General features: G+C 44.3%; 3 protein-coding genes across 7 annotated transcripts in view; all 3 read right to left on the bottom strand.

The window, feature by feature from the left end:
• adamts1 (ADAM metallopeptidase with thrombospondin type 1 motif, 1) overlaps window positions 1-5,567 on the bottom strand; it is a 9,009-nt gene extending 3,442 nt beyond the window's left edge. The window contains exons 1-6 of the mRNA XM_061226807.1: window positions 4,535-5,567; window positions 2,926-3,266; window positions 2,139-2,271; window positions 1,375-1,542; window positions 674-963; window positions 112-298 (exon numbers count right to left, since the gene is read on the bottom strand). Coding sequence (XP_061082791.1) covers window positions 112-298; window positions 674-963; window positions 1,375-1,542; window positions 2,139-2,271; window positions 2,926-3,266; window positions 4,535-5,162 — 1,747 coding nt within the window. The 5' untranslated portion in view covers window positions 5,163-5,567. The remainder of the gene's footprint in view (window positions 1-111; window positions 299-673; window positions 964-1,374; window positions 1,543-2,138; window positions 2,272-2,925; window positions 3,267-4,534) is intronic.
• Window positions 5,568-12,850: 7,283 nt separating this feature from the next.
• Window positions 12,851-30,294, bottom strand: LOC133116597 (A disintegrin and metalloproteinase with thrombospondin motifs 5). 2 transcript variants are annotated; one of them, XM_061226331.1, is made up of 9 exons: window positions 29,763-30,294; window positions 28,967-29,654; window positions 21,666-21,798; window positions 19,168-19,335; window positions 17,608-17,891; window positions 16,152-16,335; window positions 15,507-15,682; window positions 14,830-15,005; window positions 12,851-13,660 (listed from the first exon to the last, which is right to left on the bottom strand). In XM_061226331.1, the coding sequence occupies exons 1-9, from the start codon at window positions 30,074-30,076 to the stop codon at window positions 13,120-13,122; spliced, it is 2,664 nt and encodes an 887-aa protein (XP_061082315.1). In that variant the 5' UTR covers window positions 30,077-30,294; the 3' UTR covers window positions 12,851-13,119. The 2 variants fall into 2 exon arrangements, with proteins under 2 accessions (XP_061082315.1, XP_061082314.1); XM_061226330.1 differs by having other exon boundaries at window positions 28,967-30,294.
• Window positions 30,295-35,658: 5,364 nt separating this feature from the next.
• Window positions 35,659-70,730, bottom strand: LOC133116551 (sodium- and chloride-dependent GABA transporter 2-like). Of its 4 annotated transcripts, none has more exons than XM_061226221.1 (15): window positions 70,703-70,730; window positions 43,985-44,213; window positions 43,600-43,734; window positions 42,954-43,094; window positions 42,578-42,668; window positions 42,107-42,239; window positions 41,704-41,838; window positions 41,127-41,230; window positions 40,766-40,890; window positions 40,186-40,298; window positions 39,528-39,665; window positions 39,010-39,112; window positions 38,125-38,225; window positions 37,421-37,591; window positions 35,659-37,141 (listed from the first exon to the last, which is right to left on the bottom strand). In XM_061226221.1, the coding sequence occupies exons 2-15, from the start codon at window positions 44,163-44,165 to the stop codon at window positions 37,001-37,003; spliced, it is 1,812 nt and encodes a 603-aa protein (XP_061082205.1). In that variant the 5' UTR covers window positions 44,166-44,213; window positions 70,703-70,730; the 3' UTR covers window positions 35,659-37,000. The 4 variants fall into 4 exon arrangements, with proteins under 4 accessions (XP_061082205.1, XP_061082204.1, XP_061082203.1 ...); XM_061226220.1 differs by lacking the exon at window positions 70,703-70,730 and adding an exon at window positions 44,477-44,766; XM_061226219.1 differs by lacking the exon at window positions 70,703-70,730 and adding an exon at window positions 44,481-44,766 and having other exon boundaries at window positions 43,985-44,234.
• Window positions 70,731-71,820: the final 1,090 nt, after the last annotated feature.

Raw genomic sequence — 71,820 nt, 5'->3', positions numbered from 1 at the left:
CACTGGCAAAATCTGCTCTGCGTTCCAGTATGTGCAGCAGCTGTCCAGCCTGTTGTAGACACGCTGGACAGCAGAACTGTTTACACACGGTTTTCTGGGTCAGACTCTCACCATTAGTCTCGGGGCAGGCCTGGGTGTTGCAGGAGCGATACTGGATCCTCTTGCCCTCGCAGTATTTGCCTCCGTTCTTGGGCAGGGGGTTGTCACATTCCCTGAAGGAGTACTGGACCCCGCCTCCGCAGGTGCGTGAGCAGTCCCCCCAGGACCCCCACGTCCCCCAGCCACCATTCACAGGCGTCTGAAACACAGAAGAAGAGAACAGCTGTCAGTCACGCATTACTGACCATGTCGGTGAAATATCATAGGCATCATTGACATCATTTCTTGCATCATTTTTTTCTTTTGTTTTCCTCAGCTATTTTATGTATTTTTATTTGTAGCTGCTCTTTTATTTTACATCCTTTAAAAATGCACTGCACTGTGCAAAGCACTTTGAGCTACATATGAAAGGTGCTACACAAATAAAGTCCATTATCCTTCAATATATTTTTCAGTATATATGCTTTACAGCGTTTCTCTGTAAAGCAGTCTTCAGGGCGATACAGTAGAACTGAAGTGATCTGAAGCGTATCCCCAGCCCGTGAGCTGGAAGCAGGAGGGCGCTGGGACTGACCTGGTATTTGGCCGCCTCGCTCTTGGTCAGGCACTGCCCGGCCAGGCACCAGCTGTCTCGGCCGCAGGGCGTGCCGTCGGCCCAGGGGAAGTTCTTGGTCTGGCAGACCAGCAGGCCTCCGGAGGTGGTGACGGTGCACCAGAGAGCCGAGCAGGTGCTGCTGAGGTCCGGGCAGTGCTGCGACTCCTCCCCGAAGGTCAGCTGACACTGGCGGTCGGCGTCGTACACCGAACCCGGCAGGGCCTTGGGCAGCGGCTGGGGCTTCTGGGGCTTGTCCAGCAGACAGTGGCCTGAGGGGGGAGTCAGGGTCAGGGGTCAGCCCACACAAATTCACACCTCGGACAACCGTCTTAACAAGCGCCCGCAATGGGACACAAACTCTTATTTTTTTAATCTCTAGTAGAAACTATTGGCTTGCTTTAAGTTACTGTTTGCTTGGCAAGTTCAATTTTCTTAACCAATTGGCAACTCTTGAAATGAGTCAAACTGCCTCACCTTATTTTGTCTTATTTAGCTAAATGTAAGAGAAATAAGTAAGTGTAAATGTAAGACTAAAATAAGTTGTTGAGTTTGACTTATTTATTTTGTAGCACAGGAGGACAAGGAGGGGGTAGAAAGGAGGAAGAGGGGGTTACGGAGGAGGTTGAGGATGACAATGTGCTGGAGGTAGGTAAGAGGAGGAGAAGCAGGCAGGGTCTCACCATGGCCATTGTCCAGGAAGGAGGTGACCATCAGGGCACTGCAGGGGGACCAGGGCTGCAGCTGGTTCAGGTTGGACAGCGTAGACGCCATCATGTGGGAGCTCCAGTGGGCACCGTTGATGCTGGCGCACTGCTTGGCGTCGTCGTGGGGCATGTTGAACACGTGACCTATGGGAAGATGGGGTGAGAGGTCAGGGAGGTCAGAGGTCAGGGAGGTCAGAGGCCAGCGGCGAGAGGGTTGGGGCTGAGATCAGTATGATAGGGAATAGGGGCTCAAGAGGGGACTTGGAGATTAATGTGTTCCTGCTGCTCTAATTAATAATAAATAGGTCATTCGCGTCAAACTGAAATTGTGCGGGGCAGCCATCTGTGTGATGCATAGCAATTATTCGACGGGCAGATTTAGATAGGCAGACCGGGAAGTCATCCAGGCTAGGAAGGAACCACCTACACTTTGTGGTACATAACCACAGTGAATCAACGCAATGTTTAGTGCAATGTACGTTTTTAAATGACAGCACTCCAGGAAAACAAGATGGTCACTGCTAAAAATTGCCTTATCAAGTGTTTCAGTCTTGTAATGAGACATACAATGACTCAAATAGCCAAATAAGTCAAACTGTCTCACTTCATTGACAATATTCTTATCTTATTTAGCAAAACAGTAAGGTTTTAAGTGTCAATATAAGATGTTATTTTTGGTTTTTTTGCGCTATGGGGCTTGTGGGTGGCGGTGCAGTGTCGGGGGTCAGCGTTTCTCTTACCCAGCTCATGGGCCACGGTGAAGGAGGCCTGCAGGCCGTCGTCCTCAATGATGGAGCAGCTCCTCTCAGGGTCACACACCGTGCCCACGTCCGCCATGCCCAGCGTATCACAGGAGTGAGCGCCACACAGATCCTGCAGGGCCACAGAGGACACAGGTCAGCCCAGGCCTCACCCGCTCGCATCTCACAGACTGGCTCAGACATTTATGCAAGACTACTGCCTCAGGAGTATGAGACAAATAGAGTGTGTGTGTGTGTGAGCGTGCGAGTATGTGTGTGTGTGCGTGTGTGTGTGTGAATGTGTGTGTGAGTGTGTGTGAGTGTGTGTGTGTGTGAGTGTGTGAGTGAGTGTGTGTGTGTGTGTGTGTGTGTGTGTGTGGGTGTGAGTGTGTGTGTGAGTGTGTGAGTGTGTCTGTGTCTGTGTGTGAGTGTGTGTGTGTGTGAGTGTGTGAGTGTGTGTGAGTGAGTGTGTGTGTGTGTGTGTGGGTGTGAGTGTGTGTGTGTGTGGGTGTGAGTGAGTGTATGAGTGTGTGTGAGTGAGTGTGTGTGTGTGGGTGTGAGTGTGTGTGTGAGTGTGTGTGTGGGTGTGTGTGTGTGTGTGTGAGTGTGTGTATATCGGTGTGTGTGAGTGTGTGTGGGTGTGTGTGTGTGTGAGTGTGTGTGAGTGTGTGTATATCGGTGTGTGTGAGTGTGAGTGGGTGTGTGTGTGTGTGAGTGTGTGAGTGAGTGTGTGTGAGTGAGTGTGTGTGTGAGTGTGTGTGTGTGTACAGGTGTGTGAGAGCAGTACCTGTCGGGTGAACAGCACCGCCGTGTCGTAGTGCTCAGGGTTGCGGTCGCTGGGCGGGTTGTGCTGCCGCTGCCACCTGCAGAAGTTCCTGAGGGTCAGGGCGGCGTTGGACGAGACGTCAGGGCCACGCTGCTCGTCGTACACCACCAGCAGCTTCACCACCGCCAGGCTGATGGAGTTGTGGATGGTGGGGTGGCGGTACAGGCGGGAGGCCACCGCCATGATGGTCAGCAGGTAGGGCTTCAGCCCCGCGCCGTGGAACTCTGCCATCGACTGGTCGGCCACCAACAGGATCTCCAGGAAGCGTGGGGTGGACACAAAACGCCGGGACCGGTGGTGCCCTGCAGGGGTGGAGAAAGGGAGTGAGGGGGTTAGATTGAGTGATGTGTCACACCTCATTGGGTCAGCACACAGTGGGCCTTCTCGCTCACAATAGGCCTCTTCAACACATCAGGCCCTGGTTAAGTTAATCAAATCATGGTCCTCCAGGGAGGAGACACGCTGGTTTTCCAGCCTCCCTTTGCTTGGGAGTCAGGTGTGAAGACAGTCTGGCCGATCAGTAGCACTAATTGTTCAGTTAATTACCCGGGAGAAAAGAAAACCAGGGCTGGATTCAAGAGCCAGATTTCTTGACCCATGCCGTAATTAGTTTACATCACAGAAAAAGTGAAAGGGTACATGCTTTGAGTGGAGGGAGTGACAAATTAATCTACACAAGAGACTCATAAGGTTACTTGCTGAATAACCATTCTGCAAATGAAACAAATGTGCCCTGAGAGACAGATGTGACTCATTACTTTGTAATGAACATTCAGTAGAAGCATTGTTGAGACTAACCACGGAGCACATGCAGCCGTTCTGAGGAAAAAAATGCCAATGAAAGCTTGGTAAAGACGGCTTGGCTCCTCCTGGAGTGAGTCAGCGTTCACACCACCGTGACTCCGCCTACTTAAATTCTACATTCCTCAACTGACCTTTCAAAGAATAAGAGGGGAAGAAACTCAGGGACCCAGTTTTAGAAAATGTCTGCCGGGCCAGGCAGTGCTAGTCTACGCAGCATGCGGTACCAAGAGGCGAGTTTACGCGTCTCACAATCCTAAACCTCCCTCTCTCACGCCCCCAGTTCCCCCTCCCATCCGTCTTTGGCTCCCTCCCCCTACCTCTTTATTCAAGCAGTTTCAGAACTAGTCCCATTACGCGTCAGTCAGCGCGAGCCTGCTGCACTCCGGCTACATATATCTAATACCCCCAGCTCCACATAATTTCAGTGATATATAGCCTAATTATAGGATTTTACTGAATTTATTGTGGGTGATTATATAAAAAAGCGATTTCAAGCATTAAGTCCTTCAAAGTTTCAAGATGTATTCGCTTACAGTGAGCAACATGTATTAAACCAATGTTAGGCAAAACGCAGTAGTGCTAATTGTGGCCAATAAGCAAATAGCGCTCGTGCATTTTGCATTAGAATACGATAGCATCTTTAGAAAAATTACGCTGTATTAACTTAAAGACATAAAGATTATTGTAATTACCCTAACCTACACACTTAAACCTGCCATTCTGATTTGACACTCAACAGAAAAGTCGTAGGTATCAATAAACCAACCTGTCTGCTCATAGGTTGTGTCACCCTTATTCGTTTCTCTATCGGAGCTCTCCGGTACCCTTTCCTCTTCCTCGTTGACCCCGCACTTGGAGCTACCCTCCTCGGATAGTGATCCTCGAATCCTCCTGCGGATGAGGTGGAGGTCGCTTTCTGAAGGCTGCACGTCGGTGGCATTGACTGGCTGGATGAAATACTCTTCACCACGGATGTAGAAACCGCCCTTCAGTCCATGGCACAGGTTGATTGCGGCCGCAGAGTCGGCCTCCCCGTTAACCGAGCCCGAGAAGAAGCACTGAGCCGCTGCGCTGTCAGATTCACGTTGCGCTTCATCTTCACGAGTTCCGGTTTGCCCCACCACTTGGAATACGAACCCTGGAGCAAGGAATGTGTGATCAGGCTCCAGGTCCAAAATCATACGTTTGCCAAAGACATCTAATTGGAAGACCCGCTTTTCTGTCTCTTTTTCTCGCTCCTCGGGACTAAGAGTCCTCCACTGTTCGGTCTCGCCCGCCGCCTGGAGTGAGTCGAGTTTTACTGGCACCACTGTACTCTCCTCCCATGCACCGGGAGCCGCACTCACGCACAGAGCCGCCACCAAACCCAGGGAGACGCGCAAGAAGGACATCATATCCCTGCCAAATCCTCAAGGCAAAAGAGAAAATGTAAAACCGGAATGTCTGTGTAGACGCAATGCACAAACAAGTCGCTTGCAACCGTTTGCTGCAAAAATACAAATTATAATTTTAAAAATTCAATTGAAAAAAGAAAATTAAATATCCAGTGAAAAACCCGTTCGATTCTCGCCGGTTGGAGTTTGATCTTTAATTGATATCAATATTACTTTCCAGAACAAATAAGTTTGTTATGTTCAGTCTCTTAAAGTAATACAGTTAAACAGTAACTTTAAAAAATATTCCAATCCTAGTCCTCGGATAATTTGGGTTCTTAAATCTAACTCTGCAGTTTCTGCTGCAGTTATGTGCTGTTCCCTGTGATTTCGTGGCAGTTCTTCCACTGCCCTTCTGAGTTTCTCCTCTCCTGTTCCCTTAAAGTCAGCCCTGTCCCCGGCTCGCTATTTATCCCTTAGCGCGGGACCACCCCTTTCCTGGAGACCCTTTGATCTAACAGAGGCGAAATCTCGTAGGCCCATCGTAAAAGCAGGATCCACAGAATCCGCTACGAAAACGCAGAACCCTGGAACTCAGCCATAATAATCAATCATAGTATAGGGGAGGGGGACGCTCTTGGCCGATAAAACCTTTTTTGTCCCGCAAGTAAGACGGGCTTATTTCTTTCTTCCAACTTTTGTCCAACAGTGATTCACGTGCGCATTTCATCTATTAGGCTACAATACACTTCTGAGCAGTCCAACTCTATTTAGCGGCATATTTGAAAAGGAATATCAGCCACTAAAATGTATGAGGGTATGATATTGGGGAACAGAGTGTCAGGACGGATAAGCAGCAGAAAGAGGCAGGGGGAATCTGCTGGCTCAGTCTTCTGCCACACGGCCGTAGCATAGCCTTCTCCGTGGCGTTTACCCTGGTTTCAGTGAGGAATAGGGGGCTACAGCCGGGGAAATGAAAGAGAAGCAGGTCTTAAGGTGGAACAGTGTTCCAGGCACAATCTTCTCTCCGTTTACAGAATGGACCCTAACAATGGCCAACCGCCCCCCCACCCTTCCCGTATCCTTCAGACGTTTTTTGACTGGTACCGTAAGTACTCAGAGTGACGACGTGAAATCCGAACCACGTTACTGGCATGGACATCTTGTTTCATACGCAAATATATCTGACGTCGTACAAATCATAGCCTACTCATCGGTTTTACGGTGATGATTAAATCTTCCGTGGCAATTGACTGACAAGGACATTAAAGTAATACTTTTGATAAACACAAATAGAGATAAGACGTAATAATATAATTGATAACAGCCGTGTTGGGGCAGAGGTGCCTCTCACTTTCTTTAGTTCTCACCTCTGAATCCACTACAACTTTGGGTTCCCGTTCCCGGTATAGTTAAACGCATCTTAGTTTTTTTTTAGCATCATTTTACAAACAGAAGATTGAAGTTTGGGTTTGATTCGCAATACATATTTGTTTTCTTATTTTCATTCCTTAATGTGATATCAAAAACAAGGGGTTTAACGTTTAATATAATTTTGCAGGGATGAAGAGTAGTTGTATAGTTTTCCTCACAACAGCAGCTGCAGCAGCAGCAACAACAACAACAACAACAACAATAACAACAACCCTGACTAATAAAGTGCTTTTCATATTATATTAAAAGTTCTTTTGAGGTGACGTTTGTGATATGTGATAAATACACTGTAAGGTGTTTCCAATGATTGATAACTACTTAGTAATTTAGCAGGCACATTTTATGGTCGAGAAAATGAAAGTATATATGCTATTTATGAATTATTGGTCTGGACAGTTTCATAATGCAATGGCAGATTGAAATGTGGTGCAGATAAATGAGACATAACTGCAGATTTTTTTGTTTGAATACCATTGTTTCACTATTGTCTTGAGAACTCTTTTGTACCCTCCTTACCCAGAGTAAAGGACTAGAAACGACCTTAAGAGCAAAGGCAAAGAAAATCAGCTTTGTTGTAGTGATATGTGTGACCACAAGATGGCGCACACGCCCTATCTGTTATATTTCCAGCCACATCCAGAAGCCTGCTGTGAATTGATACAGTATAAAGTGTTATATCAAATGGTAAATGGTTGGCATTTATATAGCGCCTTGCAATTGAAAAAAGCACTGTACAATTGATGCTTCTCATTCACCCATTCATACACACACTCACACACCAACTGCGATTGGCTGCCATGCAAGGCGCCAAACAAGCTCGTCAGGAGCATTTGGGGGTTAGGTGTCTTGCTCAGGGACACTTCGACACAGCCCGGGCGGGGGATCGAACCGGCAACCCTCCGACTGACAGACGACTGCTCTTACTGCCTGAGCCATGTCGCCCCATATCATATACATACAGATATAATAAAGGCAACATATAGGACTGGGCCCATCAGCCCTGAACCCACTTTTTCTGGCTCTTTTTGCTGTTCTGAGATGGGGGAGGGGCTCATGGGTAGAGGCCCAAGGTACTTTCCTTCCCTCAGTAAGGCCTGGAAGGCAGCAGGTTCAGCTCAGCCAACCACAGAGTATCGCGTGTTGTAGTTATAAAAGTTGTTGCCTTCCAGGCTTCACTGAGAGAAGGAAAGTACCATGGGCTGGGTATTGTGCTAGATTGATTAGGGAGTGACATGGCTCAGGCAGTAAGAGCAGTCGTCTGGCAGTCGGAGGGTTGCCCGTTCAATCCCCCGCCCGGGCTGTGTCGAAGTGTCCCTGAGCAAGACACCTAACCCCTAAATGCTCCTGACGAGCTGGTCGGTGCCTTGCATGGCAGCCAATCACCGTTGGTGTGTGAGTGTGTGTATGAATGGGTGAATGAGAAGCATCAATTGTACAGTGCTTTGGATAAAGGCGCTATATTACCATTTACCATTTAGATTGTTAGCCTATTAAACATTTAATGGACCTCACAATTCATCCAAGATTTTAATTTGCCTGGCTGCCATTGTATGTATTACAGTATGTAGACCAGTCATGAGAATTATATTGTAATACTGATCACAAACTATGTTATGATGTTAATACCGGGCCTGGGACAATGATTTTAACACAAGTTCATAGACCACTGGGCCATTCTCTATAAGCCAACACAACACTCACCAGGGGGCGCTGCAGGCTCACATTTGGTATGGAAGTTTCGAGGACCTGCTTGTGGAACAGACTGAGAACAGTGGGAACACTGTTAAAGGGCAAGGAGAGGTGATCATGGCGTACCACAAAAGTGATTTATGATCACAGGTGTTCAGCAGTGGTTCAAACTGACCCTGTATGTCCAACGCAGGGCGATACTACAGCTTTAATTTGAACATTTCACTTGAATTACTTCTGTAAACATGCCGCTATATGATTGGACCACAGGGGGGATTGCAACCACCGCTGGGTGAAATCCTCAGGCCTGGGACAAAAAAAGGATATAGTTATATTACTATAGGTAAATATTATTATAAGTAAACAAAGTTGTCAAGGCTGCTTGCAGAAAGCGATATTATGACGTAAGCCCCCATGTGGACTTCTGTGGTAAAAAAAGAGCAAACCTCAATCTTTTTGCCTGACTGGGAGCTGAAAGCAGTAGAAGTCTTCAGGTGAACTCCTAAAGCATGTGACTGGAACATGTTGGTCGCCATGGACCTACACCATGAGTGGGCTCCTCCTATTGAGTCTGGTCCTTCCCAAGGTTTCTTCCTATATGCTGCTTAAGGAGTTTCACTCTGGACCCACTAAAAAGGATGTGTTCATATCAAAACACTTTTTGTGTAATTCACTGTAATAATGTCATGTAGTGTATCATGTTCAGGTATTGTTGTTGTTTAGTGTTGTGTAATTTGTCATGTAGTGTGTTTTAATGTAGTGTAGTATATTCTAGTGCACGGTAGCATCAAATAGTATTGTATGTTGTATTATTATATAGTTTATTGTCCACCATCATGCACTAAAGCAGGGATCATCAAATCTGGGCCTTGAATTCTAATCCATCGCTGGTTTTTATTTCCCGTGGGTAATTAACTGAACAGTTAATTACCCACTATCAGGCCAGTCTTCACTCCTGACTCTCAGGTAAAGGAAGGGTGGAAAACTATCGCAAACCATGATTTATTAATCCCTGTGCTACAGCCTCCTATGGTTTTATGTCAGTTCCAGGCTGTATATGGTTTTGTTGCTGCCTTGATTGAGTGCAGCTTCATTAACCATTTCCAGCCAGAGAAATGATTATTGATGCCTGCTTCTGTTGTAAGAAAAACCAGATGACACCACACAAACCACAAATCACTGCTTTACCGTTCTGCGGATCCTACTTTAACCATGGGCCTCGTGCTTCTTTGGCGTGCTAGCTAAGCTGATCTGAAGGCACCGCTGTGGCACGTCTCGTGTGGTTTTCGGTCATCTCCCGCTCTCCGTAGTTTCTCAGGGCTTAGCTCTAGAGCAGCAGCTGCAGTCTGGTTCCAGTTTAACAACATAACTTAAGTGTGATCTCTGTGTTGGCAAACGCTAAAATAATAGAACAGAATTGTAATTCTTATTGACTGAACTTAACGCCTAATAAGGGAAAACTAATAACCCAGCCAATGATTGGTGCAAAATACAATTCCATGACCAATGATTGGTCATGTTATGGGTTTTGTGTCTGCTAAATGGTTTTGAAAGTACTAAAGGTCGAAATTGGTATTGTACTTCATTGCTGTGGTAGGGAGGGAGGTGGATGGTTGAGACCTCAGGCCTGGTCCCATTCTCATGCCCTTTATGGTCACTTCAGAACTGTCCGGGTATATGAATTCATTGTATGCACAATGCACTGGAAAAAACATCTGTCAAATGTTTTAGTCTTGTAATGAGACTTACGAACACATTTCTTTCTCTGAAGTAGAAAACTCGCTATACCTTTTGACTTAAAAAAAGCTTGACAAGTAAAATAGTCTTACCCCACCGGCAAATCTTGAATGAGTAAAACTGTCCATTGGCATTGACTGTCCAAACTGTCCACCCCACTGGCATCTTTTTGTTTTATTCAGCACTATGCAAGTTTCCCTGGCAATGGCCTTGTTAATAATGCAACACCAGTAACCAGTATAGGTAGCGGTAGGTGTCTGTTAAACATAATACTAACAGCAATAAGAACTAATGCTTATCAATTTCTTTGTATGTACAGGTATGAAGGAAAAAAGCATTATGTTTATTGAAACCCTTTGATAACGAAACCTCAGGGAACTGGACTGATTGATTGAAATGTGGATGGTGTTTATTTTATTAAATTGATTATTTGCTACAATCAACTGGTGCTGTAAAGATATCATCATAATGAGAAAGGCACAGGTGAGATTTCCATATTATTTGAAGGAGCTTTAACACATTTTACAGCGTCCTTGTGTTGTATCCTGCTGTAGAAATAACGAGCTCATGTAACTCCGAGAGAGAGAGAGAGAGAGAGAGAGAGAGGTGCAAAAGTGCAATAAGCCTTTGAAATTGGATCTCCTGAACATGAGCAAGACCTTGAATGTCTTCCAAGATTCGAGAGAGGGAGAGAGAGAGAGACAGAGAGAGAGCGACAGAGAGAGAGAGCCTAAAAGGATATGGACTGGATGAATGAGAGTGAGCAGGTTTATGGAACAGATTAATGAGAGTGAATGGGAGTGAGCAGGTTTATGGAACAGATTAATGAGAGTGAATGAGAGTGAGCAGGTTTATGGAACAGATTAATGAGAGTGAATGAGAGTGAGCAGGTTTATGGAACAGATTAATGAGAGTGAATGAGAGTGAGCAGGTTTATGGGACAGATTAATGAGAGTGAATGAGAGTGAGCAGGTTTATGGATGGGACAGTTTAATGAGAGTGAATGGGAGTGAGCAGGTTTATGGGACAGATTAATGAGAGTGAATGGGAGTGAGCAGGTTAATGGGACAGGTTAATTTTGATGTAAATAGCAGACTATCCACAAAATAGCTGCTGTGCAATACTGAAGTGCAAACACATCCAAGACACATTCATAAAATATACACATATTTAAATATATATTTATATACATATATTCAACAGACACTGTAAAAACATTATTTCCTTTAGAAAATGAAACGTTCTGCACAATTGGTATTTCCCGTTAAATAATAATTATCATACAAAATAATCGTAATAAATAATTTTTCACATACAAGTTGTACAGACAATAAATTATGATTTCAGTGCTGTGTTTCTGTTGTTCATGATAGGGACGTATCCTCATGGTGGGATGGGTTAACGGAAATGGACACATGGTGTGTGTGCGTGAATGTTTTCATGTCTGTGTGTGTATGAATGTGTGTGTGTGTGTGTGTGTGTGAGCGCACAGGTTTTATAGCATTATGAGGCCAATAAACCTGAACATTATGAGGACCTTTGGGATTATGAGGACAGGGCCCCTGACTTCATAATTCAGACAACATAGAATCACTCATATGACCGTTAAAAACACGCTCCTGCCTTTCCTTATTGCCATACATGTTGTGTGTGTGTGTGTGTGTGTGTGTGTGAGAGAGAGAGAGAGAGAGAGAGAGAATGTGTGTGTATGTGTGTGGAGGTGTTTGTACTTTAGTGCATATTGTGTGTTTGTACACCATGGTACGAGCAGCTGTGGATGAAAATAAAGATGACTGAAACAGAGACAGTGAGTTCATTTGTGAGGCTGAAAGGGTGTGTGAGCTAGTGGCAATATGGGGGAGGTCAATCTTTAAGTTTGAACAATTATTCCCATGGTTTCTTTGCATTGTCCTATGTCAATTTGGGATTGCCCACTAGTATAACCACTGCCAAGGATGTGAAAGAAATCTGTGGACTGAATCACTCCCTCCTTGGGCAGGGCTGTGGGAATGAATTTTGAATGGTGGGGATAGCTAAGAGTGATAGCAAAGATTGAATCTTTGCGAAAGAATCAGTTCTAAATGAATCAGTGTGGGAGTGAATAATTTTTTTTGTCAATGAATCAGTAGGTTAAAGTGAAAGTGAGTTGGTGACAGTGTGAGGGAGTGATTCAGTGAGTGAAAGTGAGTCGGTGACTGGGTGAATGTGAGTGAGTATGAGATTTGAAAGTTCAGGAACCGTTTGATGGTGTGACGTTCCTCCCTTTCCACATTCCCTCTTGCGAGTATTCAGGGCACACATTGTCGTACTACAACACTTCAGACAGACATACACACAGACAGACATACACACGGACAGACTACACAAGGATGATACAGAAAAACGTAAATGAGAGAATTGCAGTGCTCCTGTGTGCTACATTTCTATGGAGCGCAACCCCCACCCAGGTATAACCCACTGTGTGGATCAGCTTACAGGGTAGTGTGTGAATTCTGGGCTTGCACAAAGAACTAAATGTACACACACACCACTCTGGCATTGAGACTGCACTCAGTCTGCACTTTCTGTCAACAGCCCTCTCTCCCTTTATCCTTCCTTCTGTCTATAGCCCTCTCTCCCTCTGTCTTTGCATCTATCTGTAGCTCTCTCTCTCTTTAACACCCAGTGAGTGCAGTCCACTCTGTTTGCACAAGCCGACAGTCATAGAGTCCATCTTATGCTTCATGCTTCAGTTCTACTCTGTAGAAATGTTGTTGGGAGCCGCACAGAGCGAGCAGCTCAGGCCCGGTGGTCCTGCGTATCGCCCCCTGGGGGTCTCAAACAGGACTACACCAGATTGGGCTGGGGCAGGAGCAGCTTAAAAGTGCTTACTGAGATGGGGGGGGGCGGGGGGTGTCCCATGTTCAAAGCCCTTGTTCAGGAGTTCAAACGCGCAAGCCTTAACTGGCAAAAAACTGAAATAATACCAAAAAGGACAATATAGACGGTAAATTATAAACAAGGGGTAATCACTGCCAAAATGGAGGGCGGTTGGAAGTGACAGGATGGCAGAGGGGAGGCGCTCTGCGCGTCAGCGTGCGTCCGTACGGCGCGTGTCCGCTCCGGGGCCATCCAGCCGTCAGCACTTCCTGCTGAGGCAGTGTTTGAAAGCGGAGGGCCGGTCCCCCAGCGGGCAGCCCTTGGTCAGCCCGCCCCGCGGGTCCTTGCACTGCACGGTGCGGGTCTGCCACCCCGCGTCGCACGTCCGCGAGCACGCCAGCCAGGGCCCCGGGGCCCACTGCGGGCCCTTGGCCGCGGGCGGGGTCGGGGAGGGCGGGGCCGCCTTGCGCGGCGCGAAGAAGCTGTAGCGCACGTCCAGCGGCCGCTTGGCGTCGGTGGCCAGGATCTGCACCCTCAGCTCCTCTCCCAGGGCCCCGGGGCCCATGCTGTGCAGGAAGTCGTCCCTCTGGCTCCAGCCGCTGTAGTTGAGCACCATGCCGCTGAGGGGGATGACCGTCTCCGACGTGGAGATCATGAACTTCCCGTTCAGCAGGTAGTCCCCGCTGGCCCGCCGCAGCGCCAGGTAGGCTGTGAAGCGCAGCTGGTCCTTGGGCTTGTGCTGCCGCACCTTAATGTGGGTGGAACCTTCCGGGATCTTCACCACGTCCGTGTAGCCCTTACTGCAGGAGATGGGAGAATAGGGGGTTCACCACACACACACACACACACACACATACGCATACAGCATACTACGACTAATATTTTGTATTTGCCCTTAAAATACCCACAGGAAATATCTGTGGGGGTTTACCACTCACACACACCCATACATATACCAACATGTACCACACATACCAAAGAGAAAATATTTTGTATTGTATTATTGTCTTTACAATACCCACAGGACATATTTGTGGACATGAGCTGAAATGAAAAACCGAGGCAGAAGATAGAAATGGTCTTCAACACTGTCTGTGTGGAAATGGTGTCTGCTGCCCTGTCTGCTCAATGTCTGATTACTTGCAGGTTTCCTCTGTCCTCAGATACGGCTGTCCAGTGCAGTGTCTCATATCTTAGCTCTGGTAATGACCTCAGTTGGTCTCTTGTTGCTCTCAAGTTTTAATATCTTTCCTTGACAGCCTTATGAGTTGCTCTGGATACCAATGTCTACCAAATACATAAAACTAATAAATAACAGTTTTATGTATTATCTACATTGTGTATTAATTAGGGTTAGCTAACAAAACCAGATACCACCGCTGCCTCAGTTCCCATACAACAAAGACCTATGAAACCGAATCATTCGGTGCCTTATTTTGGTTTCAATATCTGAGCTACCGACTGAAATATCCACTGTTGTCCACCACCATCCAGCGCTCTAAAATGGCGGTTACAGAGAAGAGAAGCTTCTCCCATGCTCCCATTGCAGGCCTTCACTAGCTAATGTTATCTTCTGTTAACGCAGTCAGTGACAGCGCATACCAACAGCAAGCTAGCTAATGTTACGCTAGGTCAAAATGCTAACAGCAAAATGGTTTAAATGATGAATAGAAAATATAATTTAATCAATTAAATAAAACAAATACATTGTTGAAATCCTTTGCAATAAAATAGTTCTTTAATGTCGTCATTTGGTTTTCATTTTGAAGATTCAGATTTGATTCTGGCAAATAGTTTTTTAAATTGTTTCAGCACCAGTACCTGCAAAATCCCAAGTATTTGTGTGTGCGTGTCTGTGTGTGTGGGTGTGTGTGCATGCGTGTGTGTGTGTGTGTGTGCATGTGTATGCATGTTTGTGTGCGTGTGGGTGTGTGCGTGTGCATGCTCATGCGTGTTCGCGTGTGCATACCTCTTCTTGGTGAAGTTTCCCACCACCTTTACACAGCTGGTGCTGTCCCCTCCACAGATGCCGCACTTGTCGAACTGCAGTTTGGAGCCGATGATCCCGTCACAACCGGTGCGCACACACTTCCCCTTCACACACACCGAACTGCTGTACGGCCTGCACTCCGTGCCATCCGTCACCTGCAGAGACACAGCAGGTCAGTGTGCCCCTTTCCTCCTCCTCCTCCTCCTCATCTTCATCACATTACATTATCCAGAGCGACGTACAACAAAGTGCACAACCATAACCAGCTTAATATTCTTACGATAACAATCGCTGCTGGTATCCGAGCATCGAATCGAGTTCGAGAACACTTATAATGTTGAAAAAACATCCCAAAGGGTTCATTTGCTTGGCAAATGAAATAAAAATTGAAGGCAATTGCCCCACCCGGGAATTAAACATGCAACCCTCTGGAGTCAAGTGTAACAGCATGACAGTTGGGCCACGTCAGCATATCACCCGAGAATCAGAATCAGTCCTCGTACACAATGAGCCTTTTGATGATAATATATCTCCATTATCATACCCAGTACAGTAACGTAGATCATAGGCTCCGCCCCTTTATACAGTTCCTTCCTCTTTCAGTACTAAGCCCCGCCCCTTCCCTTTCCCTGTAGAAGGTCTCATCTGTCACTCACCCTCTGGGCGAACACTACGTAGTATCCCGTTCCCTTGGCTCGACACGTCAGTTTACACACATCGGAGGGCAGGACCCCGGCAAACTTGGGCACCCATTCCACAAAGGTCTTCACCCCCTTGGGGTCGGTTTGGTGCCCGTTACGCGACTCGCACTGCTGCAGACGGAAACTCTTAGCTGGGGAAGAGAAGAACCGGAGTCTCAGTATTCATCCAATATTAATCATACGTCCTTTATCATTTCATCAATATATTCTTTTTCTATTTATCTTACTTGTTAAAGACTCTGTTCATTACTATAATTATAATTTTTATCATTTGATTCTGGCAAATAGTTTTTAAAATAGTTTCAGCACCAGTACCTGCAAAATCTAAACAATACCATCCAAAGTATTTGTGTGTGTGTGCGTGTTTGTGTGTGGGTGTGTGTGCGTGTTCGTATACCTGCATACCTCTTCTTGGTGAAGTTCATTACTATAATTATCTGATAAATTGTATGGCCTTAGGTTATCTGCTAAAATGCAGTAAGAAGAAGAAGAAGAAGAAGAAGAAGAAGAAGAATATATTAGAAGAAGAAGAAGAAGAAGAAGAAGAAGAAGAAGAAGAAGAGGGAAGTAGGCCCAAGTCATGGCATCAGGGAGACTCACTGGTCTCTGGGCAGGGGCTCCCATTGCAGGACCTGTAGATGGCCCTCTTGCCCGTGCAGTACCTCCCGTTATTTCGGGGTGGAGGGTTGTTGCACAGACGCTGAGCGAACTGCACTCCCCCACCACATGAACGAGAGCATGTGCCCCAGGACCCCCATGAACTCCAGCTGCCATGGTTCGAGGTCTGGGAGAAAACCAGAGAGACATGAAGAAAAGCAGACAGTGTCAATGTTACAGTTTCAGAGAATTTAACAAAATTGTATGATGAAATGGCAAAAGGGTTCTGCATTTAGAAACTGATTTTAGAAAGCAACTCGGAAAGACACACACACGAGCACACACACACGCGTGCACACATTCCTCACTTTTGTTAATCTTGCTAAAACAAACTTTGTCTGTAAAGGGAGCCTGGTCTCTCTCTCTCTGTCTCAAGCTCACGTTTTCTCTCTTTATCTCACGTTCTCTCTGTTTGTCTCTGTACAGCAGTGTTATATCACAGGGAGCCAGACAGGGAGGAAAAGCTATGGACAGTCAAAATCAATATTATTCACACAGCCACTGCTTCACCTTGAGTTGCCTTTCAACTCTGTTGCCTCACACACGCTCACACACACAAACTTATACACACACACACACACACACATACACACACACGCTCACACACAGACATGTAAATGCACACACATGCAAACACGCACAGACATGCAAACACACACACACACACACACACACACACATACACACACGCATGCTCACACACACACACACACGCGCACACATACATATGCATGCTTGTGAACCCATAAACACACACACACAGGCAGATCAATGGCTGCCTGGGGTAATGATTCCCTTTAAGCTCACTGCCCAGCACACAGAGTACTGAGGCTCAGTGTAATCAAGCTCCTGGGCACCTCTATGTGTCCATCACTTCCCATCGTATACAGCGCACAGAACACTCAATAGTAGTCAATAAAGGCACAGCAACCACAGGCTGGCCAATACAAACCAGTCATTATTAGTGTGGTTATGCTTGGTTATGTTATTGACTACGAATGGGAGTGGCGGGGGGTGGGACACAGTGCGGGTGGACCTGGGTTAGAGGGGGTTTCAACTGGTTAATGCTTCTTGGATTAGCTCCTCCCAGTGATGCAGGCAGGTACCCACAGCCAAATGGCTGCTGACAGAATGAGACAATGTTGTTGTTGTTTTTTAAAGTTGAAATTCATACTTACAATTTATACCGTTTCACTGCATTTTGGCCTAGTTTAACATTAGCTAGCTTGCCACTGACCGAGTCGACAGAGCGAATGTAACATCAGATAGTTGTGGCGCGTTGGATGGGGCAGTGAAATCTGCTTTGCGTTTCACTCAGCTAGGTACCAGTTATATGGGAAGCGGTGCCACAGTGGTACCAGGTTTCGGCGCCCGAGACAAAATGGCGGACCGCACTCACCGAGTACTGCTTCTTGCGGGTCTTGTCCACGCACTTTCCGTGCAGGCAGATGCGGCCCTTGCCGCAGGGTGTGCCCTCCACGGCTGGCAGCTTCTTGGTGAGGCAGACCATCTGGCCCTGCCGAATCACGGCGCACCACAGCCGGGCGCACACGTCCATGCCCGGGCACACCGTGTACTCCGCCCCGAACGCCAGGCGGCACTGCCGGATAGCGTCGTAGCTCTGCCCCGGGAGCTCCTCAGGCCCCAGGATGGCCTGGCGGGGGGAGTCTAGCAGGCATTCGGCTGTGGGGGGGGAGGGGGGAAAACCAGGTAGATAGATCGGTGATAGGACCCAGGAGAACAGGGGGTCAGAGGGGAGTGCGGTTTAAGGTTAGGTGCATATAGGCATTGGGTGTAGGATGAGGCAGTATGGGGAGACGGACGTGTGCGTGATAATTGCCCCTTATCTGCTCATTTCCACTGCCCCATGTCCTCTCACTGCCCTGTTATGCAAGACTCCTTGAGATTCCAAGAGCTCTATGCTAACGTGTGCTCCTAAGCTGGAAAATGTAGAAGCACATTAATGTATACCAGTAAGTATATGTGCCCCCAAAACATTTTTCCAGTTAGCACACATCCAGGAGCAAATACTAAAATGGGAGCACCATAGAGCCCTGAGGCTGGCAGAGACACAAGGTATGTGAATAAACCAGATTTCCCAGATCACACAGGTGGAAACTGAGTGTACATATAATAAGGATGGATTTAAAGTGCATTTTGCACATTTAAACGTACATGGATAATATACACTGCTGCACACAATTGTTTTTAATCTGTTGAAATGTGAAGAGTGTTAAATTAGTGAATGACTGTATGGTGCGTTGGCTCCCCACAGAGAAACAGGCCATCATTCAGAGATAATGCAAGCTCTGTCTAAGTCCCATATCTCAGAGAATAAACCTAATGGGGCCATTTTATGAAGAGATCTTGTTATTCTAAGTCCCAGCGAGATCATTTATAACATTAAAGTCAGGGTTTAATAAAGACTAGAGTCTGTTATCAAAGACAGATATACACATAAAATCTATTAATACATTTTCAGGCATTATTTCTACATGTCACATATTACATAATGTACTCCTTATATTGCTGTCATAACTGATGTCAGTCACTGAGGATGAATATAAAAATGTATAAAAATGCATAATGTCACAAAAATGAATATATTATATAACATATGTATTTCCCTTACACTTTATGTAAGTCAAAAATAACCTTTTCGTAAAGGGGTGTGCCTGAGAATTGTGAACACGGTATTTATTTTCGCTTTATGGGCAAATGCGTGGAATGCAGAACTGAACTAATACAGATTTCCCTAGAAATTTCTCTCTGACACATTTCACTCTCTCTCACACACTCTGTATCTCTATCTACTGTATCTATCTATCAATTGCACTTTCTCTTTCTATCTATCTATCTCTCTCTAATTAAAATGTAGTGCTTTGGCAGATGTTTTTACCACAAAGCGTCTTACGAGGTCATTTGAAGGTCAAGGCCTCTCTCTGAGCCTCTGACTCACCGTTGCCGTCGTCGAAGAAGTCAGTGATGGTGGAGGAGGTGCAGCGGCTCCAGGGCTTGGAGGCGTCGATGGAGGTGAGGATGGAGGACATGAGGCGCTTGTCCTCGTTGGAGCCGAATCGCTCCTCACAGAACTTAGAGTCGTCGTGAGACAGGCCCAGGAGGTGTCCTGTTCCACACGCACACACACACACACACATACACACGTATACGCATTAATGTATGGGTATGGAACACAAACTGCAGATCTGTAAACACACCAGGGCAGACAGCCGCAACTCAATTCATTGTTACTAAAGGATGAAACAAACCAGGGGACTGAAAATCAACCGAAAGATCTGCTGTCAATGTGACCATCCATAAACTCCATTATCTCCTGCCTCATCTTCACTATCCATACACTGTTTGAACAGGAGTCACAATGTTTGGACTAGAATACCCAGTGCCTAGGCGTGGCTTTGCTATAAAAATCTGTTTATTGAATGTGTAGTTTGGCACAGACAACTTCACGGATGTCGTTTGTCATCAGTCAATGTCATTGCTGCAAGGTTTACCATGAGCAGTTATGTCACGGGTCTGAAAGACAACTGCCATAAGTGTAATTTAGTAAGCCTGCTGTCTAGAACTCCGCTGCAATGGATTATATTTGGCAAAGGTGACTGCGTCAAGGTCGTGTAAACCCTCAATGTGTTTACATGATCGTTATGTAACAGGCGATATACGGCTAGGGGATCGAACTGCAATCAGCCTGCACACCAAAGCACTCAGCGTGCCAGCCCATTCAGCTGAAGGCGCACGTCCCCAGACAAGGGGTCAGCCACTGCTTTTCACGTGTGAGGGAGTGACATCGCTCGTGACATCCTTTGCAGTACTGCCAAACACTGGACTTTATTATGCTTGCGCACAGAATATTATACACAAACAGTATATTCACATTTTCTAAAATTAGATGTGTATGTGAGAGAGAGAGAGAGAGAGAGAGAGAGAGAGAGGGAGAGAAAGAGAGGAGACAACATGTTCTTTTAAGTTAAGTGGGATGAATGATGGTGAAATACAGGGCCATAGGCAAAAAAAAACATCCTATTAATTTCCATGCCAATGGAGCTCATTTGAACTGATTAGAATTCAATAGATGAGAGTGAAACAGTCAGAAACACAGTGGAAAGCGATACTGATTGGATACAGGGGTACACCCAACAGGCTTAGCTAGTTAACTTTCAACTTTCTCTCCCTCTGGAAAACATCCCCTGCCAGCTAAAACAAGCAGAGACACATTAGCACAAACTCACAGACATGTGCACACTGACAGACAAGCACTTCCTATGTGTGCATGTTCTATGTCGTGTAGGAGCAGGGGGTGATCACTTTGCCTATAACAGGGCTGCCCAACCCTGTTTTGCAACAGTTATTGCTTGTGTTATTAGCTTTGCGTGTGCTAAAAGGTGTTGTGCATGCTAACGGTCTAAGGAAATCAGGCCCTTCCATGTGCTGCTTGAGTAAGCAGACTGTGAGACCCTGGTTGACCTGTGGAGGGCACTGGTGAGGGATGAGACAACATCTTAAATTCAGATTTAGAATTTAATGCAAATATGCATTCTGTCTCTTCCTAATACAATTTGGTGAGTTCAGCAAGCACAAATACTATTTTGCAAAACAGCTTGGGAAAAAAAAGTGTAACGCTTACATCTGCCTGTTAGTTGAAGTTAAGGACAGATATTGATTGAATACAGGCTACTGTTATTCCAGCTGATTGAATCCTGTCAGTCATGGGCAAAGCTGTGGTCAATTATGCATTATCCTAGCAGTGCTGCTAGCCATAGTCAGCAATGACACAGTCTATAATCAATATCACACAGGGGCAACCATGTACAGTAGTTCTAAACTCTGTTCCTGGAGTCCTACCATCGTATAGGTTTTCAATTCAAACCATAAAATGGCACACCTGACTCTACTAATAAGCAGCTGAACAAGATCTCACGCTGCTGAATGAGGTGTGCTTTGTTAAGGTTGGAGTGAAAACCCAGAGGGTGTAAGATCTCCATAAAGAGTTGGGAACCACTGATCTGCACACTGTAACAGTAGAAGCCACCCAGGAGCTTCATTATTCTTGTAATTAAAAGATTTAGTGCCAGGGCCCAGGACTGACAGTATTGCTCTAGGGAGGGAGCTTCTGCTGTTCACTGATGCAATTCTGTTGCTGCTGGTGGAAAGCGGGTCGGTGTCAGAGAACAGGGAAATTGGGGGTGTTGCTGGGAGGGGGCTGCAAATAACTGCCAAATGGGGGAGGTTCAGGGTGTATTGGCACCAGTGAGGTCAGAGGGGGCTGCATTCTGTGATGGTCTCCGTCTGCACTGATCAGTTTTTCTCTCTCCTTCTCTATCTCAAAAAGACACGCAGATATATGCACACATTTTTTGCTACATGGTGAGGACATTGGGAGAGCCATGGTGGACACACACACACACACACACACACACAGGAAGGTGTGATTCTGCGTACCGATCTCGTGCGCCACGGTGAATGCGGCGTGCAGTCCGTCGTCCTCGATCACGGCACAGCTCCGCTCCGGAGAGCAGATGGTGCCCACGTCAGCCATGCCCAGCGTGTCGCAGGAGTGGTGCCCACACAGGTCCTGCAGGGGGCGCAGTCACACGTCAACACGCGGCCTGGCTACGCCACTGCCAGGGCACAACCGCTTCAGCAGGCTACACGCAAGCGCAAACTCAGGGTGAAGCCACAGAAGAAGTGAATTTGTCATCGGGTCCATTCATTTCCAAAGAGAGCCGATTCTGGCATCCACAAGTCATGTTGGGGAGCTTGTTACATTACATTACATTACAGGTATTTGGCAGACGCTCTTATACAGAGCGATGTACAATGCAGTGAAGCTTGTAACACTAAGCAAGCCGGTGAAGAAACCGGAAAGACAGGGAACATGGAACAATAACCAAGCAGAATAAATATTTGCTAATTAAATATTAGTAAATTGTCGCCCATTTGAAGCCCACAAGTGACTGCTTGTGGGAGGTGAGAGTGCTGTGACATGATCTCGTGGCAGGATGTGTGGATTTACCCGTACCCAGACGAACGCACACGTGTACAAAAACCACTGCATGGCCCACTGCTGCTGCGTTCCTCCCTGTTAAAGTTCCGTTATGTTTTTGGTTTTTTTATTCAGCCAAATTTAGAAACAGGATAATTTCCACATGAAGTGCTTCGCCCCCTCCCTGTGCGAGTTTGGGTGTGTACGTATTTACCCTTCAGTCCCGCCGGGAATCCTCCATTAACAAACACGTAAAGACACGGCCGACACAGCAGAATACAAGAGCACCACTCCAGAACACAGAGAGGGATAGTTTTAAAGAAGGGTGATCAAAAGGAGACAAAGACATGGTTCTAGGCAGAGTTGTTTTAAAATAGGGATGGTTTGAAGGACTCTCTGGGGCCTTGTGAAAGCCCCATTAGTGATGTGGAGACGTGGGCATTGAATGTGCCGATATCGGCTCCATGTGGCCCACATGAGTCCTGGCTCCAAGGCAAAGTCAGATTCCATTTGCATTTGTTCAGGACCGCAATCCTCTTTTTGGCTAATGGGAGCTTTCTGCCATACATGTGGGGAAAGCCTGGAATCAGTGTTCAATTTGGAAAGCAGAAAAGCAAATGTTAATTTCGTGGTAAAGGGAGACATAAAAGTGAAATTCCAAGTTAACCACAAAGTGTTTGTGCTTTTGCGTGTTCCTTCTCAATGTTTAAGTGTTGCGTGTCCCAATAAAACCATGTTTCCCAGCAATTACGACATGAGAAGCACAGTAATAAGACACTGGTAAAGACACACACACGCATGCACACATTCCCACACACACACGCATGACCACAAACATGACCTTGTACTCTTGGACAATACAAATGTCAGATAAGGACTATGGAACTCAGTGATCCAGCCCAACAGGCAGAGGAATGTGGATCCAGGAAGCCCGTTTGGCCCTGGCTGGGCTTGCTGAAGCTATCTGAGCAGGCCTGAGAGCCCCCGCGATAATGATGTTTGTGTGCCTGTGCGAAGCCCCTGTGACAGGGTGTCTCCAGGGTGTCGGGGCCCGGGGCTCCCACGCCGAGCCGAACACTGTGAACCCCGCTCCTCCTCGAGGCCCAGGCATCTGAAGACTTCAGCAGCACACGCCCTGAATAATGTGCTGTTGACAGAAGCCTCGGGACACGGAGTAAGTGTGATGAACACCGCTGGTAATGGGATAGCTGTGTGTGTCTGCCGCTCGTCGAGTGCAATACCGGAGGAAAACATCGACAGAGAGTCGCACGCACGCGAGCGGTTTGGAAAGCTGGCGTTTTGGCCCTCGGCGCGCTTTGTGGAGGAGCGGGGACGTCCGTCGGCCCGGGTCGACTGACAGCTGAAAGAGGGGTTTGGAGATGACTTCACTCCCACCCCACCCTCGCCTTCACCCTCCACTTAACCGCCCACCCCCCCCACCCCCCCTTCATCATTCCTTCACCCTTCATCGCCCTCTCCTTTTCTTTTTCCATTTTTCCTCTCTGGGTCTGTCGTTCCTCTCTCTCTCCAACTCTCCTCTTTCTCTCTCTTCCGCTCCCACCCACTGCACAAGGTCATGGGGAACACATGTGGAGAGCTTTCTGGAAAACAAATTTTGGCGTTTCTTTTCATTCTGACCACAATGTTTTTTGTGGACACCTGGGAGGGACGGGCAGAGAAAGAAAGACAGGAATGAGTAAAATGAAATGAGAGTAGAAGGAAAGGTATGTAGGTCAGGAAGGGGGGGGAGACACTGCATCAGTCCACCTCCCTGATTACATTACTCACACGGAGAGTTCAATCAGGCGCACGCATCCACGCACACGCACGCACAGACAGACACGCATACACACACGCAACGCACGCAATGCATACACGAACACACATATGCACCACACATGCACACATAAACACCGAGGGCCAATCACACTTCAGTATCACAGGGACCGTAAGAATATGCATACGTAAGCGTTTAGAATAGCAGTTGGGCCAGACATCCAACTTGAAAGACAGCCCAAAAAACACAACTCTGACAGGTTCAAAGGATAGCCTTATCCTTTATACCAATTAGCATAGTTAAAATCAGCAAGCTAGACACTTGTAAGATACTCAGTGACTGCTGTTAGGCTAAAATAAAATAAAAAACATGAACAATTGCATTGAAGGAGTGTAAGAGGAAGAGAGCCCCAGAGTGCTGTGTGACAGTTGAATGAGGGGTTCGAAGTTGATGACAACAGGAATGAATAAAAAGTAAAATTGATGAATGAAGAAATTGAAGAAATGAGGGACAAAATGTCTAGTCTCCACCCCATACATTACCCACTCCATCCCAAACAATTAATGGCTTTCACTCCAATGATGCCACATAATACTAAATAAGTGTTTCAATGGTGAAGTGAGCTTCAATGATGTAGAGCGTTCCAGTGATAAAGTGCGTTCCAATGGAAAAGTGTGGTCCAATGGAAAAGCGTGTTCCAATGGAAAAGTGTCTTCCAAAGGCAACATGTGTTCCAATGGTAAAGTGTATTCCAATCGTGTAGTGTGTTCCAAAGGCAACGTGTCATCCAAGTACAGTCACCTTTTGACCCTCTCCATCATAATCCCTAGGGCAGTCAAGTGAGTACTTCCACAGTGTCGGGGAAATGTCAAGGGAAGTTCACGCATGCCCTGAGGCGGATGATGAGGTTATAGTATTGAATTGGAGTAGAGGACAGGACTCTTCCTCCAGATTAGACCGCAGAAATTTCACCTCAGTCGAGTCGTGCATCGGTACAGAACGCGGTGTTCTCCACACATCTCCCACATGAGTCACGAGTGTGTGGATTCTACACGTTGTCATTAGTTACCTCTGATAGAAAGTAGCATGTGAGAAATGCCTTTGCCTCCGAATGCAAACACGCTCCCTGGGAAGGGGAAAGCCCTCCCATATATGGGTCCTGACAGCCAATGGGTGCACAGACTCCTACACACACTCGCACGTGGCATTGGGGGTGGGCGACTTTCGAGAGCGCTGAACTGTAAGACTGTTTGTGTGTGATGCAATTGCATTATTGTGTGTGTGGGTATGTGAGTGTTTATGTGCACGAGACTGTGTGTGCGTGTGTGTGCGTGAATGCACTTACATTTGAATGTGTACGTATGTGCATGTGTGCGTGTTTGTGTGTGATGCAATTGCATTATTGTGTGTGTGGGTACGTGAGTGTTTATGTGCACGAGACTGTGTGTGCGTGTGTGTGCGTGAATGCACTTACATTTGAATGTGTACGTATATGCATGTGTGCGTGTTTGTGTGTGTGCATGTATGCCTGAGTGTTTATACACGTGAAAGTGTGTGTGTGTGTGTGTGTGTGTGTGTGAATGCACTTGTATTTTTATGTATATGTGTGTGTGCGTGAGTGTTTACATGCCGTGTGTGCCTATTTGAACGTGCCTGTTCCTCTACCATAGGGACAGGGGTTACTAAAGGGCACTTCTTCGTTACATTATAAGAACTTGATAATGCTGAGGTGCTAAATAAAACTTCCATGTTTAAAAAGCACTTAACGATGAACCGCGTGATCTGGGGACAGTGAATGACAACAAGAAGTGTTTATCTAATGAGGAATCTAATTCCCAAAAAAGGAAAAGTAGAAGTCTTGTTTTTCCTTAAGTCACAGTTCTAACTGCTTTCGTGTGATATATCCCACACTTACTGCAGAAATAAAGCGTGCCTTTTCACTTGGCTCAGACACTACATTATTGAGGTGAATAGACCATTTGCTTTTCCCTGAAGTCTCCTTAATCCAATACAATTCTGGAAATTCTCAATGTTTTTGTAACACGTGATTATGACTATATACAGACATACGGATGCAGTAAATTTTCTGTCAGTGTCCACTGCATAGATACTGATGGCAGCAGCACGTGGTTAATAACAGTGTTATTAATCACAGCGTTACATAGGAGACAGGACGGCTCCAAGCGATGCAGGCAAATCCCAAGAAGTGCTTTGATTCTTGGATGAAAAGTGTTGGATTCGGCGTCTGACAGAAACCGCTCCAGCTGTTCTGAAGATGGGACGCAGGCACACTCGTTTTTTTGATTTTCTGTGGAATTTCCTTTTCATTTCTGGGGCAAACAAAAAACAAGACCATTGTGTGTAGAGGCAGAGTGGAATGCGCGTACAAAAGGCTGCAGAGTGAGCTCTCTTCTCTGTGTGTGTGTGTGTGTGTGTGTGCGTGTGTGTGTGTGTTTCGGCCTGTCTTGCCATGAGACTGAAACCCCGCTGTGTTGGACTCTAATCCCGCTATATTGCGCGCTCCATCGGCAGGGTGGCCAAGGTCTCACAATCGCATCATTGTTTCTCATTAGAGACATAGAGGAGCAATACTGAGGGCAGCCATGCATCCACTCCACCAGTGATATAACATCTAATGATCAAACACTCACGTGCTCTCGGTCTCTCTCGCTCTCACACACAGGCACACATGCATGCATACATTCACACACGCACACACACACACACACACAACCCAATAGTTATTGTGCAGTCCTGCAGAAATATGAAATGAACTGTGATACTACGTCACGTGGTTCTGTACACTGGAAAAGACCGTATGTCCAAAATTCCACCAGTGCATCAAACCATGCAGCGTGGCGCTCAAACCGTCCCGAATGAGGATCAAACCGTACACTCTGAGGGACAGCCTGTACTCTGGGCGGGTCCCTTCTGCGGGACCTGCATACAGACAAAGCAGTGTCTCGCAGAAGGCATGAAACCCAGAATGACATCATGAGCCGGCCTATCAGCCTGAATAACTACTAACAGCGGCAGTATATTGTGATCCTGCAGATTTTACCATGGCTGTATGAGCAAGCTGCGCATAACCGCGCGATTCACAACTGTGCATTTACGGCCGTGGCGTGCTGTCAGTCTCAGTCTGCCCGTGAGTTACGAGCCAGCGTTTAGACCTGCAGATGTACAGGATGCTGAGTGTGCGCAATGTAAGAAATGGCGACGCGCTGTCATTCTGCAAAATTTATCACTGGGGCTCAGCCGGAAGGCTTAAGTGCTTCTAAGTAAAGTACGCCGTGTGTCTGCACAGGGTAACTGTTGCATACTGGGAGGCTCCTTTACGTTACGAGAGCAGTATGTAAAAGTCTCCAGAGTCTAAGATGAAAGGACAGAGTGTAACTGCAGCACGTTGTCAGTCTGTCCCAATAACTGCAGTACTTTGCTGGTCTGCAGTTTGCATCAGGTCTGTCTGCAGATTAGAAGCGCGGTATATTGCACGTGTGCGCAGCTTATAACTAAAGTACATTGTGATTTTACAGTGTTTATTGCTACTGTATGTTATAGGACCGTAAATTGAGCACGCTGTGAGTAATGATTGACAGCGGCTATGACCTCCTGTTCTGCTAAAGCAGCAAGCTGAATAAACGTAGCGTAGCACATGTTATTTATGACACTTGTGGGCCCGCATAGGAGCGTAACGGTAATGGCGGTTCGCGTTTTGGGAGAACGGTCTGTACTCAACAGTCCAGCAGAAGCCTTCAGCAGGTGTTAAGAGCGTTGGGTGCAAGCGCTTAATTTATGGGGTGATGAAATATAACAAAATAGGCCAAATACCCCCCCCCCCCCCCAGATCATATCATGATAAAAATTTAATATAATAAAGACAGGGATTTAATGTTGTGATTGTGATATAACGCACAGCAGTCAGACGTATTTCATGTCTTCCGGGGGGATGGTATGCCCCTGGACTCCTCTCCAGGGTGGCAGTTCACGGGGTCCATGAGTTTCAGCCCTCCCAGTTTTCCAGCTGAAGGTGCACCCTTGGTCGGATGTGGTGCGTTAAGAAGCAGCAGGAGCGCGCCAGCTCGCCAGCCCACCACCGCAGCACTGTCGAGGCCGTCCCTGCTTCACACAAACAACCGCTCGCACGCCCGTACCCTGCAGTAACGCGTCCGCCCGCGATAGAGAAAGAGCCTTGTGTCTCGCACTGCGGGTCAAGTTCAACGCCGTGGAATTCGGATCAAAAGAGTTCGCTGTTTATATTACATTTCCACATGTCACTTACAGGGCTTTCCTGACCTCCCCTGCCCTGGAAACGGCAGAACTAAGACAAGGGACAAATGCTGGAAGCGACCTGAGGGTTTTGGTTTCGGCGGGTGAAAAACTGATATCTCACCAGTTGATTGCAACTACATCCTGGTCGGAGAAGAATGTGTGTGCAGGGCTACAGAGATCACTGGACAGCAAAGAGCAGGGAGTAGGGGCTGGCCAGTGCCCAGAACGGCACTTGTAGGAAACCGTTTTTTTATTTCTTGGAGAGACAGAGAGAGAGAGAGAGAGAGAGAGAGAGAGAGAGAGAGAGAGAGAGAGAGAGAGAGAGAGCAACAATGTGCAGAGAGCAGACGGACTGCAGGGGAGGGAAACGGTTTGTGAAGGTCAATCTGCATGACTGAACCCTGTGCTGGGCACAGTTATTTATTTATTTTTTTAACATAGATTTAAATAAACAACCTCATAGATTGAAATAAGCCAGGTCAGTGTGGATAGGTTATGTGTTTATATTCTGGCTACAATACCCCAGTAAATTAGTTTCAGTTGTGTTCATATTGCAAGTCATGCCCAATCTATGAAACCTGTAATATTTCAAATATTTACTGTGAATTTCCACTCAATAACAGGGGAAAGTTGGGCAAGTATTCACCAGAAGACTGCAAATACCCATTGTGAGTAATACTGACTGTTTGAACAAGGTGAGCTGTTTACCTGCCTGGTGAAGAGGATGGCCGCGTCATGGTGCTCTTGGTGGTCATCATCCAGCGGATTCTGCTGATTTTGCCACTTGCAAAAACTCTTCAGGGTAGCCGCCGCATTCTTAGAAATCTCCAATCCTTTCTCCTTCTCCGTCACCAACACCACTTTTACAACCGAGAGGCGGATGGGGTTCTCGATGCTGGCGTGGCCGTAGAGTTTGGAGGCGATAGAAGCCAGCGTCAACAGGTAGTGGTTCAGATCTTTGCCGTACTTCTTTGACATTGACTCGTCTGCAACTAGAAGCAGTTCCACGTGCCTGGCGCGAGAAACCGACCTCTTGCGCCTCTTACCTGCTATGTGAGAATCGGACCTTGAGAGCCACCACCTTGCGCCATGCACTTGACGTCCCTGTTCATCCAGCGCAAAACTGCGTCTGTGAGTTCTCCTTCCCAGTTCTCCGCGACGGCGCTTTCCTTTGGCATGCCTGCGCCCTCGCCCTTCTCGCGTGCCACAGCTCTCACGCATGGGCATTGCCTCAAAACTGAAACCCTCTCGGGTATAATAGTGAAGCTCCCGGTCCGAGGCTGCATCCTCCACGGAATGCGCATCGTTCTCCTGTCCTTTCACCATGGCGAGCGGTTTAACAGTGTAACGGGCGTGCTTCAACGCAAAAAAGCCCTCCAGCCGGCCACGGCACAGACTGAAAAGCGCAAGAGATTCAGGATTGGAATCCACTGTGCCACGGTAAACACACTCCTTGTGCAGTGGTCGTATACGATCGTCAGTCGTATGTATCGCATCCACATACCTGGAACTGAAGTGGTGGGATAAAACAGCCTCGTCCCTTTCCATATCCAATTGAAATTTCCTGCCGTCCATATAGATGAGATAGCCCACTTTTCCACCCCCGTGGTAGATCCGATCGATGTTTTGCACAATTCCGTTTCTACGGAGGGCAGGTGCGAGAAGCGAATCGGTCACAGGTGTAACAGATTCCTCGAAAGTGACCAAACCGGTGTCGCGAACTGCGCCGCCGGCATAAAACTCCACCAGGCAAAAGAAAATAAACTTAACCAGCATCATGCTTTCAGATAACGAACAATACACGTAGGTCATCTTCATCCAAAACAAACACAAAGACAAAGTAAACTGTAAATACTTTATATCCAAACTCAAAATAACATGAACAAAAAGTGCAATGCGATGGAACTTAAATGAATACGAGGAGTGGGTCTAATTAGGAGGAGCATTGCCTTTTGATACTCAGGCTCCCCCTAAAAAGTATGAAAAGGCGAAAAAACAAAGACATTGGCGCAAAGAATAAAGTCTTGCAGCTTGGAGGGAAGAAGCCGCTTGCGAGGACTGAGCTGAACTTTGAGAGCGAAAAACAGTTTCCACTTAATAGCAGAAGAGAAAAGAAGTCCTGCCCCCTCGCACTCTCTCTCCCTTCCTCTCCCGGGTCTACGGTCTCGTGTATGTAGTAATCAAAGCCAAGTCAAGTGCTTCTGAGCCTTGTAACGCTGAGCGGTCAACTCCCACCCGGCGCCAGGGTAAAGTGGAAATCCCGAACAATGCCTCAACTGCTGAATGTCAGTCCCGCTCCGGCTATTTAACTAATTTATCATAGAGAGAATGGGATGGATTAGAATAGGAGAACAGGAGGCTCTTCTCTTTACGTAAAAAAGGAAAAAACTGACTTGAGATAAATCGCTTTAAAGGAACTGAAAGCTGTAGCTTACAAGTGTGTCATTTGTTAGCTTTGTTTTGGTTTACCATCAAAGCTATAAACAGCATCACTTAATGTGTTGTTGAAATGTTGCATCTTCTCTCATTCTTACCATTTTTACGAAGTGTCAATGCCAAAATAATTTATTGGTGGATGAAAGCGTTTAAGCACGTTTTGTGGATTTAAAAATAAATTTTAAAAATGTACGCAAAAATGTTTTTATTTACGTCAGAATAAGGTGGTCCGTGTTAGTGTGTTTGCGCACGGGGGCATACTTGTGAATTATCTGTGCGCCGGTGTGTGTGAGAGATGAATTATTATTCTCTCTTTTAAGAGAAAGATTCAGTGCCAACAGTTTAATCCTGCCATTTTCAACAAACACAAGTATAGTGAATATTGAAGCTGCGCGCTCTACCCGCAGCGCACGGTGTACATGTAATTATTCTGCCCTGCAGTAACTGTTTAGTGACGCTAAGTCACTGAACCAATTTCCCCTTAGGATCTATCAATATGTTTCCATTACTCATCAACAGTGACAGTGATCCTGCTCAAATTCCTATTCTCATCAGCCCCCATCTTTAGAAATCCCATGACACAGCTGAAATCACAACCACATTCATCAATACACAACCAAAAATAACTTGTGTCCCATATTTATAAAGTGTGTTTATAGAGGGAGTGTGCTGTATAGAGTCAGAAATAGTTTACACACACGCATGTCCCCACACACACACACACACACACACACACACACACACACACACACAGACACGCACGCACCCACGCACATAAACATGCAAGCATTCTCCCTGTTTGTCTTCCTCAGATAGAGTTGTACTGTACACTCTCTGAAATAAAGGTACAGTGGAGGTACATTTTTGTTCTTTAAGAAACATATTTCACAAATACTGTTCTTTGGGTACTACTAAGTACCTTCTACAAGCAAAAAAGGTTAAAATGAATGATTAAACCCATGGATAGGGGTACACTTTTTTTGTCCCATTTTTCTGAGAGTGCACACACTTCACTGGGCTCAAAGCACTGAAAACATCTTTCTCAAGATCATAACGTCATAAAGTTTCCATTCTGCCCCATTCGTGGGAAGTGTGTACGGATGCTTGTGTGCGTGTTGAGCCGGTGGACAATCGCATGCTTGCGAAAGTGAAAAAGAGACAGAATGTGTGTTTTAGTAGATAAACGCCACATTACTGGGTCACGGGAGTGTGTGAATTCTGGCCTCTTCCCAGTCCCATTCTGAGTAGGAGTCTCGGCTCTGTTACATCATCACACCCGGAATGCTGGAATGAGAGCAAGGAAAAAGCTTCTTGTTGGAATTATGGGAAATGTTTGTAGGGGCCGTATTTTATTTTTAACTGACTGGGTTCAACAAAACACAACTGTTGCATTCATATGCACATGTTAGGAATGTTGCATTAATTGCAGTACATGGGGTGGGGTTGGGGAGGCAGGGCGGGGCAGTTTAGTTAAATTTGTTTTCCCACATTTGCCAGTACAGTGTTGAATTCTGTGGGTCTGAATCTTCTATCGAGTCTAAATTGCCCGTAGGTATGAATGTGTGAGTGAATGGTGTGTGTGCCCTGCGATGGACTGGCGACCTGTCCAGGGTGTATTCCTGCCTTTCGCCCAATGTATGCTGGGATAGGCTCCAGCCCCCCTGCGACCCTGTTCAGGATAAGCGGGTTCAGATAATGGATGGATGGATGAATCTTCTATCCATTGAGTGAAGTTTTACATGCCATCCAGCATGGAGTATACAATGCTAAGTATGTTACGCACATGGCTTTGTACTTGTAGACTTGTGGCTAATACAGTATGGTTGCTAATGAGGTGGACATGCCCTTATCAGCTTTGTGTGCAATACCACATTTCACAGCTAGGGTGTCAGGAGAGTTGAGCTGCTGACCATGGTGACCTCCATCATTCTTCTTTTCCCCACCCAAAACTCCAATTTACTGTTCACGAAGCAAGTTTGTAAATACCTCGCCATTTCTTAAAGCATGAAATGTTTATAGGCATTACATAAATGTTTGAAATATTTACTAAACACACAAACTCTAAAGTACTGAAACATGCATTAAATGTATGAAATATTTCTTGAATGTATAAAGTATTTAGTTACTGAATGAATCATTCAGCAGACCTTTGAAATATTTATACAAATGTTGGGTAAAATGAAAAATATACAGGCAAGTATTAAATGCAAGGAGCCTTAAATAAATGAAGCTTCTAATTATTCCCATTTACTAAATGTGTAATACAAAATACATGGCATATTTTCTAAACATTTTATACATTTACATGTTCTAAATGTTGTTAATGCTAAATATAAAATAGAATTTTAGAAATCAGGTTAATTGTAGAATTGGAATATTTTATTTGATATTCATAGTTACTTAGAAAACATATGTAACAGCTGAATATTAAAAAGGAATTGTTTACGTCACATTCTCAGAGGATTTCCATCTGCAACAAAATCCTTTTCTTTTTCAAGCTCTGATTTTTTCAATGGTGTGTACATTTTCATGTTTACTTTCCATGTTTGCTTGGAGCACAGGCCTGCGCAAATATTGTTCCTATGGATTTAGTTGCATGGAGAGAGAATGTTTGAAAAGACAGTCCTGGGTGCTGTCACAGTGAGGCTTATACACTGTCAACATTCACAGAGGAAGACATTCCATTCAGAGAGAGAGAGGGAGAGGGAGAGAGAGAGAGGGAGAGAGAGGGAGGGAGAGAGAGAGAGAGAGGGAGAGAGAGATCAAAAGCTGAGAGCTGTAAAAAAAAAAAAACATTTACTACATGGAAGGTTTTCAATGGTCTCCATAGCAATTTACACCTTAAGCCTCATTGGGACCTCCCCACAGAATAAATGAGGACTACCATAAAGAAACAAACATGGTGCTTCAGCAGATCATTGCACAATGTTCTGTATTACCGTTTTCCTCTATGACTATTCTGGGTGGCAGACAGGGTCAATAGGTAAAAACACACAGGCCTTATGCAAGAGAGGAGGAGGAGTGTGCCCTCTCTCTCACCTACCTGATACTGTTCGCTGCGGAAGAGACACTCACATCCCAAAACGTCCCAAAGCAGCAGGGGTGTCTGACCTGGACTCGCTGAGGGGATATTTGCACTAAGCTGCAATGCTAAATATCTGTAGGGGTTACATGGGCTTGACATTGTGTGTGTGTGTGTGTGTGTTTATCTGTGGGCTATAACCAGTAAAACCAGTAAAACCAGGTCTGCCTAGTACAGGGATCCTCAAATCCGGCCCTGGTTTTCTTTCCTCCCAGGTAATTAAGTGAACAATTAGTGCCACTGATCGGCTAGACTGACTTCACACCTGACTCCCAAGCAAAAGGAGGATGGAAAAAGCAGCAGTTCATGACTTGAGGTACAGAAGCCTAGAAGGTGTAGCTATGGCAAACAGGCTAACAGGGCTCAGGAAGTTAATCCTTTGCAGAACTTTAACAGTTGCCTAGCCTGTATGTCACCTGCCATGCTGTTTGTTAATACAACAATAGGTAACTGAGGGTCCATGAGTTCATGCCTTTTGAATAGGTCATTGAATTTCTTACTATGTACATACGTCCATACATTAGCATTCGTATAAAAATACAAACCTACATACAGACATAAAATGCACAGCACACCGCCAAAGGCAGCTATGTAATGCGAAAATAATGCAGACTGAACAGTATATGTGTGCCCTCAGCATACACAAAAAACCACAGACATACACAAACACACACACACTCCCAGAATGCACTTAACATACCAAATTGACTTAAGAACAGGTCCCAGTCCCAGATAGCATCTCTTAGCTCACTCTCTAATTGTAAACACTCTATAGGTTCATTGTTAGACTGACATCTCAGTATTGGCCCTCCGGCTAATCGTGACTAATCCGCAAATACTTCTTGTGTCATTAGCCTGGCGGATTGTATCTACAACATTTTTTCTTTTTTTTTTACTGTGTACTTCTGTTACTTTAAGATATTTTAACTGGTGAATCATTTTATTCAGCCCCTAAAGTCACTAACATTAGAAATCAGTGTGTATATACAAGAGTGGACATCTCTCTCACCTTGTACCAGTGACAGATACTGAACTTTATTAGCTGATCACTTTCACTGATCAGTACCTTACATTTCTACACCAAGAAATGTTTTTTTTATTACATTTGTGACCCATATCCCCAAACAGAACAGAATATTTTAAGGGTTGTAGACAAACACAGACAGACCAGTTTGTTGTCCTCCGTGATCAGACCAGGGGCCTGTATCACAAAGCAGGATTACTCAGTTAGCTGGATAACTGCGCTGAGTAAAACCTGGAACAGCTGTTTTTACTTCAGTCCATGTTCCAGGTTTTACTCAGTGCAGTTATCCAGCTAACTCAGTAATCCTGCTTTGTGATACAGGCCCCAGGGAGCCAATCACAACAGCCACATAAATAGCAAACGGCACAAGAACAACCACACCAAAAAGCTATTCACACCCTGTGAATATTGTACGATTAAAAAAACATCGTAAATTGTGTGTCTCAGGGAGGGTTTTGGCCCTCAGTGCCCGCATGGAGCGTCTATGCCAGGAGCAAACGGTGAACATTCTACTGATAAAACAGCATCCACGATCGGTCCTAGTGTTATCCCAAAAGTGCAACACCCCCACTCATGACCACACCCCACCCCACTCCCCTGTGAGATACACCAGACACAGTATTACAAAACTGGTAGTCAGGTCAGACAGAACACTGAGGACAGAAAGGAGAATAAACATAATTTCAGTCGCAAACACTTGGAATTGGACATGAAAGGCATTATCAATCAAGATGTAAACAGATGACCGTTGTCATTCAGTTAATGAATGTGCATGGCTACAGTACATGGATAATGTAAACGGATGCAGCATTAGGCAACTTTAAGCACTAACTGTACCTGATTTAATCTCAGAAAATGTTCTTCTCATAATTCATTTATTTTGCCCGTACAAATTGAGTTTGTTTCAGACTCATGGCACACAGGGATGTTTTGTCTCAGATAGCAACCAGTACATTTCTACAGCTCTCAATAAATAAAGGACATATTTGGAGGCATTATGGAAGAGAAAAGAGACTGTAGTGCAACATGTTAAACTAGCAAATCAAGTTCCACTGCAAAACAAACCAGTCACTTACTGAATGTGGCGAGACATTTCCTGAGAGGTTTCCTGGAATGCTGACTTGGATAATTTGACATTGTTTTGATCAAGACATTTTAAAGACTTCAGCCGTTCAGTATTTGTGAAATATTGGCAGTAGTTGGCTGGTGTCAGGCAACTGAAAGTCTGAAAATATGACTGAACACTTATTCGGTATTTATTAGACTTTTTTAGACTTATTGGTCTTCTGCTGCTGTAGTCTATCAATTTAAGAGGTCTGATGCATTGTGTGTTCAGAGATGCTCTTCTGCATACCACTGTTGTAATGTGTGGTTATTTGTGTTACTGTCACCTCCTGTCAGCTTGAACCAGTCTCGCCATTCTCCTCTGACCTCTCTCATTAACAATGTGTTTTTGCCTGCAGAACTGCTGCACACTGGATGTTTTTTTGTTTTTCGCACCATTCCCTACTCTAGAGACTCTGTTGTGTGTGAAAATCCCTGGAGTGAATCAGTGTGAGAAGCATCAGGTTACAGTCAGCAGTGAATGTGCCCTGTGCATATACAGCGATCTATGGGGAGGCAGCTTTGGCTGTGCGGCAGCTTACTCTTCATATCGCCCTCTAAAATTAAAATTTTTATCCAGTGTTAACATCTCACCTTATTTTTTTAGGCGTTTTCTCCCTCAGTTCATGTATTTTCTATTTCAGGATTCAGGCCTGGTGTTAGCCTTTTGTTTTTTTCCCCCTTCTGTTACTCAGTAAAGCATGTTTGTGACACTCTTCGGTGAAATTCACTATACAAAATACATTTTTGGGCCGTTATATCAAGTGCGTGAGTCTTTTTCTTTCATTGTATCCACTCTTTTTGACTCCTTGAGCTGTTGGGTTGGTGTGCGGCATGTGTCAAGTCTTCAGCCTTCTTCAGAAGGCTATCCCACAATCCAACAGTCTCAGGCATGCTGTCTCGAGTGAACAAATCGGTGCTGGAACAAACCAGTCCCATCCCGACCACTCACAAATATGCCTGGCTCCCCACCTTTACCCTTTCAACTTTGACCTCTAAGCCTTGATTCACCAGCCCACGATCAGTGCCCAGCGGCTCCTTAAAGCTCAAGTACTGGCCCAGTACTAGCCCAGCCCCGGGACCCCCGCCATCTTCTTTACGGCCCTTTCCCCGTGGGTTCTTTGAGCTTCTCCATCATCAATATTAACCTTTTGTCACAGGTCAAAGGTGAGAATGTCACACTGTGCTTCTGGACCAGGGGTGAGACCTCTGCTGGGTGGCACAGTCGCTCAAGCCGCTGCATTGTGGGACAGAGGAAGAGACAGAGTGATACATCGCTAAGGACCATGAAGCTGGACTGCGGTTCAACACAAGCAAAGACAAATCCAGATGAACAGGAGGGTTCAGTTTTACCAACCTGCCGGCTACAGCCGTCAGTCAATGTCAGTGTTCAGCACTATGTGCGACTGTCTGAGTGAAGGGATTGTGGGCCAACAGTGTTTACGAGGACATTGTGGTGCAGGGGGGGACACTCTTGGGGTTGGGGGGCAGTTATTGGGGGAGGGGGGTTACTGACCTGGGTGAGGCTGCCAGAGGATGTGGCCAGGGCGTAAATTGCCCACAGGGGGAGCAGGGATACAGAGGACAAGGTTAACATCCACCCCAGTGCAGTCAACCATCCTGGAGCCTCCAGCCCGTTACTCAGGGTCAAGGGGGACCAGCACACCAGAGAGAACAAAAAAGTGCCCTAGGGTCAACACAAAGAGGGCGTTAGGGAGATACACTGATTCAATGAACATGTGTCCTTAACATCACTTTAGAAAAATCAGTTGTTCAAAATCAGTTGAAATTACATTTTTTGTCACGTTTTTATTAAACTGCCATTACTCATTCCATTTTGGGACTACATATATATATTATACATCAAAACATTTTTTGAATTATTAGAATTTGTTTGAGAACAGCTCTCTTTTTCTTTTCCCTCTAGTCTCGCTACAACGGTCATTCTGCAATCCAGCCAATCCACTTCATTTATGCAAAATAGCTGTGTGCTCACGCAAGCCTGTGATGTCACAATAGACTGTATACCCATACAGCTTGTAAATGCAAAAATTTAAAAACCATAGTATTAGCAGCAGTAGCAATAGTCCACCAATTTGTGCAATCATACATCGCATTTTCTGTAGGAAACACAGATCTCTAGTTCTATATCGTATTCGATGTTTTGACTTGAGTCCTTTTCATAGAAGGCTTGGTTTAGAAAGCCTTCAGGACACTCACCACACACACAGCGGGGGTCAGGTACCGCCAGCATAGTTTAAAGATGGGCAGTGGCCGGTACCCAATCATGTCCTCAATGTTCTGGCTGAACCGGTCCGCACCTGAGCAACACAGGACAATTTTCAGCGTCAGCCATGATCACACCTACACAACTACTCTCTTAAGCTCAGGAAATGCATTTTCTGCGCCTGTAGTTAAGAGTTTACCACCACAGACAGCATTCACTGGCTTGGAAATTTGCCCAGCAAGAGGAACAGACACAGTACCTGACTAAATACCGGTTACAGTTCCTGTTTTATATGGGGGTTTTGTGACAGGACGCACACTGTCCACAGGGGATTTTTCTTTGAAGTTACAGTGAAACAGTGGAGGGAAATGTATTTCCTCTGAACACTGAAATATAGGAGGTATGTTGGGATAGAGAGGTGTGTGAGGTATGTGAGGGAGAGATGTGTGTGGGGTGAGAGTGGTGTGTATGAGTGGTGTGTGTGGGATGTGTGTGAGTGGTGTGTGTGAGGATGTGTGTGTGTGGTGTGTGAGGGTGTGTGTGTGTCTGGTGTGTGAGGATGTGTGTGTGGTGTGTGAGGATGTGTGAGGATGTGTGTGTGTGGTGTGTGAGGATGTGTGAGAGTGGTATGTGTGGTGTGTGTGTGTGAGGATGTGTGAGGATGTTTGTGTGGTGTGTGAGGATGTGTGAGGAGGGGTGTGTGAGGTGTGTGTAGTGTGTGTGGGATGTGTGTATGTGGCGTGTGTGAGGATGTGTGTGTGTGGCGTGTGAGGGTGTGTGTGTGTGGCGTGTGTGAGGATGTGTGTGTGTGGTGTGTGAGGGTGTGTGTGTGTGGCGTGTGAGGATGTGTGTGTGTGGTGTGTGGGACCTGCTCTCACCATACACCCAGCCCACACAGACAGACTGAAAAATGGAGAGAAGCAGCAGACTGGGTCCACTGCAGGAGAACTGATCATAGACCTGGAACACGTACAGACCACCCTGGGACAGAGAGATAATCACAAAGAGTGTCACACAGACCCTAACCCAGCATCACACAGACCCTAACCCAGCATCACACATCCTAACCCAGCATCACACATCCTAACCCAGCATCACACAGATCCTAACCCAGCATAACACAGGTCCTAACCCAGCATTCACACATCCTAATCCAGCATCACACAGGTCCTAACCCATAATTACATGGACTCTAATCCGGCATTCCAAAGACCTAACCAAAAATCTGCCCCAGTGTCACACTCCCTAACCTATGTAGCATCACGCACACTGAAACAGAATGTCACAGACTCCCCTGCTGCTATCCAAAAGCAGCTACAGGCATTACCACTGGGCTTCACTGAAGTGCAGGCATTTTTCCACACTGAAACACGGGGGTACAGGCGGTGCTTGTTACCGGGGTGACCATGACCAGGCCAATCAGGAAGCAGACTGTGCACACGAGCAGCAGTAGGAGCTCCCGCCGGTGACCTCTGCGGACGAACGCTGGGTACAGGTCTGTCAGTGATGTCATCACCGCCTCCAAAGCCACAAACTGAGGACAAAGTGGAGTGAGAAAGTAATAATATAATTAATGTCATCGGTGTGTATCTCTATGTCTGTGTGTGCATGTATGAATACTTGTGTATTTTTGTCTGTATATTACGTGCATTTGTGAGCAGATGAACAATATGTTTGAGGGCCAGATTCACAGACAGAGATTAAGCCTAGTCCTAGATTAAATTCAATGTTGAATGGAGACTAAACCGGATACTAAACCGGCCCTGAGTGTGTGTCTATGTGTCTTGTGTGTGCGTGTATGCTCGTGCCTGTGTGTATGCACGTGCCTGTGTGAGTGTCATTATGGCCGTGTGTGTCCCTGCCTGGTCTGCTATCTGACCTGTGTGTCTGTACAGGCTGCTGTGGGGATTGGCTGGTATGAGTGCCTGATGTGGGGATTGGCTCATATGGCAGTGTCTGATGTGAGGATTGGCTCGTATGGCAGTGTCTGATGTGGGGATTGGCTCGTATGGCAGTGTCTGATGTGGGGATTGGCTCATATGGCAGTGTCTGACCTGTGTGTCGAGTCCCAGCATGATTATCATGAGAAAGAAGCACACTGCCCAGAGCTGAGGGAGGGGCATCATGGTCACGGCTCGGGGGAACACAACAAAGGCCAGACCAGGACCTAAACACACGCAGAGGCAGGCAACCTATAACATCCATATGCACTCAACTCAGAGGAGGTGTGACAAAGTCAGTGTAAATGTGTGGGGCAGTATTACATACATACAACTTTCAAAGTCAAGAGTGAAACTACAGGATAGCAGTCAGAAGCAAAGCTCACTTCAATCTGCGCAATATTTGAATTATTAGAGGCACTGAGAGGAAATTGTAAAATTTATTAAATCTCCACAATTACTCACTACCGCAGTGTTGCATAATGTTGCCTATCTTACCTGTTGATCACACTTCAATTAAATAAGCACTCATTCACTTTGACTGCATATACTTGTAGCTTTGAATGGATCAAAACAAGGAAGGGCTTATAATGGGTCTTCGATCTACACTAAAACCAATTAAAAATAACAACCAATGAGATGCAGGACACTGCTCCTCCGGTGAATTAGGAGCCAATGAGAGTGAAGGACTAACCTGACTGTGCCACCTCTCCGATGTCTACACCCTGTTCTTGTGCCATGAAGCCCAGCACGGAGAATATGGCGAAACCAGCCATGAAGCTGGTGGCACTATTCAGCAGACACAGAGTAAAACAGTCCCTGTGAAGGAAACACAGCCCATCAGCAGACAGAGTAAGACAGTCCCTGTGGAACAGAGACAGCCTGTTGAATAACCAATATATAAGTACGTGTCCGTGTACTGTAAGTACACTGGATGTGAGCTGAGGGAAAAACAAAACCGTTTGATTTAATGTGCTTTAGACGGATGACAGACATGACGTCTGACAACTGCAGTGTGTATGTTTGTGTGTGTGTACGTGAGTGTGTGTACTTACTTGTGGCAGTCATTGTTGTATTTATTGTAGCTGCCTAGTGCAGTGAGGCTTCCCAGACAGATGCCATAGGAGAAGAAGACTTGTGTGCCAGCATCCATCCAGACCTGGAGAGAAAGACAGAGAATGAGGGAATATAAAGAGAAAAAGACAGAGAGGTAGCAGAGACTAAATAAACTGATTTACTGTGCGTCTAGCAACAGGTAAGCCCTGGGATGTGAGTTTAGGGTTTATCATGTCTGTATGAGTCCTAGTTGCGTATGATAGAACTTAGGGTTTAAATTGTCTGTCTCAGGTCTGGTTGGATGTGATAGTGTACATATGTGTGAGTGTTAGTTATGGATCATAGAGTTCAGGGTTTAAAGTGTCTGTCTCAGGTCTGGTTGGGTGAGATAGGGGTTATAATATACATACGTGTGAGTGTTAGTTATAGATGATAGAACTTAGGGTTTAAAGTGCCTGTCTCAGGTCTGGTTGGATGTGATAGTGTACATATGTGTGAGTGTTAGTTATAGATGATAGAACTTAGGGTTTAAAGTGTAGTTGGAAGTTGTGGGGTTTGTGGCTGTGTTCACAGTACCTGTGGGTCAGCCAGTCGGGTGTGGTTGGGTTTGAGGTAGTACACCAGGCCCTCATACGCCCCTGGCAGGGTGACTCCACGGAGGAGCAGAACCACCAACATTACATAGGGGAACGTGGCTGTGACATACACCACCTGGGGAGAACCAGCAACAGCACTTTAACTCCTCATCTGTGAATCAGCGAGCATCTCCACTGTTCTGATCCTTATCTGCAACCTGAAGCTTATCTGTTATTTAAGAGTCAGGAGGGAGAATTCCAGACACTTAAAGGTGATCTGGCTGGTTGGACTGGCCGGCCCTCTGAATGGAATGTTTGTCCTCACAGAGGGATGCTTCCGATTGGTCGGGCCTTTACATGGCAGAGAAGTGCTAAAAGCAGAGGCACTGGCTGGAGGTTCTCACCTTGCCCGTGGACTTGACCCCCTTCCACACACAGAAGTAGCAGACGACCCAGGTCACAAACAGACACAACGCCAACCTCCAGTTCACCGGACCCAGGACATCCATACCAGAGGAAAGCTGCAGCACCTCCCTCCTACACACACACACACACACACACAATACATCTACAAATCCAATACATACAAACACAGTGAAAGCAGACATGTTTACATGCTTATGTATTCAGTGGTGTCAATGAAAACTAACTTAAAGGATAACACCGGTAATTTTATAATGGAGTTCTATGACTTAAGGTACAGTATATCAGTGTTGGCTTGATGGAAAATAATTGATTGTTGGACACATTCATTGAAACATTTTTGGTTCTTGTTTTCACTGGATTTGTAGATGAAACTGAAGAAATGAAAATGACTGGTGTTATCCTTTAACATCTACTGTATCTATCTACTGTAGCTCAATTATTAGACTCACTCCCAGAACTCCATGATGGGGGATGTGGCATTTTGAGGCAGGCTGCTCCCATTAGCAGTAAAGTTATCTCCATCAAACTGCAGGCATGCATCTAACAGAATAAACCACATCAAAACTACATCCAACAAACACTGAAATCATGCATTATTTTGGTATGTCAGTGATTAGGTCTTGTGTGTGTGCGCGCGCGCGCGCGTGTGTGTGTGTGTGTGTACGTGTGCGTTAATATGGACTGTGGGGTGTGGATTCCTGAGAAATGTGGGGTGTACAATACCTGTGTTCCAGTGAAATAAATGAATGCTCTGAGTGGTGGGTATACCCTTGTTCCTGGTGTCACAGTGAAATGCGCACTGACTGCTCTTAGTGGTAGGTGTACCTGTGTTCCAGGTGTTGTTACAATGGGCCCAGGGGAGCTGTGGCTGGAAGCTCTGTATCAGGTAGAAGAGTGCCCAAGCCAGGATGATGATGTAATACACAGAGCCATGGAGAATGATGACCTGACTGGCATAGCCCAGACCTGTACACACAAACACACACTTATACAGTGAGTCTCTTTCTCTTCCCCACTCAAGCACATTACACACACACACACACACACACACACAGGCACGCATGCACACATATCACACGCAAACACACACCCAAAGGTTAATTGGGCGAGCATGACTGTGAAGGCTTGCGGTTTCACAAAATGAGTGACCTTGCACATGTTTGTGTGTGCAGCTGTATAGTGTGTGTGAGTGAGTGTGTGTGTGCAGCTGTATGATAATATTAGAGGGTCCGTGTGGGTGTGTGTGTGTGGCGCTGTATGTACTGTGCACGTGTGTGAGTGTGTGCAAGCGTGTGCGCATGTCTGGCTGTATTAAGAGTGTGTGTGTGTGTGCACCAGTGTATGTAGTGTGTGTCTGTGTGGGTGTGTGTGTGGCGCTGTATGTACTGTGTGTGAGTAAGTGCAAGCATGTGTGTCTGGCTGTATTAATATAGAGTGTGTGTGTGTGTGTGTGTGTGTATGTGTGCTCTACCTCCAAACAGAGGGCAGATCTTCCTCCAGGCGCTGATTCCTCCCAGGCTGGTGTACTGACCCAGCGATGTCTCCAGCAGAAAGAGCGGGATGCCACACAGCACCAGGAACAGCAGGTAGGGAATAAAAAACACACCTGATGTGAGAGAAGGAAAGAAGGAAAGAAAGACAGAAAAAAAAAAGAGTTGTCCATTATTGCCATCAGTCCCAGATGTGGGCCTTTCACGAATAGACCTTTCTGTATCCCACATTGATCATTAATTGCTGAAAAGCTTTGTTGGTCTCAGCCTCCCCTGAGCTGTTTAACAGAGTGTCAGTTTCCTGCTGACACGTGGCACCACACGCCCGTGTAGCCTCTCCCTTTCAGGACAGGCACCGCAACTCACCTCCACCGTTCTTGTAGCACAGGTAAGGGAACCTCCACACGTTCCCCAGCCCCACAATCTGCCCCGCCACGGCCAGCAGGAACTCGGCCTTGCTGGCCCACTGGCCCCTGGCCTGGAGCACCTCCTCCTTCTCCTCCTCCTCCGGGGGTCTCCCGCTCTCCTGCTGCATCTGCGCCGTCATGGCGACAGCTGGTACTGAGGGTCCGGAGGCCTGAGCACAGGGCTGCCCCTGGAGCAGAGAGGAGAAGAACTGCGTCAGAGAGGGAGAGAGAGAGAGAGAGAGAGAGAGAGAGAGGGAGAGAGAGAGAGAGAGACATGATGGAGAACAGCAGTGCGTGCGTGCTTCTTCCTCTGTCTCACACACACATGCACACACATGCCAGCACACACAATGTTGGCCCAGACTCCTCAAAAGAGAGTAGAATAATAATTTCTCACAGACACAGACACAGACAGAGACACACACACACACACACACACACACACACATACATACGCAATGGAAGGCAGTCTGCCGACAGCGCGGCCTGTTTCACAGCCACAGTCTCTGTCGTTCAGCCAAGCCCCAGTAACCTATCTGTGTCCCGGGAGCCACTGCGGGTGCTGAGTCAGGCGTCTGAGCCTTTTTATCCAGCCTTCCCAGCCTGCCGGAGACCTGCGCCACGTGGGGAGGAGTCACCGCCCGAGAGGGGTAGATCCTGGAGCAGACGCTCAGGCAGCTCCAGACCACGTGCGAGAGAGAAGCGCACGCTCCATCTGCACTGTCACACAGCCCCCGCACAACCACGCCAGAGCCTCCTCCCTCGCACCGGAAGCCAGAGGAACGGCTCACATTCACACACCCAGCCCTTCCTTCTTCCTGCAACTGGCTGCAACTCTGGTCACCTGACATCAACGTAAATACAGTTGCTATGGGGATTTTTATCTGACTCCCTCAGCTGTGAACTTCTTTCCTGTATTTATACTGTGTTTATACCAGGGCTGCAGCCGAGTCCCCTAATGTCAAGTCCAAGTCAGGTCACCGTTACACAGTAACATGTTCAGCGTTAAACCAACTCTTACAGAGTACACATGGTCCCTGTTGGACTCAGCCAGTTTACTGTGTATCAAGCCAAGAAGTCATTTAAAAATGACATTTTGAGTGGGAGACATTTCAAACCAGCAGCCTCAGCAGGGGAGCGAACTCTACATTCCCAATATAAGTAACCTACATGCCCTGTTTGCCCCAAAAGAATGTACAAACACGTTTCCCTAACATAGTGGCTGTTGTTTCGCCGGGATAGGCATCTGCATGGCACAGCATGGCGCGAGTCCCAATAAAAACTGTTAAGGGTTCATTTCGTCCAGGCAACCACTTTACTGCACTGCACCAGTCGTTCTTATTAGAGTGCTGTGCCTAAGATAAGGCGTCTGTCCCTACATAAAACTCTACTGCAGAGGCATGGGCTATGTCCTGCCAAGCTGTAGCAGATGCCATGCCCGTCACGTCAGTGTAAAAATTAGGTCATGGTAGCTCTGCTTCAGCTTTCTACAGCTACAGTCAGCTCCACAATTATTGGCACCCTTGGTAAAAATGGCAGCATATAATAATCAACACAGATAATAATCTATATGTTATGCTCAAACGTATGGAAAAACTACAGTATTTCCTTTCATTTCAATACATAATAAGTAATCCATTTTTTTCTGAAAACAATAGGGGTCAAAATGATTGACAAATTATTAAAGCTGGTCTCCCAATAATTGTGAAACCTGCTATTTGGGGAACTTTGTAAGAATGTAATATTTTGGTTGAATTAATTGAATCATTAATAAAGCACTATACTTGTGTCAATATTGGTATTATTTGTAGTTTACAGTATATTTTGTACATATTTATCAAGGGTGCCAATAATTCTGGGCCTGACTGTAGGTCCACCTAAACTTGGTAAAACAGAAATCAAAGGTGCGGAACAGGGTCCCAACACTAACTCAACAAAACAAAGGAACAGTCTTTCTACAGGCTAAGAAAACAGATTACTTTCAACAATTGATGGCATGTGATTCCTAAAAGTATGGTATATGATATTTTCTTAGCTCCATAAAAAAAATCTCACTTCTGAAGGCTCATGAGGGCAGTTATGAAGCATTGTACATGCCTGCTGAGATCACTGAAAAAAACAACAAAGAAATAAGGATTTCAACACATATTTTAGTCTTATATTTAGACTTAAAATTAAAAAGACTTCTTAGCTAAATGAGACAAAAATATTGCCGATGACGTGAGACGGTTTGATTGAGATTTGCCAATGGGGTAAGAAAAGTTCACTAGTCAAGCAAACAGGAAATTATGCTAGTATTTTCTATTTTAGTGGAAAAAGATGTGGTCTCATTACAAGCCTCTTTATTTTTGCGGTGATCTCACTTTCCCTCCTTACCCTCTTATCCAGATCAGATTCCACCCTATTGCAGATGGTTTCTATGAGACTCTGCACTCTCTAATAATTTTGCAATCTAAGCATGGACACTGGACAGCAGAACAGAGTTTTCATTCGTGCCCAATATAACACTTGTTCCCACCTCCCGCCCCTCGATCCTTTTGGGCTTTCTCTGTTGCAGTCAATAGCATTTAGAAAATCTCCTAAAACAAACCGTCTGCATTCCTGCGGTCTCAACCTCTCCCCTGGACCTTTATTACAATGTCAAAATCACTTGGGGAAAAGCATTCATCTGCTGTTCCCAGCATGCTTTCCAAACCTTTCCTCAAAGACACAGGTTTGAGGAAGTGATTTAGAAAGGTACTTCAACAGTGCATTTATTGTAATTGCACTCCAGCAGCAATAATCCTTCCTAAAAATGTGACTTCTGCCACTGTAACTATGGGTGCGGTGTGAACCATGGGGCAAGGGGGAGGGGGCAGCCTTGGGTCCAGACAGTTTAGTCTCCTTGGATGATAACAAGGCCTTGGTCCCTGCACCCCGCCAGGTCCTAATGGCCTTCAGCATTGGGCTGACTGGAAGTCAGCTGCTTTAATGAGGTGGGTTCAGCAAGAGACCCAGCCTAATTAAGCCGGCCTCAGGAATGCCTAGCGGGTTGGCGCAAAGGCGAGACTACGACGCTAAATATCGACACGGAACCACCGCCGATCAGACGAAGGCTCGATTTGCCCCAAAAATACTATTTACAAATTACAAATACTGAAAATAAATTCTACTCATGTCAATTACAAAACGTGATTGTAGTTTCAGGAAGAAGAAATATACTGCTCTAGGTGCAGACCATGGTTCATGAGTCTGCATGAGATTATCTTCAATGAATTACTCATTCATTATTTTATCATGAAGTAAACAAAACTAGGTGACGCGCTGAAGCTGGAATTTATGGCAGAATTAAGAGAGGGAACACACAGCTCAGGCACAGACAGATAATCTCAGCAACAGTCACTGGACCTGGTGGTATGGAGGACAAATCTAAAAGCCTCTAATCTAAACACCTACTCATTCTCATAGAGCTCTACTCATCAGCCGTGGCATCAGAAAAGCAGATACACAGCAGCAGTCCCTGTTTCAGGAATGGAAATTAAACTGTGATCCAAAACACTCAAAACGCATATCGATAGCAGTGGTTCCCAGCCCTAGTCCTAGAACTCTATCCCCCCCCCCCAACTCACCCAAGGGACCCCTACCAATATTTCCTGTTCAACTGAGCACGGCTATCTCACCCCCATCAAAGGCACATCTGCCCACATTAGCCACAAATCTGGACCTGCCCTGGCTCTCAGGTTACACCCCTCCCCCCTCCTGGGTCAGGTTGGGCAAGTGGCTCAGAGCCCCGCTCTGCTGGGCCCTGGTCCCCTCCAGCCTCAGCAGCTGTGCCCGGGGATCAGGCCCGGACGTTATGAAGGGAGAATTCCAGGAATGGATGGGTGTGGTATTCCAACGGGGTCAAAAAAGAAAGAAAAAGAAATCGGTCGAGAGAAACTTGTTTCCCATTAGTTGAGAAGAAACCCCACCCAGAGAGCCCCATTAAGTTCTCATGTACAAATATACTGTGCATTTAAGCATTTAGACTTGATCTAAGTCATCTTAGCTAAATGTTTGTCTTGATCTAGAGCTATAAAGTCGGCCGGCTTTCTTCAGGGCTTCTGAACCGTGCAGTAATGCTGCCCTCTGTATGACTTTACAGTGGGAGGTATCACGGTACATATCAGTGGTTAGGAATAGGCACACTTGGGGCTACCTGGCTGCTCATCCGGCTTAGCCACTGTTGTGTTTTTGTGGACAGACCCTAAGGTCTGGTACCAAAATATGTAAGGTGCCACGTAAACACACATACACTCACACACCAATGGTAAGAGGCTGCCATGCAAGGCAGCAATCAGCTTATCGGGAGCAACTGGGGGTTAGGTGTCTTACTCGGGGACACTTCGACACACACATTTTTCTGCATTTTTTCCCACATTTAAGCAAAATCATTTTTTAAAATTTTATTTCAAATATTAAATGACCTGTCCCAAAATGATATATAAGCAAAGTGCCTAATTATTTAGTGGTTTCCATTATGTAGCTAAATGTATAACCACTTTGCTAAATGTATAAAACATGTATGAAACATTTAGCTAAATGATAAAGGTATGAATCATTTAGCTAAATATTTAACTAAATCTACAAAACATATTATTATTTATTATAAATCCTATTGACATTTAGCTAAATGATTCATACATTTAGCTAAATGTTTTATACATTTAGCTAAGCGGTTATACATTTAGCTACATAATGGAAACCACTAAATACTTTGTCTTTGTCTTCTTCCATGAGTAGGCTGTTACTGCTCTCCTTCCCCACGCCGCAGATTGAGGGGGGCCGGCACCCACCAGCCCCCCCCACCGGCCCCCACCGCTCCTCCCCCAATGTGGGCGCTAGGTGTGAGCGTGTAGTGTGTATGTGTGATTGTGTGAGTTGTGGGCTGTGTGGATGTCTATGGAGCATTAAAAAAACAAATTGGGAGGACAGTCATGGTGCAGGGGCCTAAACACTGGCCAACTATCCCTGTCCGCCTCCCAAGGCCCTAGTGTGATATGTGGTGTGGGTGGAATGTGTCTCTGACTGACGTGCAATTAAAATTGGGGGGAGTGACCAGGGCAGGGGGCTCCCACCGCGGTTGGGCGACAGAGAGCTAGTCTGCCCCATCCCTCCCCCCGGAGCCCTAGTGACATATGGTGACTAGTGTGTGTTGTTACAGTTTTGGGGGGGTGGTGGCCACCTGGGGGCGGGGGCCCCGGGACCCAGCCGGGTTGTGCGCGGGGGGCCCGATGCTTGGGGGCCACTGGATGGCGGGGCCTGCCACGCCCTGTCGCGCCCCTCACGTCCACCAACGTTCCACAGTGACAAGTGACGAACCTGCTCACGCCCACTTGCAACCACTAAATACTGAAGCATTTAGCTTATATATAATTTTGGGACAGCACATTTCAAAGACCATAAATATAGGGGGAAAAAAACAAACATTTGTTAAATGTGAGGGAAAAAAAGGGATATTTTGCTTAAATGTTGGAAAAAATTTGCCGGAAAATGATAGCTTTTAATGTCGCATTTGGCACCCCATACTCGAATGCTGCTCAAGCGTTTCTTGAGTAAGACAACATGAGGGCATCCTTATTTTGCCAGAATGCATGACGTATAAATGATCAAACTGTGTATCCACCTCTGCCACTCATATGCCATGTCTGTAACTGACTTTGAACTGGCTTCAAACTGACATTTGACGGAGAAAGTGCATTCCATTCCAAGGTGTCTTACTGATATGAGGGTAAAGTGGGATTGTAAGTTGGGGGGAGTGTAAAGGAAAGAAGGACGAGAACAGGAGAAAGAACGGAAAGACAAAGCGCTTGCCCCCATTCAGTCTCAGTCTGTGCTGCAGTCATTCATCTGCCTGCCAGGTCCTTCTCTACTGCTCATTACACCAGAGCAGACCTGCCACTAGGGGGGGGTTGAATGGTGTGGTTTTTTTTTTCTCCCCCTTTCATCTCAAACCTGTCCCTCCCTGCTATGATTGGTCACAGCATATAAAGGAATTATGGAAGGCTAATATTTATGAGATTGTGGTAAAGGTTAATATTTTCCAAATTCAGCCTGTGTATGTCCAAATCCAGTTTTTACGGCTGAAATAAATCTCACGGAAAACAATTAAAAATCTAATTTAAGTATGATACTTTCGAACAGAACAGGTACGCAATTTAAACAGAACAACATAAACCGTTACACGTTGGCACATTCTTTTAAATGTTTTAGTCTCTTAATCAGATGACCTTACGTGATATGTCAATAGCTCTAATCAGTCATAACTGAATGGTACTGATGTATACAATATAAGAAAATCTACAGGCCCTATTACTTGCAGAGTGTGCTACTGTTGTGTGTGCTACTGTTGTGCTTTGAGTGTCTTGCTGTGTTCTGTGACTGAAAGGAGTAATGGACAGAAAGACTTATGGAATGAGTGCGATGTCGGGGTGTACTGACCTTTAGGTACTTTTCGGTCCCTATCTGATTTACTGGTAGGAACTGGTAGTCCATTGCTCTTAGACAGTTTCAGCCAAAGATAAGACACTTGCGTCACTTGACGTTGACAAAAAGAAAAAATCAAACAGAAAGAAATAAAAAGGTTGAGATTCACACATATATACACCCTGCCCCTCAATCACAAATGCACATACACACAGACATTATACAGGACATACTGATATGGATGCATGCAGAGACATACACACAAAGATCCATGCATATAAACACACACACAACCCCCAGATAACCTGTCTACACACACATGCACATTAGCACAGGTAATGAGCTGTACACTCACACACAGATACACATACTCATATCTGCACACACACATACACTCACAAACGCTGATATACACACAAATATACAAATGCACATAATATGCATACATGTTCTTCTCAACAAGTATGCACATGCACATTTTGAATCTGGTCAATTCTGAGTATACCAACTATCTATAATATTTATGTCACAATTTAGCTCTTTTAGTACAGTGGGATGGACGGACACCATCCTATTGTCTTTGCCTTCTTTCAACCCAATCATCTCTCTTCCTGTCAGAACTCATACTCACTCTCTCCCTGAAGACTTCAATGATTCCCAATAATCACTTGCTCATTCATATTCAGGGCAGAATTACACAACAGACAGGAATGCCTTTCTCTTGGGAAAAAATTAGCAGGGTGGACTCAGCACAGGAACCCCAATGAAAAGGCTTACAGGTTCTGTGAGCTTGAACTGACCAATGCGTTCTCTTCCTCACTCTCCATTTGAAACGGTTGGGAATAGGACCAAGGGCATAGCTACATACCACTTGCCTTTACCCATTGTCTGATTCCATCAGAAATTAAATAAATAGGTCAACCAAAATGGCGGGTTCCAGCCTAAAATGAGTGAAAACCCCGTAGTCGGAAGAGGAGGGGCTGGTGGAAATGTTTGTGCGTGGGTGGGGAGAGTATGATGAAGTGCAGCCAAATTAATGTCCTCCACTACTGCTTTAAAAAATCTAACAAAAAGCAAACCTGCCCTGTGGGACTGTTTATACTGTACAACTGTGTGTCTGTGTGTATTAGAGCAGGGTTATAGTTGGGATCTCAGTCTCTGACCACAAACCCCTCCTTAAAGTTATTGTCCTGTCAATTGTTCTGTCATATAAAAGTATCCACAGCTCTTTGGGTGTGCCAGTACCATACAGTGAGAACCAGCAGTTACTGTTTAAAAAAAAAACTTGACATAAAGTTGTACATATGGGTGGGGCTGCGCTAAGCATATCTCTACCTGAACATCATTTTGAAAAAAGACAAGTGCTGCATTGTAAAGCTTCAAGTACATCAGTCCTAATAGCAGAGGCCTGACATTTATTGCATGGCCTGCTTATCTCTATGCTTTTCCTCTGTGAACACGGCTCCTCTGTTCCTCAGTACACTGCTAAAACCCAAAATAACAAGCATTTAGTCTTATATTGAGACTTAAAATCTCCAACCTATCACAGGGGTGTATAACCCAAAACAGGGTTATATCCCTCTGAGGCAGGTGGTAGAGAAAAGTAATGTAAGTGTAATAAAGATGGAGATTTCATAATGTGTTTGGGATAGGATATAGCCTACTGGGGTGAGTTTAGAAACGTGTCTTGAAAATGCTACTCAATTTCAAGACAGCTCTTGAAAATTAACTCTTCGGGTGTATTTGCAATACCGAATCAAAATTAAAAGGTCTGTGCTTTGCACTTTGAAATTGCACTTTCTTCAAAATATGTAATTGAAATAAGGCAATAGGCTACAGGCTACAGGCGTTTTACTCTAAAATCTGTGATTGTTTTAAATGACTGTTTTCTTACTCCAATGACAAATCTTGAAACACCTCATTGGCAATAGTCTTGCAATATGCAAAAACAGTAATAGAAGTAAGACTAAAATACTTGTTCAGACTTGTTTCTGCAGTGAGGGGAGAGCTATGAGACCGAGGCACTGGCTGGATGCCTGTAAACATCAAAAGACGACACGCACGCAAGTGACTGAAAAAAACCATAAGCTCTGATGATGAGAACCCCGGAGAGTGGTGTTCCCAATGAACGCTGGGTAGGCAGAAGATGACGGAAATGATGGATGTCCTGTCTTGACCTACTGCACTTTGTCTTTCACGGGCATTCCAATCACAGTGACTGAACCAAGACACTTTGAAACAGGAACAATCTTGTATAATGACAATCCGGCCTACAGAGTATATATATATATATATACACATTTGCCCATGACACATGGGGGCACTCTGTATATGTAAGGTTTTATTCCAGCTGAGCTCTAAATTAAGTTTTATGAAGTTTATTGTCTTCTTCTCAGGGACTTGACATCTCTTGACAGGTGGCTGCTGTTAGTCCTTTGCAAACTGCATAATAAAATAGCCTCTATACACCCTATGGTGTATGGAGCGAATTAAGACCCACCCCATGGTGCCCAGAATGTGCTTCTGAATCAACATTGAGAATATAAAGCAACACAAAAGAAAGTGGGCCCAGTTCCAAAGCTTGACCTCAAAGCCCTCCATTAAGGATTCTGAATTGCCACACTCCAGTGTTATATCATGTGATATACAATTCAATAAATAAATACAATGTTCAAATTCATCTTATGGTAATCTACAGAGCGACCACTTTATTAGGTACACCAGTTTCTTAATGCAAATATTTAATCAGCTAATCATGTGGCAGCAACTAAATGCATAAAAGCATGTAGATGTGGCCAAGAGGTTCAGCTGTTTTTCAGACCAAATGTCAGAACGGGGAACATTTTCTTACTAGAACACTACAGAAAGACGGCAGGCTCTGTTGCGTTTGTCACTGTCAGCTTTCCAAAACAGTGCACAAGAACACTGAGCTGTATTATATCACGCGTTATATGCATAGACTGTGTGAAGCATAAACATTGTTGTGGTTTGAGGTTGTTTGATGTTGAAATTACCTATTGTACCTTTAATGAAATACATAGAAACAAACATGTGCTAAGAAGGCAACGAAAAGCACAAGCATCTTGTGCATGATACCTATGCGGAAGTAACCTAAATACACAATCCGCCACGGGGATCTCCACTGTAGATCCCCAGACTATCGGAGGTGCGCAAGTCTCTAAAAGGATGCTACCTCTGACAGCGGCGTCTTGAGCAAGGGAAGAGGAATCGCGGCTTCTGACCGTCGTGTGTCTGACATTTCTGCACAAAATAAAATGTGCAGGTGACAGACTGTCCTCAGCACCCTAAAGTAATGTTCAGCTCCCACACCCTCTCGCCACAACAGGTAAATGAGAATAGTCAGTCACAAACCTCACATAGTGCACAAATGCAATATAACGCAACGTGAAATGGAGAATTCATCAAACGAGCCCTGATTCAAATAAAAGTGTGACTTCAATAGATAGACACGCAGCTGACCTTCAGAAATTAGTTACCGAACTGGCAGAAATATGGCAAGGTGCAAAAAGGTAGAACCTGGAAATTCATCAGAATTGACGTCAAGGACCGTCAGAATTACAGCAGGGAGGTGCATCTCATTCATGACAACCAGTATCATGAATTAGCACCAGGCCATCAGACAGGCAATACCAGTAATACTGGTTGCATTACAGTCCCACAACTTCCCGAAATGTGGCATTATTCAGTGGTTGACAGCTTCCGTCCTAGCCCAAAAAGTGCTTGTGAGTGATTTCCTTCACAATTTACATTGCGTTATTACCAGTCTGTCTATGGACATCAGATGGAAATTAAGCATTTGGCTAAAACATTTACATGCAACACACAATAGTGAAATGTTGCTCAATGTGTATTGCCGTGGTGAAACAAATAATTGTTGACAATCCTACTCACAAACGCTGATATACAAACACATATACAAATGCATATAGTATGCATACATTTTCTTCTAAACAAGTATGCACATGCACATTTTGAATCTGGTCAATTGTGAGTATACCAACTATCTATAATATTTATGTCACAATTTAGCTCTTTTAGTACAGTGGGATGGACGGACACCATCCTATTGTCTTTGCCTTCTTTCAACCCAATCATCTCTCTTCCTGTCAGAGCTCGTACTCACTCAGGCTCTCCCTGAAGACGTCAATGATTCCCAAGAACTCGCTCATTCATATTCAGGGCAGAATTACACAACAGACAGGAATCCCTTTCTCTTTGGATAAAATTAGCTGGGTGGACTCAGCACAGGAACCCCAATGAAAATAAATAAATAACCTTTTCAGATACCGAACAGGCAGGACATGGTAGTGCAACATTGGTTACTTCTGCATCAGTCAGAAAATACAGAGACCTGGTGCCCAGGAGTTTATCCTTTGCCAATTTCCATTTATGCCCCCCTCATTTTGCAAACTGAACTCACCCTGAAGAATCAACCTGTCACCCCTGGGAGGGAGATGCAACACTTCTGGGTTTCTAGCCGTTGGAGAGAGAGAGATAAATAGTAAAAAGTCTTCACCCTTGCCCCTCACGGGTTCTGGGCAAAAATAAGAAACTAACACAATAAACTGAAATAAAAAAGGCAAAAGAAAGGAAAACCAAGGCTTTTCTGCTCGCTGCTCGGAGCTGGCCACTTTTCAGCTGACCGGCTCCTCTGCTTCTCCGCTTCTCTGCAGATAAACAAACTAAAACACACCACACAAAACTGCCCCACTTGGAAACGAGTGCATCTTTAAGCACCTGGGCTGATTATTTTGCAACCTAGGTGGGTGTGCTCTCCAACAGTAGGCGTAGCCCAGGGGTCGGCAAACCCTGGTCCTGGAGAGCCGCAGGGTGTACTGGCTTTCGTTGTTACTTGGCATTAATTGATCAGTGAAAGCCGTTGATTACACAGTTAACTCACCTCACCTGGTTTCTTGGGTCTGAATCGGTTGCTTATTTTAAAGTGGAGACGAAAGCCAGCACACCCTGCGGCTCTCCAGGACCAGGGTTGCCGACCCCTGGCGTAGCCTCTCCTCCAGACAGAACCTCACACACCCAGAAACCAATGAATACATTTGATTCCTGCAGTGCTTTTTACAGAGACAATGCCACAAAGTAAAATGCTTTGCAACTTCAACCTACAACCAGCAACAGTGACATACGAAAATCTCCCCAGTGGGAAGAAAGTAAAAACACAAGCAGGTGAAAACTCTTTGGTAGGAATAAACCGTACTTACTGCTCTCCTCAAAAAAATGTGGGCAAACCTGTTCCGATTATCAGCCAGCCACATTCCCAGTGCAAAGGACCCAAACTTGGTGAAATCATTTCATGTACATGTTTGTTCATGATGTTTGTTTGTTCATGATTAACAGCATTGGGTGATACCTCTGCTCCAAAAAATGAGCAGAGCACTTTGTCAAAATGTCAAGACAACAAAATGCTATTTTAGCCCACAAGTCGCTTCTCTCGCAGCTAAACTGACAGAGTGGTGGAGTGGAGTCTTTCTTCCTTTTTTAACAGCCTTTTTTAGCAGTCTTCCTTCCGTGTTTTTTTTTATTGGGACATCGACACAATTCTCATCTTTTTGGCTCTATACACCACCACAATTGATTTGAAATGAAACGAACAAGATATGCTTTAAGATATGCTTTCAGCTTTATTGTGAGGGTATTTACATCCAAATCAGGTGAACGGTGTAGGAATTACAACAGTTTCTATATGTGCCTCCCACTTTTTAAGGGACCAAAAGTAATGGGACAATTGGCTGCTCAACTGTTCCATGGCCAGGTGTGTGTTATTCCCTCATTATCTCATTTACAAGGAGCAGATAAAAGGTCTAGAGTTCATTTCAAGTGAGCTATTTGCATTTGGAATCTGTTGCTGTCAACTCTCAATATGAGATCCAAAGAGCTGTCACTATCAGTGAAGCAAGCCATCATTAGGCTGAAAAATCAAAAGAAACCCATCATAGAGAGAGCAAAAACATTAGGTGTGGCCAAATCAACTGTTTGGAACATTCTTAAAAAGAAAGAACGCACCGGTGAGCTCAGCAACAACTGTGGTGGATGACAGAAGAAGTCTTTCCCTGGTGAAGAAAAACTCAAGAACAAGATAAGATAACCAGATCAAGAACACTCTCCAGGAGGTAGGTGTATGTGTGTCAAAGTCAACAATCAAGAGAAGACTTCACCAGAGTGAATACAGAGGGTTCACCACAAGATGTAAACCGTTGGTGAGCCTCAAAAACAAGAAGACCAGATTAGAATTTGCCAAACAACATCTAAAAAAGCCTTTACAGTTCTGGAACAACATCCTATGGACAGATGAGACAAAGATCAACTTGTACCAGAATGATGGGAAGAGTATGGAGAAGGAAAGGAACTGCTCATGATCCAAAACATACCACATCATCAGTGAAGCATGGTGGTGGTAGTGTCATGGCGTGGGCATGTATAGCTGCCAATGGAACTGGTTCCCTTGTATTTATTGATGATGTGACTGCTGACAAAAGCAGCAGGATGAATTCTGAAGTGTTTTGGGCAATATTATCTGCTCATATTCAGCCAAATGCTTCAGAACTCATTGGACGGCGCTTCACAGTGCAGATGGACAATGACCCGAAGCATACTGCAAAAGCAACCAAAGAGTTTTTTAAGGCAAAGAAGTGGAATGTTATGCAATGGCAAGTGTCTGGTGATGTCTATGCGTTCCAGACTTCAGGCTGTAATTGACTGCAAAGGATTTGCAAGCAAGTATTTAAAAGTGAAAGTTTGATTTATGATTGTTAGTTCGTCCCATTACTTTTGGGACATTTAATTTAATTTCAAATCCATTGTGGTGGTGTATAGAGCCAAAAAGAGGAGAATTGTGTCGATGTCCCAATATTTATGGACCTGACTGTATGTGCTTCTATCCATCAATCTATCTGGCTAAATGAATCATACACCCTGTTGCTCCAGACATCCTCACAGTACCGAAGACAGCCAAAGAATGAACAGAAACCAAATCACTCATTGGAAAGCCCCCCACCTCCACCTTCCTCCCTGCAAAAATGTGTCTAGGGGACAATCACATGCCAACAACATCTGCTGGAGATTGGTGAGCTTGCTCAGCTCCCACTGTGCCTGACAACACAGCTGACACCCCTTATGAAAAAGTTTCATGAAATTAGCCTTTTCACATGTGAATCTAAAATCTTCAAATGTGAGTGTGAACGGAACATTTTCATATGCAATTGAAACACCTATGACACTTTTCACTTATGAAAACAAAACACATGACTTGAAATAGCATAGGTTTCCTTTTTTCACTCTCAACATTTGTACTCTTCACATGTTGGGTGTTAACGAGGCTTTTGGACAAATTCGGTTATTTCGTAAGGAACATGACATTCTCTCAATGTTTCTCCTCCATTAGACATTACTAAAGCAAATCATAAAAAATAAGTATTCACAGGTTTTAGGTTGCTGATAAGACTTTTGCCTGCATCCTGAGTTCAGAGAACAGACAGGACGAGACATGTTTTATAATTTTCAATTTCTTTTATCTTTTTGACAAGATAATATGAGTTGATGAGACCAGAGTAATTTGACAGCCTAGCATAAGTATGAATGGTTTTAGAGTGTTTCGTGTTCCACCTCTGAAAGTTTAAGAGGGAATTATGGGTGTAACTGTGCAAAACAGCGGGGAACTGTTAAAAACAGCACAAAAGAGTCGGAAACTGTTAAAAACAGCACAAAACAGGGTCAGATGTGACATAAATGAAACCAAGAGCACACACCCTCTTTGATGCTAAACTGCAAAAACACATTTTACTCTTCTCATTATTCTCATGATTTTTTCATTTAAGTCATTTTCCTTTTTTTGTTTTTCTCCCCTTCAATTGTATTTATGCCTTGTATCCTATCCTGTGATAGAGAAGTGTGCTTAACTGCTTTTGGTTGTGAACCAGTCCGAGGGGTTTAAGGATGTTAATATGCCCTCATAAAAATAAACATCTGAACCCTAGCTGGAGGACTCTCCCCAAGAGAACTGTCTTCATTTTCATATTCAGGCAAACAACAGAAAAATGTGATGATTTCACCATTTTGAACATGCACACAAGACATCACATCCAACAATGTGAATGATGAGTGTTCCAGTAATTCTGGAACATTCTAATGGAAATAGCAGTGTAGTTTAACATTAGTGTAACAAGTGGTAATGTGATTTAACAACATATTCTCTAGAACTACCTGCACGTTGCCCTACAATGTTCTCACATTTCCAATAATCTCTGGGCCTTTCCAGATTCATGAATTATGTAGAAAGCAATACTACCAATAATCATAGCACTTTTGATTTTGCAATGAAAACATCAAAGTGATGTATGTGGATAATGTGATTTGACTTTTCCCCCTTGACACTAATTAACACCAGAGCTAAGAAATATACCTGGTATTTATCATGCAAAGTTTTACTTACAGTTGACATAACATAAACGCTGGCAATAACCCAAGATTAGTTCACAAAGCATGGTCATTTCAAACATCACTTCTGGGGCTGGATTAAAGACAACTTGGTGCCAGGAGAGCTTCATACATGAGTGAGGGTGTCTTGGGTAATGGGGTTTCACAATCATGTAGATAGCACACACAACCAAAATAACTAGATTGTAAGTTAAGTCTGCCCATCTGAACAAAAGCACCCCAGCATAATTATTGAGGGTCATTTCTTTAATGATTACAAAACCTTGATTTGCAGTAAACAGACTCAAGTTTGCGGCATGCTGTGGGGCTTAAGGATAGTCTGGAGCTGCTCCAGCTGCTCCACGCGCGTCTCTGTTTATGTCCTACATCAACACAACGCGTATATGTGTCCGGGGACAGTGGAACAGAAAATAAACAGCCGTCTCCGGGAACAGCACGGACAGCTGCGGCCAGCCACAGAGGATGAGGTGGGGGCGCTGGACTGTTTAGATTAGGAATTCTGGAGACATTTTTCAGCCCCTGATAGGGGACGCAGTCACTGAAGGATGCGGTGATTTCCTTGATGCTCCTGTGCACTGGGACAGGATAAAGCATCCTTACCCAGTCCCCTTTCCCGAAAGGGCTGTGGTGGTGCAGGTTTTTGATATCCGATTGTACTTATTAAGGTCTTGACTGAAGGCTATGATTAATCGTTAATTTGTTGAGGCAGGTGTCTTAATGCTGGGCTGACTCAAAAGCCTGCACCCACATCAGCCCTTTTAAGATTGGGGACCCCAGTTCTAAGGAGCAAAAGCATGGCCCTGTCTCTAACTGACTGGACCCAACAGCTGCTTACCATTAGCGTTGAAATGGCAATGAAAAATGATTTACAATTAATACATAATAAATAACAAAGATAATTTTGAAATGAATGTCATTGTGACACTGAAATTATTCCTTGGCCATTATCTTTTGTTTTCATCATGTTATAAAAGGCGATCTTGAAGTCAGAGCTACACCAGACACACTGCATTACGTAACAGAGAGATGTTCCGTATCGATAAACTGTTTATACTGTCTCTAGGACTTGGATAGGTATAGCTCCTTCACTGCCTCCTTATAACAAACTATGAACCCAGTAATGTTTTAGGATTCTCACTCACTCACACCTGCACATAATCACAGAGAAATGCTTCCTCTGCTACTGTTCCACGCAACATTTCAGTGCAAACATCCTAGTAACGGTCGATGGAGCGTGAGCTACTCTGAGCACACTGTTTTGCACCCCTCACGATTCATTAATCTTCCGCGCTGCTGTACTGACATCAGTAAATTGAATGCCTCCCACCACAACTGATTACACTCATTGTATAATTGATGGAAAAGGGCCAATTTCTGTGTCAGAATGGGGCTTCTTGTCAGATCAAGGTTCATTAACACTGCACATGCATATGAATGTGTGCGAGTGTGTGTGTGTGTGTATGTGTGTAATGTTTTTGTAAATTTGACTGCATATGTATGCAGCGAATGCTCTTTTGGTCCCAGAATAAAGCTGTTAATGTGTGTGTTACAATAAGCAGCCCAACAAGACGTGCAGGAATGCATAGAGGATAATCGGCTGTGAGCTCCAAGGTCCCTTTGAAACAGTTGGCGCTATCTGAAATATGTGGGTGGGGGACTGCAATGCGAGCAACCCACAGAAACCTTGTTCTTTGCCTGGTCAGTGCATTTGGCAGATCAATTCCGGCATTACCAGATGGTCCATCGCAGATGCCGTTCAAGGTCTCGGGGTGTCCTGAACCAAAGTAAATGGCAATAACGTTAAAACAATCTCTAAACAAAGCCATCGGCTTCAATTTATACATCATCACTGTGAATCATAACTGTGAATTCCGCACAAATGCAGGCAGTGCTGATGTCATGTCAGTTGAGTGCCAGCGAATCACAACTGGGAGTATTTTAAACACAGTCCAAATGGGAGTTCACCATCTGGATGGGTGCGTTTTGTACTTTGGCCAATGGGATTAATTTATTCACCACACTGGTGTATCTTGCAGCCAGCTCATTCTCTATACAACCTGTGTATTTTTAAACCCTTGCCAATGGGGTTTTACTCTCTCAACTGGTGTATTTTACAGTGTAGAGAACAATAGTTTTTATACAGGCATTTAAATGAGAATTCATTGTGGTAGATAACGGAAAGTTATTTTTCAGTCTCCAGAAATAACAATAGATTTCCAAGCCAACCTTGAAGCCAAACCCATGGGATTTTTAGAATATTTGTTTCCACTCCAGCACACAAAGCTGTCTTTCTTCACAGAGGATCAGTGGATTGATTTTGGACACTTGCTGCTTGGCCAATGCAGGATAAATGGATAGAGGAAAGGGAGAGGGATTGGGGGATTTCCCTGCCACTGCTCACAGCCTCCCCTCCTCTGCTTGATGAATTGTTATCCCAGACTGCCATTATCCCCCCATTACTTAGATGTCATTTGGGATGTATGATAGTAAATAAAAAACAACAGATTATAACAGGTGCATACTATAATGTTACCTTAAAGGTGGTATTTTCTTCCCTGGTCCACAATCGATCCTACAACCCCCCAAGTTTGTTTTTCTTTATAATTCTCACACTGGGCTTATGTTGCTTAATGGTTGCTGTACACCATTCATTTCCTGTTGGTTTCTGTTTTATCGTCTGGTTTCAGTCAGACTGAAGTTCTGATGTAGCTAGAACACAGTGGGCCTCATTCATCAAATGTGAGCCAAATGCAATTGACCTTAACTCCTTTCTAAATGCATTTACACAAATAATGTTGGATTTCTTGTTTTAGGAAGTTCTAGGATATCTGTTTTCGTAGGAGCCGAACGAACTTCACGAGTGGTCTCGGCTGTTCATAATGTGCACGGAACTCAAAGCACACGGTTGTAAAGATTGTTTTGCACTTTTATTATTCCATTAATTCATATTTTATTATGATATATATAGTGGCAAAATTATTTTAAAAAGAATATTATAATTATTAATTTCATATAAAAACACAACAGGATTTTATACAAATTCCATAAAACACATACGTTTGCTATAAATGGGGCTACAAGTCATAGCTTAGACATCGGTTGCTATGGTTTTGCTCTCTTTACATTACATTGATATTTATTGCTTTAATAGAAGATTAAAACATGGCTTATTTAGTTGGTTCCGACTGCCCGGACCTCCTTCTCAGCTTGTGCAACACACTGGCACCAGAACTCAGAAGATCCACACCGTTCCTGTCCAATTCCAGAACATGCTCAGGGTGCGTTCCGTCCTCAGTTTCTTGGGGACTGGCACATGACAGTGAAAATATATTGCTGTCGCCCCTCCTTGGTCTCTCTAACAATCACTCCAACAGTTTTTTTACTTTGCCTCCAGTTTTATATAAAACCAAATGTTAGGCTTTGAGTTTATTACACCCTTTGCAGTACGCTTGCTCTTATATGTTGTTCGTCCACATAGTTAATTTTTTGCCTTGTTTTAAAAGCTGCCTTTGTCAAGTAAGATGCTGAGTTCAAGGTGTACGGTTGAAGTACTGAGGCCCTCTGGTCATTGAAAAGACTGGCTCAGACTTCCTATAGCTTCCAAGTTTACCCTATTTGTATGCTGAACTTTCACTTGGCGCTGCTGTGTGTCATTTCACCGTGGCGTGCTGTTTCCAAGGCTAACAGCCACTTTACGTTTGCTTCATTATAGCGAGGTGTTTCTTTTTAACACTTTATTCAAAATACAGTGTTTTTGTCATAATTTAGTGTCCGTGATTGTACATATTGCACTAAGGCTCAGTACACCATTGTCGGAGGTAACATCCCTATCAGAGAGAGTTCTACACAACTCTGATAGCCCAGGGATCCAAGTAGGAGGTTGAGATGAAACATTAAACAACATGAACATATAACTTAAGTGAAGGCTTTTTTGTTTCCCTCCAAAGTTTGCCAAATCATATTTATTAATCCTCAGAGATAGAGAATGAATAATCCCTTTTTTCGTCAGCACAATAGTGCCATTGAATGCCATATGGAAAAAAGTTAGTTTTTTTCTCTCTCTTCTGCTTGTTTCCACAATATTTCCCAAATGTTCTTCAAAAATAAGTCTTACTTTTTAAGAGAGAGGTCAAATGTGCATGAGATATTGGCCTCAGTATGAAAGAAGGGGCAGTATCACCAAACAAAGGGAGTTTGTCTGAGCATGATGTGAAAAGAATATCAGAACTGATGTCAAATCATTTTTTTCTACAATATGAGTCAAATCCATGGAATCTGAGAGCCTGTAAAGAATTGAGACCTACCACATCCAGCACTATGTACAGAATCAGGATCTACATCAACACACTCACACACCGACGGCGATTGGCTGCCATGCAAGGCACCAACCAGCTCATCAGGAGCATTTGGGGGTTAGGTGTCTTGCTCAGGGACACTTCGACACAGCCCGGGCGGGGGATCGAACCGGCAACCCTCCGACTGCCTGGCCCCATGTCAATCAACACTGGAGTAAGAATACAAACCTTCCTTATCCACCACTGCATTAAAGATGACCTGGACATACTGCCGCCCACAAGTGCCCCTGACACAGTTCCCAGAATCCTTTTAAATATACACAGAATATTGGTACCCAATATTATACCCACTCCCTTTCCTTTCTCAGCAGGGACATTCTCAGAATGTGACCTGACCACATCTGCCATTAAGCTCACAGCCAGCACAGTACACCTTGTCTCCTACTATTCTGGTGTAAAGTCCAGCTATAACCAGCTTGAAATTACCAGCTAAAGCTTGAGCTGGTCGAACCATATTGAGTATGGAGCTGGTCTGAACTAATCAACTACCCATACGCTGTTGCAAGACCTAGCTTGAGTTGTTTTCAGCAGGGTAACATAGTAAATCTGCAGTGTGCTCAAAATTATGAACACTTTTACACCTCACCTAACCTAAGACACCTAAAACCCAATTGCTCCCGACAAGCAGGTTGGTGCCTTGCATGTCAGCCAGTCTGAAAAGCGCTTTGGATAAAAGTGGTATGTGATAATATCCATTTCTTCTCAATCTGATTTTGAATTGTCCTATGTGTGTTTAGACTAAAGCTAAAATTAGTTTCTTGTCATGTCAGACCCAAGTTCCTTCCTGACATGGGTTCGGATGGTATGGTTAACGGAAACTGTATTTGCAATGCATTTGTAATGACACATCTGGCCAATTAACATTTTCTGAGAAGATTAAGTAGAACAGGTTTTCCCAGAGTTCTACTTGTACAGTATGTTCTGAACATTGCTGTCAACTTGAATTTTTTATATAACTAGGTCCTCCACAACATCCTTATGTATTATCTTTCTCTCTCTCTCAAAGCTGTGATACCCATTCATACAGTACAATGCAAAGGTTTTAGGCAGGTGTGGAAAAAATGTTGTAAAATAAGAATGCTTTCAAAAATAGAAATGTTAATAGTTTATTTTTATCAATTAACAAAATGCATGAACAGTGAATGAACAGAAGAAAAATCTAAATCAAATTTAATATTTGTTATGACCACCCTTGCATCAATTCTTTTAGGTATACTTGCACAGTTTTTGAAGGAACTCGGCAGGTAGGTTGTTCCAAACATCTTGGAGAAATAGCCACAGTTCTTCTTCTGTGGATTTAGGCAGTCTCAAATGCTTCTGTCTCTTCATGTAATCCCAGACAGACTCGATGATGTTGAGATCAGGGCTCTGTGGGGGCCATACCATCACCTCCAGGGCTCCTTGTTCTTCTTTACGCTGAAGATAGTTCTTAATGACATTAGCTGTATGGTTTGTTGTTTTCCTGCTGCAGAATACATTTGAGGCCAATCAGATGCCTCCCTGATGGTATTACATGATGGATAAGTATCTGCCTGTACTTCTCAGCATTGAGGAGACCATTCATTCTGGCCAAATCCCCAACTCCATTTGCAGAAATGCAGCCCCAAACTTGCAAGGAACCTGCACCATGCTTCACTGTTGCCAGCAGAGACTCATTCTTGTACCGCTCTCCAGCCCTTCTGCTACAGCCACATATTTAAATTTTGAACCTGCTGCTATTTTTCTGCACCCCAGTTCCTGTGTTTTCATGCATAGTTGAGTCGCTTGGCCTTGTTTCCACATCGGAGGTATGGCTTTTTGGTCTTCAATGAAGACCACTTCTGACCAGACTTCTCCACACAGTAGATGGGTGTACCTGGATCCCACTGGTTTCTCCCAATTCTGAGCTGATGGCACTGCTGGACATCTTTCAATTGTGAAGGGAAGTAAGCATGATGTGTCTTTCATTTTCATTGGCCGACCACTACATCTACGGTCCTCAATGCTGCCAGTTTCTTTGTGCTTCTTCAACAGAGCTTGGACAGTACATCTGGAAACCCCTGTCTGCCTTGAAATTTCTGCCTTGTTGATGCAGTATAACTACCTTGTGTCTTGTTGCTGTGCTCAGTCTTGCCATAGTGTATGACTTTAAACTGTCTTCAGCAACCTCACCTTGGAAGCAGAGTTTAGCTGTACCACACCCAGTTTCAACCCTCCTACACAGCGGTTTCTGTTCCAGTTAATGATTGTGTTTCAACCTACATATTAAATTGTCACTGACAATTTATCACTGACTTTGTGCAAGTGTACCTAGAACAATTGATGCTGGTTTGAAGGCAAAGGGTGTGTTTATTAATGTGTGTTTGATTTAAGTGCACTCCTTAAACCACATATTGATTTGATTTAAATTTCTGTTTTCTCACTTTGCATTTTGTTAATTGATAAAAAATAGACTATTACATTTCCATTTTTTGAAAGCAGTCTTACTTTACAGCATTTTTTCACACCTGCCTAAACTTTTGCACAGTACTGCATACATCCTCTTCTCTGTCTCAGCAGTGCAGGCTTGGTATTGGCCCTGAAACCTGGGTATAGGTAATGTGTACAGTGGCTTTGCAGGGTTTCCAGTGACAGGCTCAGATGACACAAAGCTAACTGTGTGTTGGTCCACAGTATAAATGGCAACCCTTACCCCAGTGCTGTTGCTATGCCTCTGGCTAGTCCATCACACTGAATGGGGCACAGAGGTCATATCCTCTTTCTGCCAGCTAAGTACCCAGATGATGAGAGCTTATACAGAATGGGGAGAGAGTGAAAGAGATAGAGGGGGAGCATGTGACCCATTTTTTGTTTCTAGAACAGAATCCAAGCATCCCCTGGGCAATTGTCAGGACCAAAATATGTTGGCAACGATTACAGGCTTTTCAGGGTAATCATTTTCACAATAATTATACCCACTCCCTTTCCTAATGTATAAAGAATAACTGAAATGCTCTCCACCCCATTCTTCAAAGGGTATTCACAGCAATAGGATTATTATTGATAAACAAGACATAAACACCAAGCAAAAACTAGTATATTTGCCTGTAACTAAAAGGCAAACAATTTACACCCCAACACAATATGACCATTACAAAAGATGTGAAAGATTACTACTTTCTTTGATTCTGTTACAGAATTGTAGTCTCATTTTGCTGTTGTACTGCTGTCAAAAATGGTTTTGTTTTGCTCTATGATTATGTCTTGTTTAGCAATAATAATGGATTGAAGGGCACTAAATTGATACAAGAGTAAAGAGTGAAGGTCACTAAAGTGATTCATTGAAGAAAGGACAGCACTAAAATGATGAAAGAGTCCAAATAGAGGGTTGCAGAGTGAAAAATAAAGGCACTACTGGTTCCTGGAAGAAACTTCGTTGGTGTCCTTGTTAAATGAATATATGAATTACATGTATCTCAGTATTTCTGGAAAAAAACAGCAATCGAATCAGCAGTTAAGTCGGCAGATTCAAAAATCCTTCCAGCTGTAATGTTCGAGAGGAAGCAAACATTCTGACTCCAGAGGAGACAAAGTCCCTGTCAAAATGAAAATTCAAGAGGGGCTTGGAAGCTGCTCCATGTACCATTCCATTCAATTCTGGCACTTAGTTTGCCCAGCCAAAGTGCTCATATGGAATAAACAGCAGAAGATTAAACATCTGGTAGTTTATTGTTTTTCAGAGCTTATGCAGCTTTCGATTTTCACAGCATAATGGCAATTGTACCCATGAGACACAATCATGCAGCCTTTTCACAATACATTCCATAAACCCCTGAAGTTGTACTTTGTGGCTAAAACAGCTATCTATAAATAATTTCCATCCATATAGGCTCACTATTGAGCAGATCACATTCGGATTTGATCAATATTGAACACATCCCGTCCTCATAAGCTTACCTTTATTGTAAAATGTTGCGAGCATTCTACTCATACTAAAGCCCAGGCTGATTAGAATTGAAACACAGTATGAGTAGTATGCCAAGTATGCATATAATATAAACTGCGATGTAATAAAACCGCAAAATGGCAATGCCAGGTCGTTAAAAAGGCTCTCCACTAGCGAGAACAGTAATTTAGATGGATGCTTATCAGCCTCTTAGCCACAAAACAGGGCAATAAAACTACAGCCTCCCCTTTGCCATTCTCACGGTTTACATCCCTCACCTCACCACAAACTCAGAAATTAAAAGGCATATTCTAACAATCCGTGATACCAGTGATTGTACTGGCCAACAGGGCTACCAGGGCTCTGGTTAACCTAATTTTAAAATAAAGCTCTATTTTAAATGTAAACATGTGAGCAATAAAGTGGAGAGCTTTTTTGACACTGAAGGCATTTGAAGGTACATTTTCTGTTAAAACAAAGCTTTTCTGATCATTCAGGTGTCTGAACAAATGGATATGCCAATGTTTGTATTTGGAGAGATGTAGGGACACTTGAGGACATCTGGGTGCAGTTTCAAATTGTGTTGAACAGTGTGTTCAAATTTCGTACACACATTGACATCAAGTTTGTGCACAAATATAAAGTAGTGGGTTGGTCCTTGACTTAGAAACTGAGATAGTCAGTGCTAAACTAAAAAAACATGTTTTGTAATTTTTTTGTATTTTAATGTATCCTTTGTGTACACTGTATGTATATGCTCTCAAATTTCTCAATGATACAAACCTTGTCTAACCAGAGATGCTGGTCACTCACTGACCAAAAAAGCTCCTGTAATGAAACATACTACAGGCTTTAACGCGACTTGCCATGTTAACCGAGTAAACCAAGTTATCGCAACATACGAGCTATGCCTGTCCTGATTGCATATGTTAACGTTACAAATTCGCTGTTAATTTATCAGGCATCAGTCACTCATTTCCAGTTTCACTGTAGTTCACAGAGGACTTCGGAAAAGCAACACACTGTCACAGACTCTTGGTTATACACACAGCACTTCAGTTGATTGACCAATAAAAAATAGTAATAATCTCAACAGAGCCATTTTGGTTGGCGTTTTTGACAGGAAAGTGAAGGAGGCGAAAACGGCAAAATCAGTGAAGACGGTGTGGACCGGGCAGCACGGCCACCGTAGCCGCACGGCATTACATTTTTAAAGGGGCACTGCGGCCAAAGAGAGGGGCAACGACGCCCATTGCTGTTGTGGCCACTGGTGTAATTCCTGCCCCGGTTATGTCTGACCCTGGTTCAATGGGTAATGTACTTTACACCACAGATTAATCTCTGGTTAATCTCTAGCTATTCTAGCCATCAAAAGTCTCTGTTGTGTCTTGAAAAAAAAGTGCCTCATAGAAACACATAGTACATTATGAGCTGATAATACAACATTACAATGGGCCATAGAAGCTTTTAACAAGTGGTCATAGATTATACACACTGATGAGCTCATGACAACACTACTGTAAAAGAGATAATTACCCCCACTGCATCCCCCCGCATCAGGTAGACAAACACTATAAGCAGTGTGAAACAAACATGTGACCAATTGAGAAAGGGAACCCTTTCAACATAGAAACGGAATATGCTATCCAGCTGGATGGCCAGGATGTCCTGGAACAACATCAGATTGAGGATTACGCACTGGGGCGCTACTTTGTTACTTAGTCACTCTCATGGACAGATTACACGTCATCATTCCAGGGCGTGTTAAAGGATTATTTTATATTTGGGTTCGATATCACACATCCCGAGGTTCTTGTCAAAGAGTTGAAAACTGTTTTTTTAATCAGCACTATGGTTAATGAGAAATGTCCACTGAAAGCTTTTTGTAGCAATGCCTGTGGAAGTGAATGGTATCAGCTAGCCAGTATCTGGTTTGGTAGATACTAAAAAAACGGTCAAGGGTAATGTAAAAATCACACCCCTGGTGGTGAAGTAAGCAGTGCATCTCATGCTACAAACGGACACACACAGACACACACACGCGCAGACACATGTCATGTACAGAAGCGGCTGCACTGCTTAAAAATGTGTCTCTGTAGAAAAACGGCCTAAACTCCGGTAATGTCCTTGAAAAATTTGTCAAATTCATGCTGTTTCTGATTTTAAAATGAAAAGTATTCAAAATCTATTCTATAAAACTAATATGTAGCTGATACCATTCATTTCCAAAATGCGTTCTATGTGGGCAATTTCTCAGTAACCGTAGAGTGTATTTAAAAATGGTTTGACAAGTAACTTCATGTGCGATATTAAATTGCAGATTCTGAACATTCTTTTTTTTAAAGTTATAGTTGGGACACGTTCAGACTTAAAACAGGTTCAATAACCTTTCCTCTGGCCTTGAGGCATGTTATAGATGCAGTGTTAATGTATGTAGCTGAGTATAGCCCATTTACTATACAGAAACATATTTGACATTACCCTTGACCATTATTTTGGGCATACTTTTTTTAGAATTCCAAATATTTCCTCTATCAGTTTTTTTAAATATAATGAAAATACTTGACAAACAAAACAAACCAGCTACGTCAGTGTTGGGTGCAGTCTGACCAGAAGACCATTGGGAATGAAGTCACTAATAGATCATGAAACTATGAAGTAGTCACTTCCTTCGCAAAGGTCAGACTGCTCCCAACACTGACATAGCTGGTGAAAAGGTCCAGTGTTTTCGTTATGTTTTTAAAATTGCACACAACTGATACCATCTTTTTAAAATACTGGTGCTAGAGTTGACACTGAATTGTGACACTGGGTCCTAATTGAACATGCACGTTTTCTAAAGAGCAACGTCTTTCTAAGATGCTGCTCTTCACTGAGAAGTATGTGATTGCTTATGCACAGCAGGAGAGACTTCCTGGACTGAATGGTGACTCTTCTATTTAAAGAGTAGCAACATATTTTCTAAGGAGTAATGTCTTTGATAGCATGGCCAGGAGTTAATTTTAAGGTTTGTTTTTCACCATAACATTACATTTTGATCAAGGGTAATAAAAATGTTTCTGAGTAGTACAACTAACTCATGTTATACCAGTAATGTCCTTTTAAAAATGTACCGAAAATGCATTTTTAATGCCACTGTTTTCTGATTTGATTTCAAACTTGAACCCTTATTAATGCAAGGTTCAACAATGAACCTTTTAAGTTCCCCCACAGTGACAATGGTTGGGGAAGCCTAAAAAAATACTTCTTTAAGAGTGGAAGGAATAGCTGGCACATCATGTTGCACTTGTTCCTTGAAAGCAAACAACCCGTGAATAAGACATAATACATTATACATCCTATTCTGTAGAGAGCATTGACCATAACTCATACATAAGGTAAAAACAGTATAAACAGTGCACCCATAATCATGGGGCATCAACATTGCCCTCATTTAAGGACTGCACTTAAACCAAACACACATTAATAAACACATTGTAAATTAAGAGCATTCTTAAAGACATACCCGTCAGGTTCCCTTGCGACGCACGTCAAACCTCGCTAGCCTCAGTGCTTCACACTCCTCAAACCTGTTTATTACGTACATGTTATATAAAACTCAGACACCATTTGTTTCAATTAGTTAGCCCACATAATAATTAAACACTTACAATGCGTTAAGATTCTCTGTTGGTGCGTACTTCATCAAATCTTTTCCCTTATGGCAGCCCTGCCAATACTACACAAAGGACACTGTGTTTTCCCTATTGTTCTCTAACATGATACAGAAGTTACCTGCCGGCAGGTAATGAGGCGGAGTTACTGATAAGAAGGAAGAAGGAAACGTGTGTCTCATTCTGAAGAGTGCCCTGTTAATAAAAATCAGTAGAAGCAGTACAATACAAGCAGAAATACACTTACATTGTACATTTTAATACATTTAAAAATGAAAAATAATACAATTTAAAAGTAAAATCAATATACAAATTCTACAACATGAACAAATGTTCTTCTGTGATCTGATTGTACAGATTGAACACTATTGTATGTAATTTGGCAGTGATTATTTCTTTTAGTTTCTTTTACAGAACATTTATTAGTAGAAAATAACAAGACTGCTACATTTCAAGTATGCATAGCAACACACCAAAATCTTTTTGTAGATTTTGTAGAGAGTTGGAATAAAAATTTTAAAAATCCTATTTGGGATTGAATATTGAGTATTTGATTATTTTCTTTCACTTTGGTTGAAATTTATACTGAACACTGCCTCTGAAATGCGAGTATACATACAAGGACAAGACAGAGTTAGATGGAAATGCATTTCTCCAGGCTTTAAGAGCCCTGGGGAATTTCCTTCAACTTGACAGAAGATGGAATCCACAACCGTTCTCGGGGGTGAACATTCCAACAGTGAGGCCACGGAACTGCTTGTGTCTTAGTATTTGCACAGCTAGCAACATAGAGCGGCCTGCTTAGAGGCTTGCCATGAACACAGCCATTGGCTTGCCAGCATTTCACAAAATTGGCACTTCAGCCCACTGAGACGAGGCAGTCGGGACAAGAATCAGCTGTGAAGACAAAACAAAATAGTTGGCAAATGGTCCTGCCACTAGCAAACTGAGCAAACTGCTCTAGTACAAA

This window comes from Conger conger, chromosome 17 (genome assembly GCF_963514075.1).
Source record: "Conger conger chromosome 17, fConCon1.1, whole genome shotgun sequence".
Classification (NCBI taxonomy): Eukaryota; Metazoa; Chordata; class Actinopteri; order Anguilliformes; family Congridae; genus Conger; species Conger conger.
The sequence above is the reverse complement of the archived record's forward strand: the minus strand, read 5'-3'. Positions and strand labels throughout refer to the sequence as shown.

Coding starts and splice junctions, on each gene's coding strand:
- LOC133116551 (XM_061226221.1), bottom strand. CDS start 44,165: ATGACGGCGCAGATGCAGCAGGAGAGCGGGAGACCCCCGGAGGAGGAG. Junction 43,095..43,599: donor GATCTGCCCTCTGTTTGGAG/GTAGAGCACACA, acceptor TTGTGTGTACAG/GTCTGGGCTATGCCAGTCAG. Junction 42,240..42,577: donor CCCATCATGGAGTTCTGGGA/GTGAGTCTAATA, acceptor GTGTGTGTGTAG/GAGGGAGGTGCTGCAGCTTT.
- LOC133116597 (XM_061226330.1), bottom strand. CDS start 30,076: ATGAAGATGACCTACGTGTATTGTTCGTTATCTGAAAGCATGATGCTG. Junction 15,683..16,151: donor GAGCCCCTGCCCAGAGACCA/GTGAGTCTCCCT, acceptor TCTCTTCCCCAG/CTAAGAGTTTCCGTCTGCAG. Junction 15,006..15,506: donor ACGTAGTGTTCGCCCAGAGG/GTGAGTGACAGA, acceptor GTGTCTCTGCAG/GTGACGGATGGCACGGAGTG.